The 72089-nt window shown below is 29.1% G+C and overlaps 4 protein-coding genes and 1 pseudogene across 6 annotated transcripts; 2 read left to right on the top strand and 3 right to left on the bottom strand.

Moving 5' to 3' along the window:
• The first annotated feature begins 6678 nt into the window (after nucleotides 1-6678).
• Nucleotides 6679-8139, top strand: LOC132948476 (uncharacterized). The gene has a single exon (XM_061018990.1). It carries the CDS (start codon nucleotides 6679-6681, stop codon nucleotides 8137-8139), a length of 1461 nt encoding a protein of 486 aa, XP_060874973.1.
• Nucleotides 8140-14242: 6103 nt separating this feature from the next.
• Nucleotides 14243-21382, bottom strand: LOC132934572 (mothers against decapentaplegic homolog 4-like). The gene is made up of 13 exons (XM_061000890.1): nucleotides 21268-21382; nucleotides 20283-20425; nucleotides 20009-20113; nucleotides 19610-19784; nucleotides 19313-19549; nucleotides 18974-19114; nucleotides 15933-15995; nucleotides 15794-15865; nucleotides 15436-15667; nucleotides 15192-15360; nucleotides 14966-15104; nucleotides 14756-14886; nucleotides 14243-14664 (listed from the first exon to the last, which is right to left on the bottom strand). The coding sequence occupies exons 1-13, from the start codon at nucleotides 21362-21364 to the stop codon at nucleotides 14587-14589; spliced, it is 1782 nt and encodes a 593-aa protein (XP_060856873.1). The 5' UTR covers nucleotides 21365-21382; the 3' UTR covers nucleotides 14243-14586.
• Nucleotides 21383-33338: 11956 nt separating this feature from the next.
• LOC132935811 (uncharacterized) lies at nucleotides 33339-36298 on the bottom strand. Its single transcript, XM_061002432.1, has 6 exons — nucleotides 35848-36298; nucleotides 35010-35075; nucleotides 34871-34945; nucleotides 34704-34799; nucleotides 34346-34637; nucleotides 33339-34266 (listed from the first exon to the last, which is right to left on the bottom strand). The coding sequence occupies exons 1-5, from the start codon at nucleotides 35915-35917 to the stop codon at nucleotides 34543-34545; spliced, it is 402 nt and encodes a 133-aa protein (XP_060858415.1). The 5' UTR covers nucleotides 35918-36298; the 3' UTR covers nucleotides 33339-34266; nucleotides 34346-34542.
• Nucleotides 36299-36996: 698 nt separating this feature from the next.
• LOC132935040 (uncharacterized) lies at nucleotides 36997-44289 on the top strand. 3 transcript variants are annotated; one of them, XM_061001478.1, is made up of 10 exons: nucleotides 36997-37093; nucleotides 37580-37642; nucleotides 39764-39863; nucleotides 39958-39989; nucleotides 40043-40196; nucleotides 40261-40380; nucleotides 40538-40637; nucleotides 41945-42150; nucleotides 43423-43582; nucleotides 43913-44289. In XM_061001478.1, exons 7-10 carry the CDS (start codon nucleotides 40616-40618, stop codon nucleotides 43945-43947), a joined length of 423 nt encoding a protein of 140 aa, XP_060857461.1. In that variant the 5' UTR covers nucleotides 36997-37093; nucleotides 37580-37642; nucleotides 39764-39863; nucleotides 39958-39989; nucleotides 40043-40196; nucleotides 40261-40380; nucleotides 40538-40615; the 3' UTR covers nucleotides 43948-44289. The 3 variants fall into 3 exon arrangements, with proteins under 3 accessions (XP_060857461.1, XP_060857462.1, XP_060857460.1); XM_061001479.1 differs by lacking the exon at nucleotides 39958-39989 and having other exon boundaries at nucleotides 40043-40175; XM_061001477.1 differs by lacking the exon at nucleotides 39958-39989.
• Nucleotides 44290-44302: 13 nt separating this feature from the next.
• On the bottom strand, nucleotides 44303-61764 carry LOC132948402 (putative nuclease HARBI1; annotated as a pseudogene).
• Between the last annotated feature and the right edge of the window lie 10325 nt (nucleotides 61765-72089).

Genomic DNA, 72089 nt, shown 5'->3' with positions numbered 1-72089 from the left:
TATTTTATTTTATATTCGTTTTTTATTTATACGACTTCTGTGATTTTTATATTTATGTTCTTCGTTACTTCTGTCTCGCGTCCACCGTTGGTGACCTTAACCGACCAGCCATCGTTCCTTTTGCTCACCGCCTCCGACCGAGCCACACGTAAACGACCGACCCGCGATTCCCGTATACGACAACAATCGAAACGACCACCGACGAACGTCTCCGCCATACCGCTCCGATCTATCGTGTCCGATCGTGGGTGACAACAGGTGCGTACCGGGTCCATTTTCCCTACCGGGAAACCGGTTATAATTAGGGCCCACTTGCTATATACAATATACTTACAAATACATAGGTGTATTTTAGGGGGTGGGGGGGCTAAGCCTGTAACAATAACCAGATTATCTACCCATTTTTTACACTACCTAAGAAAAAACTATACAATTAACATGAACCTAAATAATAAACCAAATCTTCATTTTAATTTAAGTTCTATAAAAATAAGTAAATACACAACAATACTAGGATAATTATTTTTATTTAAGTGATCTCGATTGCGTATTATCAGTTGGTGATAATATATTAATATGATATTTTGATCTGATTGAATGAAATAATTAAAATAAAGGAAAATGTAGTTATTTATTAGTTATCAATTTAAGATAATAATATTATACCTAGTGCTCCTGGATTTTATATGAGAATTAAATTCGCTTTGGGTTTATTTATAAGTAAATAATATCAGCCGCACGCACCCACAAATGTGGCTTAATAAATATTTAACACAACTGCGTAAACGCCAAATAGCGTTCATACTATACATAATATAGCCGACGACGAGCATCTTATTATATTATTATTTAATATGATCAATGCTAAATAAATGGATAATGTACTAATAGCAATTATAGTTTTTAATAAATTATTATAGATTAACCATAAAAAAAAAATTATAGTAATACCTATGAAACACTACAATGAATAGGTACGTGCTACGTAATAATAATTATTGAAGTTTTAATAGTTACACTTTTTCCGCTCATGTCGATGTCTCATTGTTCCAATATTAAGTGACTTTTACATTGACTTTTCCGTGTACTAATTTCAAAGTCCAGTCTTAATATTATTATTTTATTATAATATATAAGTATGTAACACATAAGTATATAAATTAGGTTCAACACACAATTCAAAATAATAAAATAATTTCACCATTATAAAATATTTTCAATCTATTCAAATTATTATTTTAATAGTTTGTATTACTAAAGAATACAGAAATATATTATTCTAGAAATTAAATTTTTCATTTTTCAAAACAATGGTTCAAATCATTTGCTTGGTTTTAGAAGACGCTGTCTATTGTTTTTCGTGTAGAACGTTGTCGAATGTTATACATAAACATAATTCTATTAGTGTCTAGTGTTGAGGGGGGGGGGGGGGGGGAGAGTAAGTAAAAATGTTGGCCACTCAAGAAAAACATTGGCCATAACCGTGCCACCCTAATTATTTAATCCTAGCTACGTGCCTGTAAGAAATTATTGTTAATATTCTCCTCTACAATTTTGAAACTTTTTTTTGTACGACAAGCTCAAAGCGAGATAATAACGCAAAAGCTGTTTGTTTTTTAGTGAAAAAAACAAATTTCTTTAAAAGTATGTACTTTGTAGGCTTTATAGCTCAACGACTATAACTCTTACGGGAAAATGTCATAGTTCCTTTTTTGTAGAGAATTACCTCCTCTACAACTTTTGAACGAAACATTTTATCGTACGACCAGCAACAAGCGAGATATTAAAAAAAAAGGCTATTTCCATGACCTTTGAGCTCGAATAACCTTTGACGCGCACGTGATTTCGTGGTCGACTTTTTACACATTGTTTATGACGACGTTATAAAGGTGTATGCCAAATTTCAGCTTGATGGGATTTTTTCCGAACTGAAAATCTAATGTGACTGGGCTATGTCACAATGATACATTTTTGCTAATATTGACGTACACATTGTATGCATTTATGTATGTTTGTTTGTGTGGGTGTGTTTTGTGAAGAAAAATGAACATAAGTAATATTAATGTGCAGGCCACCGAATAATCACCACGTAGCATCCCACCGCCGACCGTCACAGGCACATTATAAAAATTGTTTATTTTTGTATCGTATTTTTGTTATCTCGTGTATTATATAATAATATCTAGATCATTCGCGATCGGCCGGCCAAACCATTAGTTCAGTCGTCGGCTAAAGGTTATTTTTTCGTGCGCCAGCCGCCTTTGTAAATTCACAAATTATTTTTGTATCCAAAGGCGCGAATCGCCGAGTGTTATTTTTGAATCCAAAGGCGCGAATTGCCGACATTAGTATTGTATTTGCCGTGCGCGAATCGCCGTGTTATTTATAATGAGCGATTGTAAACTCTACCAGAACACCGTTTGGATAAAAAGGTAATGAAAAGGTCTAATGTAAACTCCGTCAGCTTTTTTTTCTTACCTGTGATGGGTATATGGACACTCCGCCAGTGTTAAGGCCTTCCTAACTAAATGATACTTCTCTACTAAGAAAACTCAAAATAAAAAAAAAGTTATTGTTTTAGAGAAAGCTATAAATACTAAACAGTTATAACAATGGATTTATATTAGACTTAATGGTTTGAATATCTACAAATTGTATCTCATAATTTTAGTTCACAGTTCAAAATATTATAAGTATTATAACATAATATTATAATGTCATAATAATATAATATAAATATTTTTTTAATTATTAGTTATTACAATTGTCTATCATTATTTTTTAACATAATACCGGCCATTGCAATTTGTATGATTTGTTTGAACAACTATTATCATTTTTATTTTTAAGTTTTTTATATTTTTGGCAAACACTTATTTAATATGGATAATTATTATTATAAAATTATGATTTTTTGTTTAATGATAATCTGTATATCCAGTTCGTGTTCACTGCCCGACCGTGCTACACGTCTGTTTCCCATATTATCGCATTTATAGCTTTCGATAGCAGTACACACCTGTACAATCAACGCGCAGGTAATATGTTTATCTTTATTGCATTAGTAACACCAATTAAATAATATCCCAATAATGGGTGATAAGCCTATTTCCACTAACGATATGAACAACACCAACAGTCCTTCTCAACACACACTTAACAATCAAACATTTGCAGAGATAGCTTCAAATACCACTTTACCTAAAATGAACCAAGCAATCGTTTTCAATTCTATCAATAACATTAAACAAATTGAATATGTATCGGCAATCAGTAAAATCGTACCTGCTGAGAATATCATATTTGTTTCGCGTATTTCCAATAACAGATTTTGCGTCTTTTTTAACAGCCAAGTCGTTATGGAAAATTTACTAAAAACTCATTCATCAATTCACGTCAATGGAATAGATATTCCTATTCGAAGACTAATAAACGCTTCTAAGAGAATCATTTTATCAAATGTTTACCCCACCATTCCCAATCAACTCATATTAAACGCTCTCCATCAACTAGGAATCAAAACTACGTCGCAAATTACACACATGAAAGCTGGATTCGCTACAGAGCAATTTTCACACATACTTAGTTTCAGAAGACAAATATACATAAATCAAGATAGCGCGACCAAACTACCTAATTCAATCACCGTAACCGTAGATAACACTACGTTCAGAATATTTATCACTGATGATGTCGTAACTTGCTTCCAATGCCACCAAACTGGTCACTTCTCTAGCCAATGCAAAAATATACCTGATCCAATTAATGTAATTAATGAGACTGAAACCGAAACGGAAACCCTTATTGATTTATCATCAACTACAATTGAAGATAATAACTTATCTTCCTCGTTACCTATTGTCAGTACTCAAAATACTCATTACATCCAGGATAGCGAAAGTGTATTATTAGGCCAAGCGGTTGACAAAGATATTATTACTTCATATGAACAGCCAAATAAACCATCACTGATTGACAAACTTAAATTGACTGCTAACCATAGAACTAAAGTACCACCTCTTCAGCCAGCCAAACGTCCAGCTCCTTCTACCTCATCTGCGTCTCAGCCTTCATCACCAAAATCGTTTCAACCATCTAGCCCTCCCCCCCCATCAACCATGATGCCTCCTGGCAGCAACACACTTGATGGTCGAACCCAACAATCCAAAAACCCCAAAGGTAATGTAAGCAAAAAACTAAAAGTAAGGACCAATTCCAGCTCCAATGATACAGTACATACAAATATCGATGAATGTTTAGATTCCACTCAAGATCTGTTTGACACACACCTGGACTTTTCTTTAACCTTTGACCAATTTAGAGATTTCTTCGAAAGTTCAAAAGGTTGCTCAGATCTCGGAAATTTATGTAACAAATACGCTAGTAGTCCAGATGATATTTTAGAAATTATTTCAACTATTTACCCTAATGTGACAGTTAAAAGCGCTAAAAATCGTCTAACCAGAATATCTAATGCATTGAAAAAAATAATTCAAGACTTCAATGCCTGTCAGAACGCGGATCCTGACGGGGATGATGATGAAACCTTCTAGTAAACCATCAACCGTTATACAAACAACATATACCATATAAATAACTCCAACCTACCATGAATAATAGCATCTTTCATATCATCCAATGGAATCCTAATGGATTCTACTCAAAAATCGACGAAATAAAACTAATAATCAACAGGTTCTCTCCAATAGCTCTATGTATACAAGAAACCAACTTCATCGACAACAAATCAGGTTCTTTAAAAAATTATGTAAACTTTTTCAAAAACAGAACCAACCATATTAGGGCTAGGGGGGGAGTGGCCACCTTTATCAATACACAATATCCCTCTGAAGAAATCACCCTTATCACAAACCTTGAAGCAGTAGCAGTAAGAATTTCTGTCAAATACAAACTAACTATTTGTAATTTGTACATACCCAACTCGCATATCCTCTGTTACACTGACATCCAAAACATTATCGACCAACTACCTACGCCTTTTATAATTCTGGGAGACTTCAACAGTCACAATATCTTGTGGGGCTGTAACGACACTGATCAAAGAGGTAGAATTATAGAAAAAATACTCGATAACAACAACAACATCAATATTCTCAACAATGGTCAAGCAACAAGAATAAGCGCTAGCACAGGAAACCTCTCGGCAATTGATCTCTCTCTTTCTTCGTCAACTATTACACCTCATTTTGAATGGAACACAATGCCTGAGCTCTCTAGTAGCGACCATTTTCCAATTAAACTAACCTTAAAGTATACCAACCCTGATGAAAAACACACTCGTAGTCTTAAATGGAAACTGAAAAATGCCAACTGGGATACCTACCAAGCAGAAATTGAAAAAAATATAATTAATCATTCCCTTTCTTTTTCAAATAATAATGACGTAGAGGATACTATGGAGGAACTCAGTAATTTAATTTATAACACGGCATCCAATATTTTTGAACAAAATAGTTACTCTGGGAAACGACCACCAGTACCATGGTGGAATAAAACCATCAAACATGCTATAAGGAACAAAAAAACTACCTTCAATAAATTCAAACGCACAAATGATTTCAATGATTTTATCGAATTTAAAAAATACAAAGCATTAGTCCGGTATTTAATAAAAAACGAAAAAAAAAAATATTGGATTAAATTTACGACAGACCTTAACAGCAAAGAGTCGACAACCAACATTTGGAAAAAAATTAAAGTCATTAAAGGCATTCCCACGTCTCAAATAAAAACCATTTTATCTGAAAATTCTATACTTACGGAACCTCATGAAATAGCCCAATCAATCGGCCATTATTTTTATACTAACAGCAGCAACCTTTCATTAACCCACGATTTTCTCAAGTTTAAACAAGAAAAAGAAAATGAAATTGATGTCACAACAAATCCATTACCCAATATTGGCCTAGGCGACATATTAAATGAACCAATTACCATGCCTGAAATTGAATTTTGTCTCCGTGGAAAAAAAAGTAAAAGTTGTGGATCCGATAAAATTCCATTCATATTCTTACAAAACCTACCTTCTAGTGGCAAGTATCTTCTACTACGTCTCTACAACCAAATTTGGGAAACAGGCTTAATCCCGATTAAGTGGAAAAATGCAATTATCACACCCATACCAAAAAATAATCAAAACAGCTTCAAACCTACAGGATATCGACCAATATCGGTACTCTGCAGCATGAGCAAGTTATTAGAAAAAATTATCTACAACCGACTCAGTTGGTACGCAACTCATCATAAACTCCTTTCACCATGTCAACATGGTTTTCGAAAACACCACTCAACCACCGACTGCCACGTAAAAATTGAAACCGAAGTCATTGAAACCTTTGCTAATAAACAATCAATGATACTAATAAGTCTCGATTTACAAAAGGCATACGACACGGTTTGGCGACATAGAGTAATCAATTTACTAAAGAATTGGAACATACATGGAAAAATGCTAATCTTCATATCCAACTTCCTAAACCAACGATCCTTCCAAGTGAAAATTAGAGAGAAAATGGAGTGCCTCAAGGTTCTCCACTCAGCATTTTTTTATTTCAAACAGCAATTAACAACCTGCCCAGCATTATCACAAACCCTGTAAAATCAATTATTTTTGCAGACGACACTTACATATATATTCGAGGTACGCAAATTTCTGTAATGACCGGAACACTCCAAAAATGCCTCAATGACCTGTATGAATGGTGCTTCGAAACCGGTTTCATTTTTTCACCTCAAAAGACAAAATGTATTTTATTTTCGAATAAAAGAAAACTAATTAAACCAAAACTCTTTCTTGGAACATCTCGTTTACCCTTCGTTGAAGACATTTCAATACTTGGTCTCACTTTCGATAAAAAGCTTTCTTGGAAATCCCATATTATGTCACTCAAAAAAAATTCATATAAAAGCCTTAATGTCATCAAATCATTAAGTCATTGTGAATGGGGTGCTGAAGGAACCATATTATTAAATGTATATAGATCGCTTGTAAGATCCAAACTCGATAATGGTTCAATTTGTTACGGAAACTCAGAATCAAAGCTCTTACAAATTCTCGATACAATCCACAATGCCGGACTGAGATTTTCAATTGGTGCATTCAAAAGCAGCCCGATTGTTAGTTTGTTATCCCTGACTGGTGAACCCTCACTTCAGCACCGAAGAACTAAATTATCTCTTAATTATATAGCTCGCATCTTTTCTTCCCCGGAAAATTCAACCATTCACTTTTTAAACAAAAAGCGCTTTTCAAATATATATGAACACAATTCTAAACTAAGAAAACCATTAGGGCTAAGGCTACAAAAAGAGATGATGGATATCAACATTGAAATTAATGAAATATGTCAACACGAAAGCAGTTTGATACCCACCTGGAAACAACCAAATTACCTAGTTGATACAAGCTTAACAGAACACCTTAGGAAAGAAACACCAAATACTATTTATAATAACCTATTTAATGAACTAATACACACTTCAAATACCAGCACTCAGATCTATACTGATGCATCTAAAACCGAAATGGGCATAGGACTTGCAGTTGTACACCTCAATGTAACTAAACAGTATAAACTCAATAAATTAAGCAGTATTTATTCAGCTGAATACCTAGCATTATTGAAAGGATTTCAATTTGCCCTAGATATCAATAATGCTAAAATCGATATTTGCTCGGACTCACTTAGTGCCTTAGCAAATCTACAATCCAAAACCTTATCAGAACCATTGGCTCTTTCAATCAGCAACCTTCTTTCCAAATCGAATAAAGAAATCAGATTTATATGGACCCCAGGTCACTGTAACATAAAGGGAAATGAGAAGGCAGACGAAGCGGCTAGAAATGCAGTCAACAGTCCAGACAGTGAAAATATTCCTTTTTCCTCACTTGTGGATATAAAAAAAAATATAAGCAAATACTGTATTGATTTGTGGAACTCACAGTGGCACATGACCACGGAAAATAAATTAAGGGAAATTAAGCACTCTGTTGAACTCTGGCCAAGATACACTGAACTAAACAGAAAAAATGAAGTTATTCTCAATCGACTTAGAATCGGTCACACGAAACTCACACACGGACATCATAATTTTAGTTCACAGTTCAAAATATTATAAGTATTATAACATAATATTATAATGTCATAATAATATAATATAAATATTTTTTTAATTATTAGTTATTACAATTGTCTATCATTATATTTTTTTAACATAATACCGGCCATTGCAATTTGTATGATTTGTTTGAACAACTATTATCATTTTTATTTTTAAGTTTTTTATATTTTTGGCAAACACTTATTTAATATGGATAATTATTATTATAAAATTATGATTTTTTGTTTAATGATAATCTGTATATCATATTAATTGTATGGTGTATACTGTTACTTGATTTGTTGCACTGGCGTAGTTTACATGAACTCAATTTATTTTACCTGATTTTTGTCACTGGCGGAGTTTACATGAACCCAATTTTACCTGTTTTATTTTCCTGGTGGAGTTAACAATCAAAAAAGGTTCTCGTGTCGGAGTTTACATGCGCCATATGTAATATAATAATATATTATTCGGTGTATCCGAATTGGTTCCGAAACGTCCGAATTGGTTCCCGGTTTGTTACAAAAGGTGTAGGTATTCGAATGGTTAAAAATTATGCTTTTTGTAATAAAGCTACTTTTATTTTTAATCAAATATTTTTTAATTTTTAAATAGCCATGGTAGAATAATGAATAATATTATAATAATAAAAATAATGATAAAAACGAAAATACAATCATTACACGTATACTCTGCGGTTATTGCGGTTGATTACTGAATGCCGTTGATACCGACCAACAAGTAACGAGTCGATATCCGTCCATATCAATAATAAAACATCAGTTTTATCACAGTTTCTATTTAAATGACAATTTAGTTCATTTTATATAGCCGTACTTATAAACATGGGAAATATGTTAAATAATATTATGAGATTGTATTTTGACTTTTTCGAAAGTGTTTATCAGGAACCAATCCCGATGTGTACCGCCTAATCTAGAATACCGGGAACCTATTCGGATGTGTGTTGCCTGGATTGTCGGGAACCAATAAATTCGGATGTCGATTTTCAGGTATGGGAACCAATTCGGATGCAGCCATATTATTATAATATAATTATATATAACCTAACCTGCCGAACCGTTTATTTTTATTGTGTTTTGTACTACATCGCAAGGCGCGAATCGCCAATTATTTTAGTATTATTTGTGAGCGCAAGTGCGCATTTTTTATAATTGTCATTATATTTTGTTGCTGTGTTTTTTCAATATTATTATTATTTTCAAAATTTCATTATTATAGCTATACAGGACCAGCTGGCCAGTCTGCGCTCCACAACTCTGTGAGTTTTTAAATTATTATTATCATTATATATATTATTATATATTGTTGGACCAGAAGGTCTCACGAATTATTATACATCTTAACAGCTCCAATAGCTGCATTTATTATATTCTGTGTGTTTTGATCATTATTATCTATATTGTTGTCTTTCTGTGCATATATAATTATTTAATTACCAGTAATACAGCAATTTAATTACCATTATGTAATACAGTTTTACTATTTATTTGAGATATCTTTCTGTACTTATGTTTTAAGCATACACACCCACCACACACTAGCACTCAGAGTTTTGATTGGCGAACCCGTTCACTTCTCTCGAGTCGCTATACACAAAATACACATACAAACATAGGTCGGTGAGTAGTGATGTAGGTAACGTAACGCAAGGTTACCCAACATATTTGGTGACCGGCATCACGGTCTATTATTGCTCGTACCTGGCCCATAGAATTAATATTGTTGTGAGCACGACAATAATAATAATATTAGTATCGTAATCTCGTACAGTTTAATTTCTAAAATCAAATACGAGTACAAATTCTAAAAGCAACAAACGATTAGCACTCTTATTAGTTATAATTGAACACGGACTTCAGTTAACTTGCGACAGTCGTGTACGATTCAACTATTCTGCGTATTGCATTAATTTAGTTTAGTACATTATTCTACCTAAATTAAAATTTACTTTTTTCGTGACGCGTGTTTACATTAATATTTTTTAATTTGGGAAAAATATGACTTAAAAAAATAAATGGGTGGTGCGGCTAAAAATATAAAATTACCGCAAACTGCTCTAGAATCGAAAATAATTTCAGGTATGTTTAATAAACAGAAAAAATTGAGCCGGTAAGCAAACAGTAAAAAAAAAATATTATAATTTAAGATAATAGGTATTAATTTGTAAATATATCGTATACCTATATAAGAGTAATAGAGTATAGGCTATAAGTGATGAATCGGGCAAAATTGATTTATATTTAATCAAAGATATCCTAATAAGCTACTAATATTTTTGTTTATCTATATAAATATTGTCATATAATAGTTTGTAGCATTTAACTGATATAGGTACCCATACAATTGTTTTTATAAAATATCTGCTACCTTACATTTAAAAATGATGTTACCTAGTTAGTAAAAAGGGTACCATAAAAAAAAGTAGGTAAGTAGATAATATGTGGTTGCGAGTGTTTTTTTTTTTACCTACCCATTCGGGCCGGTCAAAACCTTTGCCCCCCCCCCTCTATTCAGTCCCTAAAATATCCAAATTTTCGTACTACACACATATAGTCCCGAATCGGTCAAATCTAAATTATTTCTAGATAAACAATAGTATACTATATAGGTACCACTGTTCACTAATAAGCTCATAATAATAAAAATAGCTACTCTCAATAATAACGAATAATTATATTAACTATAAGACGTAACAACACAAAATATTGTTTACTGTGTGCCTGTGCAGTAAATAATAATTAAAATGTGGTTTGGTAAAAAACCATTAAAATATAAATCGATTAGCATTTTCTGTTAGAATATTACGTAGGTACTACTTATTTTATATGACGTACGTATACTTACGTTTTACGTTTTATTGTGAATTATAATGTATGGGTACAATGTATTATATTATGCAAAAAATATATTATAAGTAATATACATATTAAATTAATAAAAAAAATAATAACATTATTTTGGTATCATGTTATATAATAGGTACCAAAGGAAGTTTTACTCTTTTTAAAAAAATTATGTAACAATAAACAGGTTAAGGTAATATTAATTACTAGGTACATATGTCGGATAAGTAATCGAAATAAATAATGCTTCTATTTTCAACTTCTATCTTAAACAGTATCTGTTCCAGTGTGAAAGTGAATCTAGTTGGTGCATTCGTGAGGTGAACATTTATAATTCTAAGTACCATTCTAGTTTCCAAAAGCACCGGAAAAAAAGTTTAAGTAAAAACGGGAATTTTTACACAAAATCGGTTTAAATTGATTTTGGTTTTTGGTGTAATTCTATAAAAAATGACCGTAGATACATGACATTTTCACAGAATGATTAGCATTTTAAATAAAAACCTTTCAAAATTAATGACTCATGTAGAGCTATTTATATATGCCTAATGCCTATGCATATTCAATTATTGTTTTTTAATAGTTTTTCTTAAATAATGTCAATAAAAAATAAATGTTTGCACTGTCAAATCTTAAAAATATAATATATGGTTCCTCGTAAGTTAAGAAATTAAAAAAAAATCGTAAATACTCACAATAATTTTTTAAGAGCGTCTGAAGTTCGAATTTTGTCAAAATTCGTAAAAATCAAGAAATTATAATAATTATTTTGAATTAAAAATCCTTAAAAGTTTTTAATAAGCATTTAAATTTCAAATGTTGAATTTATTCTTATAGCTTTAAGGATTGAAATTTAAAACCATAACCTCCACGTAAATAGTTCATTCTATAACCAAAAATTCTAAAAAATATATAAACGGTTTTTTTATAGATATTTTAAGTTAAAATTGGATGTAGTTACACATTACTAATAATATAAGTACCTATTTAACTTAAATACTTAGTAGCTAGTAGCTACACTGTAGGTACTATATATTATTGAGGATCCGTAAATCGGTGGTACTTTTAATTTTAATTTTTATGAGCATTTGATATTCATATTTTTACAATATTGGATATTCACTGGATTTCTCATGTGGCGGTTTTGTTATTTTATTGTTATTCAAAAACGAATGACTGTAAATACATGAAAATTGTACTAAATGTTTATATTTTCCTTTTCTATGCACCATCAAATTTTGAAAATATTTTGAATCTTTTTGAGCTGTTTACGGACATTGTTGGTTTTTAATTTATTTAGTTTTTTTTTTTCTAAAAATATCAGTAAAATTTTATTTGTTTGGAAAAAAGTGTGAAAATGTAATGTAAGACTCCTGATATATTGTTACAATAGCAGTTGAATAATACATAAAATACATAAAAATACATAGGCACAATTTTTTTCAATTAATTTTTATCAATGAATTTTGACAAAATTTATCAAATTTAAAATTTAATAATTATTTTGTTGTTAAAAACTTATAGGACTGAAAATTTAAAACTAGGGTTCACGTAAATAGGTAAATATATAAATTACTTTATTCACAATAATATCATCAAATATACTTAGTAATATCATAGGCTGACTGATCGTTTTCACTCAGAATCATTTTTCTTATACATTTATGATATTATATCATTGAATTCAAATTTAACACCACCTATTACAGTGACCCACTCATAAGCCTGCTGTACATCAGAGTGACATCCACTTACCCACTTTTTATGTACTAAATGGACATATTTTGTAAATAATTAAGTATAACATTTTAGTATAAGTTAATTAACTAATAGTATCTATGTAAAATAGGTGAATGAAAACTGTTAACAGTTTTAACTTATATTATAGAAAGTATTACTTTTTTTGAATAAGAAATAAATAAGTACCTATTTAATATTTCATTACATATAGCTAAGTTAGGTATGATATATATATATGGATATAAAACATAATAAAGTTACTTGTTACGAATTTGATGTATTGTCGTCACCACCTTCTTTTCTATGGATATTTGAATTCTGAATCTATTGTTATTTCTTAACTAATATTTTTTAGCCTTTGTTCATATTTATTTTTTTTTTTTTTTGTTAAAACTGTACCAGTTTGAATATTTAACAATTTAATAATTGCTTGTGAATTTGATTCAAGTAGTTCAGTTGATCAAAAATATACATCTATAATTTGTTATATTTGAAAATATTAAACAATAGGCAAAAAAATAATTTCATATTAAATACTTAAATAATATTATTAAATAGTAAACTTTAAAAAAAAATGGGGGGGGGGGGGGGGGGGGGGGGAATGTCTGCATCTAAAATAATAGTAAGAGTACGTTAACATTTCTGAAAAATTAGTTTTGGTGGAAAGGAAAAACGGCTTAAGTGACATTTTATACATTTTACAGGAGAGCCAAACAGCGGTTTTTTTCTGCTTTTTTTAAATTTTAATAATGTAATAAAAATGTATATTGTAATAATAGAGCTTACGCCTAACATTTTTGGGAGTATGTCGCTTACGCTTTTTGGTGCTCACGCCTTATTTTTGTTATTAACTTGAATTTTGGTAGTTACAACCAGCATAGTAATAATAATTTTATTATAATTTCATTTTACTCTATTTATTTAAAAATGAACAAAACAAAATTTATAGATATTGTCAATAATTATAATAACCAACAATTAATTAAAACCGATAAAAAATATTTAAAAATAATATTAAAAATTATTATAAGCAGCTGTGGTGGTTACACTCAAAAATATTGTTTTGTCGCTTAAGCCTGTTATTTGGTGGTGACCCTTTAATTTAATAGATGGCATTTATGCCTTGCAACTATCGATTATTTTATTATCGAATATAACTTTGTAAATAATCAACATATCGATAATTGGGTGAGCACAATCGACGCAAAATTATGTCCTTTGCGCCTTAATAAAAAAAACAATTTTCGTCAAAAACGTCATTTATGTCCTTTTTTCCTACCACTGTCGATATACTGACCACCTTTAAATTTTAAGAGTAACCGTTGGTTTACAATAATAATTTCTATTAATGTAACAATCAACATAGGATTGAGTATTTAAATACAAGACGTATAAAATATCTTTATAATAATTATAAAGATATTTTAATTTATTTTATTTTACTAAAAAGCAATTATTGATTTTTAGTAAAATGAAATAAATTTAAAGAAAAACAATGTCTGAAAATCAAATTATAGGTAAATAAATATAATATAGTCATAACTCATAATAATGGAAACCTGTTCCTCTACATTTAAAGTAGATGTATATTGTAACCTTAAATATATATGACATTTAAAAATATTTAGGCCATGTTTGATTATAAACAGCTATTGTGTTAAAAAAATAAAAAAATAAATGTATACAGGAAAAACTATATAATTTTTACTAAGGCATTTAGTAGAAAAACATTTCATGTTTGAAAAACACCAAAACATGATAAATTAATGTTGTTTTACCAAACAACAAGCAACCATTTTTTCTTAAAGATAACTCATTAGTTACTACGTTTGAATATTTGGAGTTTCTGGTAAAGTCAAGCTCTTGATGGACCATCTATTTGCATTGAGTGTAACACTTCATCCAAAAGTTGTAAAGCTCGATGTAAATGAACCTTATAATAATTGTAATTACCAATTAAAGTTGTTTGTTATATTATTATTTCGTAACATAAAATTTAATATAATCATTTTAGAACTACATACTTCTATCCAGCATGGAGTCTCTTTAATGCTAGTTCGTAGATAGTCGGAACCCCAACCTTTTACAAAACTTAATCTTAATATGCACAATCTTCTTAAATCGTCTACTCCAATACCTGCTGCAGCACTCAAGCCTTTAACAAAAGTAAAAAAATATAATTATAAATTGTATGATAAGCTGTAATACATTAAGTGAATAACAAAATAACATACTTATAGCTGGAGCAATACCTCCCACACTATGGGGTCCTGCTAAGTGTCCAGCAACTGCTGCTGCTTGAGCGACAGCTGCATTGTGAGCTGTTTCGGCTTGTTCACACATTTGTCTATAACACTGTCTAAGATCAAAAACCTAAATAATTTAAAACATGTATCATATCAATAAAAACAAAAAAATAATTTATTATATTTCAGTTCTCAAAATATACTTAATACATACTTTAATGTATGCATGAGGATAAACTTTATGAACTGCATCTCCAGGCGCTCGTCCAGCTTCTGTATCTAAATAATATGACTGCACAAAAACTGAATTACCACTCTGACATTTTAACCAAACATCTCCTTCTCCAATTAGATCTAGTTGGACACCTTTCCCAATATGCAATCTGTAAAGACCATTATTTATTAATGTTGTAAATCACTAGCTTACACTAATAACTAATATTATTAATTATTTTTACCTAGCTTTTTCACTTTGTTCTGTCCTTTGAACATTACTAAGGGCTCCCAGACAAAATCGATTAATACGGGAGGGATCGACATAACCATCAACAATGACATGAGGGATACTAGATGTAACCTTAAATGTTTCTCCAACTTGAGTATCTAATTCAAAGTAAGCAATTGAACACCAATATTCAGGAGCTGGCTGAGATGTTAATAAACCACTCAATCCCATTTCAGACGTTCCCCCTAGATGAACAATATAATTACATTCAAGATATATTTAAATATAATATAACTCTAAAACAAAATGTAAATGTTGGATGTGGTGGTTACACTAAATGTGTATAAGTGTAATTTGTACTGGTCGATTACCTGTTATTGTACCAGGCATCGAGGCGGTAGGTCCTTGATAATTATGAGATGTCATTGTTGTTTGACTGGGTACTGTATGTTAAATAAAAATATTACTCAGTTTATTGTAAGTAATTGTATTAAAGAACAATATTATTACGTAAAATGTCTTCCTCTTGTACTAGGAACATACTGAGATTTTGTAATGGCATATTTGGTGGTTCTATAATAAAAAAGGTTATAAATTAGTACAAACTTATTTATAAAATTAGCAAAATGTTTTTATTAATTTATCTATTCTTTACTAGGCACAAAAGTGTAAGACAACTAATAAGTATAGTTTAATAGTAATATATTTTCTATTATATATACTATATAGATATGTAAATTCAAAAGCTTTATGTTATACATTTAAACTATGTTTTAATAATATCTAGTACTTAACATTAACTACAAAAACAAATAAAATAAATAATAACACATAATTTTAGTTTTTAAGTATGAGTATTAATTTGTAACTCTCTATTTTCGCCACAAGAACAGCTTACAGAAGATAGATAATTTAAATGTATAATGTATAATTGTATATTTGTTTTTTTAAATAAAAAATAAAAAAAAAACATTCAACAGGATAAATAATGTAAACAAATTAGAAAATATGAATTAAAAACCTTAAGAGGGCGGTACACCCACATACATTATCTGTGTCGTACAAACATATAACATAATATATAACATAGCAAATTGAACGCTCAGCAGATCAAGCATAGCTGTTAATAAATTTAGAGAGAATTTACCTCTTATAAAATGAAAAGGTAAGATTATTATCTAGTGCAGTGGTCTCCAACCTTTTTGGACTCGCAACCCACTTTTATAGGACTACATTTTTCGCAACCTACGTATGCTTGGCATAAAAACAGTAAAAATGCTAAAATTGCTCAATGCTTTGTACAGTAGTACTACCTATTATAACTGAATAAATAAAAATTACATTTAAGTAGGCAGAATATTTAATTATTATTAACTGAATATGTAAAGAATTCAAACGAAAAAATATAATAAAATAAAAATAAGACACAAAAAATTGAATGTGATGTTTGTCCTTGAATGTTTTCACATAATAAATTCCAAAGCGCTCACACTCACAGTACCTATCACACAGAAAATAAAATAATACAATTTAATTCATAGTATGAATAATAAACATAATATATTATTGTTGTTATACCATTGCTATTGATAATAACTGATTAGTAAAAACGTGCATTATACTCAATGTTTACTCTATAACCATAGAGTATAATCTAAAATGATTAATCGTCAGCCACTGAGGCGCTGCAAATCATAGCCTGTGACGTTTTCCAACGGAGGCTACGGTTATGTGTAGTCTCCACATGTGCTATTCACAAATTTGTCTACACATGTAACATATCAATAACGATGGCGGCAGTTGCCTCCTGTGAAAGTGGGTAGCCGCCGCTGACACTGGACACATGGAAGGGCAGCCGTACTATGTAGTAATACAGTATATCAGTATAATATTAATATTATATTCGCCTGTTGTGCACGGGCACTGGCCAGTCTCTTACTTATGGGCACCACGGTCTTGATTAAAGACCGATACCGAGCATGGTACACTCCATAGTCTATTCAATACATAATTTAAACATATATTTTATTTATTTCCCTTTTATAATAGTGTCTATATTTGAAAATATTAACACACAATATTTTATAATTGAAATAATATTGATCATGTATTTTCTCTTATTTTCACCTTGCCTCCCCGGGAAAACCACCACTGATTAAACTTAATTTTTATTTTAAAAATAAGACGTATCGCGACTCAATTGTAAAGCTTTCGCGACCCAAAAATGGGTCACGACCCACCGGTTGAAGACCACTGATCTAGTGAACCTCAGAGGTTTGTTTTTTAGATTTTAATTTTAAAGAAAGTTTTGAGTATTTTAAAATGTACAAACAATTTACAATTTTGAAATACTAATAACTCTATTCAATACTCTTGAATTAAAATTAAAATAAAAAAAAAAACCTATTCACTCTAATTTTTAAACTAACAGAGTTATGCATAACCTACTGAGCATACAATTTGCTGTTATGAGTTTGTAAGACAGAGAGAATGCATGCGGGTGTAGCGCACTCTTAAGAAAAATTATTTTTGATATAATTTTGCTGAATTAATGAAGATGTGATAAACAATATTCATTGAATAAAAATAAAAATTACTAAGAAAAAGTGCAGCTAATATTTTAAGGAATATTTTTCCTAACAAATTTTTTAAATGTATTTTTAACTTAAAATTGAAATTTTATTGTATTAATGTTATATTATAAATTAATTAATTAAAACAGATAGAATCTTTCTGAAAAAAAAAAAAATACCAGAAATAATTAAATAAAGGAAAATTGTTGTAGTATACAATTTTTATGTCAATGTTTTTCAAAATCTGAATTAAATCCTGACACATAAGAGGACGCTATACAGATATCTGTTGTCTCCATCTAACAAGTGCATAACATAGCCAGTTTATGCTCAGCAGATCAGGTTTAGCTCTGTTAGTTTAAAAATAAGAGTGAATTGACCTATTAAAAAACTTGACGGTAAGAACATTCTCTGTGTCTGTATGTGGGTATTTTTTAAGATAACTCAGTTTTTAAGTGAGTTATGAGCATTATTAATTTAACTATTTGATATACACTTAACTTCCTACAAAATTAAACTATTGTAAAAAACCCACATATAAACACAGATAATGTTAGTAATAATAGGTTTCATAATAGGTTGATTCACTCTAATTTTTGAACTAAAGGAGCTAAACGTGATCTGCTGAGTGTAAATTTGCTTTGTTACGCACTTGTGAGACAGTGATGAGTGATAACAAATGGCTGTGTAGTGTATAGTGCCCTCTTAAGTTTAAAACATAAATAATCATATAATATAAGCAGTTATATCATTGAAAATTATATCAATAGATATTTGATAGGTAGTTAACTCAAGAGAATGTAAATGATAAAAAATAGACAATTTAAAAATATAACCAAAATTGTACCTTAATACAAATGATAATAAAAAATAAATAATAAGGTAAATATTTCATAAATTAATTTTAATAATTATTAATTATGTTTATATTAGGTATGTCAGTACCCACGTTAACTTACTATTAGTAAAGGAACTTACCATTGGAGGGTATATGTGATGGTGTACCTGAAATCCAATTCTTACATGATTCAGTCTTAACATGTACTTGAGAGTTTAAATCAATTTGATGACTAGGACGTTGTTGCTGCTGTAGTGTAAGCCCAAACAAACCAATATCTCCTACAAATAATTATGTTCTACTAATGACTACACATGCAAAACTATAGTAAAATTCTAAAATATAAAATAATTAATCTCAATATAAATCTTAATATCTAAATATTTGAAATATAGAAAATATTAATCCATCAATTACTCATCATTGTCATGTAATTAATATTTTATGAATTTAAATATATTTCCACAGTTAATTCTTACCAGCAGCTTGAGGGACAGTTGATTGTTGAGAAACATCAGTGGCTGGATTTTGTTGGTGATATAAAGAAGGTAAGTGATGTTGTACAATTGCAGCTGGGCTGTTTCCAGATGCATCACTGCTAACTTGACTAAAATCAGGTGGCGAGGGAGACATTCCTTCCTCACCAGCTGTATATTTATCTCTTAGGCCAGAACCATTAGTAGATGTGCCACTTTGTAGTGTTAGAGCACTTAAATCTAAATAGTTACTAGACATAATAAATAATCATAACAATATAAGTAAATAATTAATATTACCTATGCATGGCGACACAATCCGCTCATAATGATATGGATTAACACACACAGAATCACGTCTTTTGTCAAAAGCATATTGACAATACTTTAAGTGCTTGAGTTCATTTTTATGTAAATCTGGCCATCGCCAGATTCTTGCGTATATTACATGTGGAAAAAATTTACGTCCAGCTACCTATAACAAAATAAAACTTAGATTATAAATAATAGTCACTATTTATATAATAGGTAATTAATTAATTATTGAGATATTTAATTTCTAAAATAATGATTAGAACCTGCAAATACCAAGTACATTTTGGTTTTTCTGATAACAAATAACTATTCAATAAAATTTACAAGTAAACTCAATTTTTCAATCGTCAAATTCTAAGATATTAAAAAATTCAAATCACTCACCTGTAACCGTCCGTCTAATGTTCTTTGTATTGTAACACATTTACTTGGAAGTGAACCATTAGTGGTTATAGCTATAATAAGACTATCTAATTCTTCTCTTTTTTCCTAAGTAATTAGTTAAACATTAATTATTTATAAGCTACACAATTATAAGAATATATTGAATTGAATAATAATATATCTAGATAAGATCTCATCTACTAAAATTTACAACTTACATTAGGCAGCTCAGGTAATAGCAAAACTTAATTTTAATTTTCCCTTAAATAGTTACCTTTAACTTTTTAACCAGTGACTCAATGGCTCGTTTGGCAAATGCTTCTTTTTCCCATCCTTGTCGATGGCACATCAAACTGTGTACTATACTCAAACAGGCATCAGCTGACGTTGGTGCAGTTGATTGTTGTATTTCACTTGCTTAAATTCAGAAAATAAAAATGGTAATAAGATGAATAAATACAACCACTCCAGAGTGTACGACAGTTAAGTTTATAAAAAAACATTCCTTTGAAATATGTTTCAATAGAAACTGAAATCGCCAGTAAATTGAATTATGAAGAAGTTCTTGACAAATTTCCCGACATAAAAGCAAGGTTATAAACAAAATTATTTTATTTTTTTTTTATTATTATTATTAATCATTATTTTGAAATACCTAATGTATAAGGTAATGTATTAGGTAATCTATTAGGTATACTAAAAATGTTTACTATTATAATAATATAAGGAGTCAAGAGTTATATACTTGTGGCTAAAAATTTTATTTTTTGTTTTGCTCTAAACCTAATTACCATTTTTTAGATTATTTCCCGAATCTTATTAAAAAATATTAAAAACTGTGAGTATGTAGCCAGAGGGCGGCGCACCGCTTGTGTTCTGCCACAGGATAAACAATTGCTCGGTACCGCTATGCGACGACCACCGAAGTCATTTAGACCGATGGTCAAAAATATTTTCAGATATTGTTAGTATGGTATAGTGACGTATAAGTCATAATATATATTATGTATTATGACTTATACGCGTCTCCTTCACCGAGCGTTACGTTGAAATCCCACAGGTGCAAAAAAATAATTCCGAGAAGTCGACCGATAGGTACGTCAGTAACGTTAGACGCTCGCGCGTTATCGTATGTCAAAAAAACGGTATCTAAGCATTACCAAAGTACGGTTTGTTACGGTTTAGTATAACCGTTAATTGTTATTAGGCAATATTGTTAATGTGCGAAAAAAGTCTATGGTCTAAAGTATGGAACGTACTTGGTTGATGAGCCGGCGGTTGTTGTACTTGTGCTGGTCGAGGAGGAGCTTGTGCATACCGTCCGGACATCATAACATTGCGCGCGTCGTTATCCATTTGACGGTTTTCGAAACTAATTACCTAATCGGAAGTAAATAAAAACAACGGGTTGGGGGCAGTTGTCCGAAAAATGATAAGGCAGTTAATACCACAATACCATACCAGCATATACCATCATATTCCAGTGACACCAATTTGAAAAAACATCGTACAGTGATGCCATGCTAGCGGCACTCGTCGCTACGCTCCTCGGCGCCGTCGCTCCGCTCCGCAAATCGAAAATATCCCCCGACTTGCTGTGCAACACCACCTTAAGTTGGTCACAGGGTAACCACAGGTTAACCACCGTACAACCACTCTTATCGGTCTTTATCATTATTCGGACAACTGCCAGCCACCGAAAAACAACGAAGAATTATACCACGTCACAACCTCCAACCGCCAAAATTCACCCCACAAACATACGGTTGTTATCAATATTGTGGACGGTTTATCTTATATCATCACAGTATTATACAACTTCTGAGGGGCTTGGTGAACAGGTGATTACACCGTACAGGTGAAGTAATAATATTATACGGCATTTATTGCACAGATATCTCTATAATATACAACATACCTACTATACAGCTGATGTCTGTGATTTGTTGTCGTTGCAGGTGGCGGAGGGTTCCACTCTCCCGAAATTTTTAAAAGGAGAACAAGAGTTTTTATATTTTGAACGTAAAAATGATTATTGTTACGACTACAGTATCCAAGTAAAAAAAAATGTAGGACCCTCCCCCCGAAACTGTTTATCAATTACGGCCTTGTGACTGTGTGAATTGGCCGAATAGGGTGATTGTAGCCTTGAACACCGTCTCCAGGGCATATTATGTGAAATAGGAATGGTAAACAGGCCCACCCCGCAAACCGTGTCAGTATAGGCACTAATAACGTTTTAGTAATACGTGTAAGCAAACCAAGTCCAATATCATGTTAGTGCCCTGGGCTGTATTCCATGTTTTTCGGGGGTTCATACTTCCTGATCATAGGGAAACCCGATGTCGGCGGCGGTAAAATTACGGTAGCATCTTGAAACCGAAAGCTACATATTATGAGGGGGAGGGGGCATGCAAAGTACTGAAGTTAGCACCCCCCCCCCCCCACCATGACCTATTTTTGTTTATACCAGGCATTTGATGCACACCTAGAGACCAACGGGCCAGCGACGAGTCGCCGCGTATCCGTCTAGAGTCGTGATTCCTGTTCCACAGCCATCTGAGCGTCACGAGGATTGATGTGCAAGTCCGACTCGCTCCGCCTAAACGCATATTATTAATATAATATTGATCCCAATTGACAGGTTTCTAGAAGTTTGTGTCAAAATTAACGCACAGTTAAATTGTATATAATATATCATACGATTTCACTATTATGCTGTCAAACAATTAATAATACTAATAGGGATGACCAAAATGGAGGACATCAATGCGTTATTGTAATTTAACTACTATAGTATTTTCCCATCTATTGTAAGGTGCAATTATTATAGAAATAAGATTACAGATTTACAAAAACCAAAGTACAAAATATTTTATAATTTATATGCCTCAACATATTTGTATAATTATACCAACCACAGTTGATAAATATTAATTATTAGTGGTGGATGTATGCTCAGTGCTCGTGTAAGGCTCTACATACAACTAATATGGCAGTTTAAACTTCAAATTGTATATTATATAAAACTTTATTTTATAATATAAACTGATAACTTTTAACACATTTTATGTTTAAACCAAAGTGTCAATCACTTGACTAAGTTCTTAAAATAATATTGAAATATAGTTCACACTTAGTGCCAAATATAAGATATTCCTAAATTTAATTAATTCTATTTGCCAATGAATAATAAATAGTAATTTTACGTCAATGACTATCTATCAGTATTTTTAATTCTAGTTATAAAGCTTTATCACTAATCAAAAAAAATTGCATGTAGATACTAGATACTACAAACAACAACAATTACTTTTAAGTTAAACATAAGAAAACGATTATTGTATTGCTGAATTATAATCAAGACCAAAGATCAATATTTTTGTAATACAGTGTTACAATAAGTACGCGTTTGTTACGAAAAATAACGATTATCTAAATAGATATCTAATGTTATATTCAATATTGTAATAGCTATATATATATGGGTACTATTAACCACAAAATTGAGTGCCCGACGCCCGTATCTTATTTTGAACCACGACGCATACGGCCGTACCAGCAATACTGATAATAATAGTATAAGAATTTAATGATAAGAAGTATAAGAAGTATAAGAATCAGGTAATTTATCGTGGAGCTGTTGCGCATTGCAGTTGTCTCAGGCCTCAGTTTGCGTGTAACTAATTAATATTATTTTACAGCCAAAGCCGGTAATTTATTAATTTTTATAATTTAAATGTTTACGTATTTATTGTATTTTGGTTTTTTTGTATTCCTATCATTTTTGAGTTTACTCGCGACACACGTATCTTATACATTTACAGTTTCGAATAAAAATGTAGTTTAAGTCGAACCCCCCTCCCCCCCCATTAATAATGTATACCTACGCCCCCTTCAGTGGCGTATATACGAATTATTTTCATTATGGGCCAATATATCACTAGTCAAGCATAGCACGACTATAACTACCTATACGGTTATAACATAACCATATAACTATACATTTTTTAGGGAGCTGGGTAGGTAGTTAGAATTATGACATATAATATACAATATACAAATAAAAATATATTTTAATGTTATCTTACTATGAATTTAACATCAAAGCAAGTCCTGACAATCTAACATTTCCTAAAAACGTTTACAGTGTAACAGTGTTTTTTTTTTAATGTTATTTTCTGACTGCACAAACTTATTCCCACTTTTGGATTATTGTGGGGCATATTTTGTCTACCCTACGGACTGGTGAACTGTGCCGGCTATAGTACTGTCTACTGTACTATCTACATTTTTTACCTTTCAGAAGAATGCATATACTCAGAAACAATACCTTAAATAAAACATATAAATCCGGACTATATAACCCGTGATATACCAAATAAATCATTTTATATTAATGCTCTATTTGTATTGTAAATTATAATTTTAAAATTTTGTTTGTAAATATATAAGTAATATTTACTTGTAATAGTTAATTTGTGATAATAATCGTTTATAAAAATAAAAACAATCGATTGACTAGGTAACTTTTTTTTAATTTTTGTGTTAAACTTTTACATCAAATAATAGTAGGTATAATTTTATAATATACAATAAATATCCTGAAATTATTTTTTTGCACTGCACAAAGTAACAATTTTCACGGCACAAAATGTGTCTCACTCTACACTAAAAAAAATCCTGCAGTGCAGATATTCATGTAATGCTTTAATTGAACTTGCAATTTCACTATGGGCTAGGGGGCAGTGCTCGAAATGGACCGGAACAGCGTTCCGGTTCGTAATATAAATTTTGCGTCCGTTCCGGTCGGTGAAAATTAAAATTTTAGAGTTCTGGTACGTAAAAATCGACAGTATCACAATCTAGAGGATTAAAATTATAAAATTTCCTTTCGACAAAATATAATATATAATATACTTAATATTGAGAGATGTTCAATTGTTTGGTGTAACTCTAAAACAAATGACCGTAGGAACATTTTTACCGAATGTTTATATTAGCATTTTCTATACGACTATACACCATAACATTTTGAAAATATTTTAACTTATTTTGAGCTGTTTAACGGACATTTTCAGTTTCCATTTTTCTATAAATATCAATAAAATTGTATTTCTGGGTAAAAAAGCGCGAATATGTAATGCTAGGCTCTTGATGTATCGTTACAATAGCAGTTGAAAAATATTAAAAATACATAAGCACAAATTTTTTTTTAAATCATTAAAAGTTCTAATTTTTCAAATTTAAAATTTAATGAATATTTAGTAGTTAAAAATGTATAAAATGTTCAACTTTTATAGCTAAGAATTGAAAATTTAAAACAAGGCTTCACGTAAATAGGTTAGGCTATTCACAATAATATCATCAAATATACTTGGTAATATCATAGGCTGACTGACCGTTTTCGCTCAGAATCGTTTTTCTTATACAATGATCCACTTGTAACCTACTGTACAGCAGAGCGACATCCACTTGCCCACCTTTTTAGATTCTGATTTCTGAGTGAAGCGAAGTTTATTTTTTATCTATAGACCATAGACACTATTTTCGGGTAGCAAACTTTGTCCAATACGTTCGGTCACTCTACAGTTCATAAATTTACAAATTGTCCCTTTCAAAATGTTTAGGTACGCGGCATTTAAAACATAACACATAATATATCTACAGTGAAATTCTTAGTTTTATAACTCTTCATATATGTATTATATTATATTTATGTATGTAAAATTCTACAAAGTATTATTTTATCCGAGTCGTTGCCGATAACCGCCATACTCGTAGGATCGGCAGCGGCGCAACCATTGTAAAAATATGAATTTCAAACGCTCATAAAAATTTAATTTGACTTTCTTGTAGACATTTTTTTTTTTTGATAAAGGTAGTGACATTTATGAGGAATCTTGTGTTACATTTTTCAATATAAGATTTAAAAAGAACATTTTTTATGAATTTTTAACTCAAAATAGTTGGAAATTTTCGTCACTTTTACGTATTTTGTCAATATTTTATCTTTAAATGCTTATAAAAAAAAATTGTGATTTTTTAATATTTTTTATCTGTCTTTGAAACATAATATTAAGAGCCTTATTTAGAGCATTTTCTATACACCATAACATTTTCCAAATATTTTGACTTATTTTGAGCTGCTTACGGACATTTTCAGTTTCCATTTTACAATAAATATCAATTAAGTTGTATTTCTGGGTAAAAAAAGCTTGAAAAATTAATGCAAGGCTCCTGATATATCGATTATATCGTAATAATAGCAGTTGAAAAAATATTAAAAATACATTGGCACAATTTTTTTTTTATAAGCATTTAAAGATCGAATTTTGACAAATTTAATAATGTAAAAATTATTTTGTAGTTAAAAATTTATAAAATGTTCAACTTTTATAGCTAAGGATTGCAAATTTAAGACAAGGTTCCAAGTAAATAGGTTATATATAAATTACTTTATTCACAATAATATCATCAAATATACTTGGTAATGCACTAATGTCATAGGCTGACTGAACGTTTACGTTCAGAATCGTTTTTCTTATAAAATGATATTATATCATTGAATTCAAATTTAACACCATCCATTACAGTGACCCACTTGTAACATACATTTTTTTTTGATAAAGGTAGACAAACCGATGGATAATCTTGTATTACATTTTCAAATCTTAGATTTAAAAAGAAAATTTTTTATGAATTTCTAACTCAAAATAATTTGCAAATTTTCGTCATTTTTAAGTATTTTGTCAATATTTGAACTTTAAATGCTTATAAAAAAATTGTGACAATGAATTTTTAATTTTTTTATCTGCATTTAAAACAATATATCAGGAGCATTGCATACATTTTTCACGCTTTTTAACCCTACAAATAAAATTTTATTAATATTTATAGAAAAAAAAACTAAAAAAATAGAGAACTGAGAATGTCCGTAAACAGCTCAAAAAGACTCAAATTATTTTTAAAATTTTATCGCGTGTAGAAATTCTAATATAAACATTCAGTGAAATTTTCAAGTATCTACAGTCATACGTTTTTTAATTACAACAAAATAAGAAAATCGTTACACGAGAAATCGAGTGAATATCAAATGTTGTAAAAATATAAATTTCTGACGCTCATAAAAATTTAATTTGACTTTCTAGTAGACATTTTTTTTTTTTTATTAAGGTAGATAAACTTATGGATAATCTTGTATTACATTTTTAAGTCTTAGATTGAAAAAGAAAAATTTTTATCAATTCTCAACTCATAGAAATTTGCTAATTTTCGTGATTTTTCCGTATTTTGTCAAAATTTGAACTTTAAATGCTTATAAACAAAAACTGTGACTAAGGATTTTTAATTTTTTTCAAATGTCATTGTAACAATATAGTAGGAGCTTTGTATTACATTTTCAAGCTTTTTTACCCAACAAATAACATTTTATTGATATTTGTAGAAAAAAAAACTAAAAAAAAATGAAAACTGAAAATGTCCGGAAGCAGCTCAAAATAAGTCAAAATATTTGGAAAATGTTATGGTGTATAGGAAATGCAATTATAAACATTCAGTCAAAATTTCATGTACCTACGGTCATTTGTTTTAGAGTTGCACCGAAAACCAAAATCGATTTTCTCGAAAACAGATTTCGCGTAAATATTCCCGTTTTTCCTTAATTTTTCTTTTGTTTTTCACGTCGCTTTTGAAAACTACTAGGAAATGTTTACTTTTGAACCCCCAAAGTACCAACTAGATTCACTTTCCTATCAAAAAAGTTACTGTTGAAGAATATCCAAGCATTTTTACTGTCCTAAAAGGTGATGACAGACACAAAAATAAAAAAAAAACATCATTGTAAAATCAATGCATACATATCGCTTCGCCCAAAATCTAAAATATATGTTCAGATGTGTGTTAAATTTACTATTCTATATTATAAAGTGTTAAAATCCTGCATACATTTCAATAAATTACGTTTTACTCATTCAGTCCAATTTGGGCCACTGTTATTCAACCCTGTTTTTTAATGCTATTTACATATTATAATACCTACTTATTTAATTGGTCAGCAATTATGTTTTATTTTTTTTTATGTTAATATATACTCACCAGCCACCTGCAGGTACAAAATATATTTGTTAAATTCATAAAATTGACTAGTATTTTTAAAAAATTTAATATACTGCCCCGAGTTAGTTTAACTAATTGATAAAATAGGTTGTGCATAAGAAAATATAGTACCTACCTACTAAAATAAAAATAAACCTTAGAAGGAATAATTTGTATGGTTCAAATGCAACAGAAATCAATAAATCAACCTTAACTAAAAAAAAATGTTACATTGAAAATGCGTCTAGATTAATAAAATTAATCTTAAAGCTATTTACAATAGAATTTTAAAACTGACCAAGTTCAGCCGTTTGACGGTAATTACTCCAAGCTATATCCTGGCCGCATTCAACATAATATTATGGTTGACGACGGAAGAACATAATATATTATATTGGGTAGACCAAACCCATTGCCATAGGCGCAAATCGGTCCCGCTGGGAGGGCTTAACCCCCATAGAATTTCTATAGGCCCCCCAAAACTACTGATTTCATTACTTCAATTTAAAAGCATCATAATAGAGTATCAAGTATAGACCTGAGCTACAGCCCCCCCCCTAAATTTCAAACACTATTTACGCCTATGCCCATTGTTCATTTTTGTCTTTAATACAAATGTGCAATGTTATTTAATTTAAATGAATAATGAGGAAACAGTTTTGAATAGCCTTTATTTTCCAGCCGATGGTCAGAACGACAACATGTCAATATATTCTATAAACTATCAGGTAAGAAATATTTAATTTTAACAACTTTATACTTTAAGACAGTATAGCTGTTAGTAATTGAGTTGAATATAGCGTCGACGTGATGTGAGGGCAATGTCAGTGGTTAATTTAACTGGTATACGGTATACCTACTAAACGAGTAGCCAAGTAGGTAAGTAGGATGGATTTTAATAACTGGCCATCATTTTTTCTTCACATTAGTATGTAGGTATAATATACTCTAAGCCTAAACAATAATCATGACTATAATTCGTAACTAAGTCATAATGTATTATACAAAGCATAGAAGAAAAATTAATTTCTCTAAATAATTGAATTCATACCTACAATATATTTTATACTTAGAGACAGTGGCGTAATTACGGGGGTGCATGACGGTGCACTTTCACACCCTGGTATTGTGTAGCAAAGATATGTTTTTGCACCTGTAGAAGCTGAACTTTAAACCTATGAAAGTAAATATTATTTCATTGATTTGTCAAACTTTTTATAAAAGATTACATGACTGAACAAATAATAAAACGAAGTTATAACTTATATAATAATTATGTTTTTATTACTAATTCATTATAATTTATAACGGATAGCCGTGTCGCTATCATAGATTATAGAATAAATTTACCAAAATAACATTTTTCATTTCATATAAATATCACATTTTATTACTGTTATTATTATGTATAATATTTTTTTTCATCATTTTTCGGGACAATAAAAATGCTTCAATTTTCTTCAACAGCATCTATTCTAGTAGGACAGTGAATTTAGTTGGTACTTTAATATTCAAAAGCGTAAGGAAAAACAGACAAAAAATTAAGAAAAAACTGAAATTTTTATGCCAAACCAGTTTTTGGTAAAATTAATTTTGTTTTTTAGTGTAACTCTAAACAAAATAATGATTATAAATGAAATTTTCACTGAATGTTTATTTTAGCAATTTTTATGTGCACCATAACATTTTCGTAATCATTGTAAAATCAATACATTCATCGCTCTGCTCAGAATCTAAAATATATACCTAGTGCACCCAAGCAAAACAATTGGGTTTAAATAAGACTTAATTTGTTTCTACGATGATTGGACCAATAAAAGTTGTGCACCTGCTAAAATTTAATAGAATTACGCCAATGCTTAGAGATATTGTAATTACTAAACTTATTGTTCTTATACGACAGGGGTCACCAACTAGTTTCTGCAGGGGTCCGTTTTGAAACTCACCAAACTTCCCACGGTCCAAGAACACATTTAAATACCCAATGACTTTTTTATACATTAACAATCAATAACTACCTACTATATTGCAATAAAACGTACCTACTTGGAACGAGCGTCTATCAGTCAACTTCTCTGAATTATTTTTTGCACCTATGGGCTTTCAACGTAACGTGGCTCGGTGAAGGAGACACGTAAATTATATATATATTATATATGCATACCAACTCACAATATCGGATAATATTTTAGATTCTGAGCGAAGCGATGAATGTATTGATTTTACAATGATGTGTGTTTTTTTTTTTATTTTTTTTTTTTTTTTTGTGTCTGTCCTCACCTTTTAGGACAGTAAAAGTGCTTGGATTTTCTTCAACGGTAACTTTTCTGATAGGAAAGTGAATCTAGTTGGTACTTTGGGGGGGTCAAAAGTAAAAATTTCTCAGTAGTTTTCAAAAGAAAAATTAAGGAAAAACGGGAATATTTACGCGAAATCTGTTTTCGAGAAAATCGATTTTGGTTTTCGGTGCAACTCTAAAACAAATGACTGTAGGTACATGAAATGTTGACTGAATGTTTATAATTGCATTTTCTATACACCATAACATTTTCCAAATATTTTGACTTAATTTGAGCTGTTTCCGGACATTTTCAGTTTTCATTTTTTTTTTAGTTTTTTTTTCTACAAATATCAATAAAATTTTATTTGTTGGGTAAAAAAGCTTGCAAATTGAATACAAGGCTCCTACTATATTGTTACAATGACATTTGAAAAAAATTAAAAATCCTTAGTCACAGTTTTTGTTTATAAGCATTTAAAGTTCAAATTTTGACAAAATACGGAAAAATCACGAAAATTAGCAAATTATTATGAGTTGAGAAGTCATAAAAATTTTTCTTTTTAAATCTAAGATTTGAAAATGTAATATAAGATTACTCATAAGTTTGTCTACCTTTATCAAAAAAAAAAATGTCTAGAAGAAACTTAATTTAAATTTTTATGAGCGTCAGAAATTTATATTTTTACAACATTTGATATTCACTCGATTTCTCGTGTAACAATTTTCTTATTTTATTGTAATTAAAAAACGAATGACTGTAGATACTTGAAATTTTCACCGAGTGTTTATATTGGCATTTTCTATATACCATAAAATTTATAAAATATTTTGACTCTTTTTGAGCTGTTGACAAACATTGTCAATTTTCAATTTTTTTAGTTTTTTTTTCTATAAATATCAATAAAAGTTATTTGTTGGGTAACAAAGCGTGAAAATTTAATATAAGGCTCCTGATATATCGTTCTAATAGCAGTTGAAAAATATTAAAAATACATATGCATAATTTTTTTTTATAAGCATTCATAGTTATTCATTCAACGTTCAACTTTTATAACTAAGGATTGAAAATTTAAAACAAGGCTTCACGTAAATAGGTTATATATAAATTACTTTATTCACAATAATATCATCAAATATACTTGGTAATATTATGGCTGATTGACCATTTTCGCTCAGAATCGTTTTCCTTATACAATGATATTATATCATTGAATTCAAATTTAACACCATCCATTACAGTGACCGACTTGTAACCTGCTGTACAGCAGAGCGACATCCACTTACCCACCTTTTTTTAAATTTGTAGTTCATAATATAATATTATTATTTTAAACACCTATTAAAAACCAATCAAGTGGGTACCGATCTACTCTATATTAGATGACAATAATGTTTAATTTTTATTGTAAATAAAATATAACGAAAAGATTGAATTTAAGTCATTATTTTTTTTTTTATCGTAAATATTTATTTAAGAGTAATCATTATACCAACACAATTTATAGTTATTAGTAATTAAAGATATTATACCCACATTAAATATTTTTGGTATGATTTAAACTCTTATTATAAATCTTGTTAATCTAACAGAATACCAGGTAGCCAAATCCCGAATTCGTAGTCTGTAAGTGTTTAACACTAAAATTTGTAGCCAATCTTTTATTATTATCAGATTTATGTAGGGTAGGTAATAAATAGCAGAGCTGCAGCTCTGTCATTGTTTGTCACTATATTTCGAAAACTGTCACTTTTCTCACTTACAGCCGTTCCGAGACAGAAACCGAAATTAATCGTGTAATTTTTAAAAGTTTTGTTCATTTAGTTTTACCTACGGGGCACGGACTAAGATATCTTAGTCCGTGATTTCACCACAGAATAGGTTTGGAGAGTGTCCGTTCTGATTTCACCTATTCTGTGGTAGTTGTAGACTATATATATAAAAAAAAAGGTTTGCTGGTAATATTGTATGACCAGTAGATGTATTACCTATACATACATTACCTGTGGGTGTATTTAACACTGTTGTGTGCCACTATAACCATTATATATGTATATATTTATTATCATTACTAGTTGTAATCTTCTCTAATTTGTTTAATAGAAATCTTTATATTTTGTTATTCAAGTTTTAAGTGTTTTATACAACCGCTGACTGACCTGTTTTATACATAGTCCCCCTCTTCACTTATTAGTTTTAAAGAACTTATCAATAGGAAGTCAATACGAAAACATTATTACTTTCTCGGTGCTTAGTAAATGATTTTTCAACAGTAGGTACTCAGCAATCCAAAAATAAAATCATTTAGGTATGTCAAACCTCCTTTTGATTTTAAGTTGAGAAGAGCAGCTTCTGGCCAACTACAGTAAGACTTAGTACTTAAACATAATTTAATAAATTATTACAAAACATAACTGAAATTTAGCTTATTAAAATTAATTTGGAAATAGGCATGATAGGTATAATAATAAACTATGGTTTACTACACTTTATTTACTATACATACCAGTTAATACTGTGAGGCAAGTATCACATTTTACAGTTTTTATGAGGTTCTTAGTAATATAAATATAATATAATATATAAGACAATCTCTGCCTCTGCTTTGTAATAATTATGAATATTATGTTCAAATATAATATCATCTACGCCTGTATTATTCATAATTAGAGGCGTGAATAATATTCTCTTAAAATATTCAAAATAAGATGCTAATATTCTCTTAAAAGTTGAAAATATTCTTCCAATATTCTTTAAATATATAATAAAATATGCAATAAATATGCTTTTATATAAATATATTCTCTTAAATTAAAAATATGCCTTTATATGCACAAGAATAAAGTACATAATACTAAAAAAATACTAAAAAATAAATAGGTATATAGTTAAGAAAAAATAATACCGCTTAAAAAAAAACATCAACTTATATAGGTAATATTTTATTTGTTTAATTAAATTAAATAAATGACGTATTTTTAACACAATTTTTCATTGTTATGTACTATAAATCAACTAAAAAATTACTATATGGGTTATAGGTTTATAACTTATAAATAACAATTAACGTATACACATTGGTACATAAATATACAACACGAATATATATCACTATTATCGGGCATATCATTTATATTATTTACACCACTGCAACACAAAATATAAAAATCTATATAATTAATCGATATATTCTCTAATATTCTTTATTATACAAAATATTCTTTTGTTTTGAAATATTTTCAAATATGCAAAAACAACTTTTGCCATTCATTTACATGTTTCGTGATTTGTAAAGATTTTCAAACCCCCGTGTGACTGTATAAAAAAATATGCAAAAGAATATAATTTTCGCCTCCTTGTCATAATTAAGGTGTCAAGTACTTTTCACATTAAATTATCACAATTATATTTTTGAAAGTTTGCATCAACAGATTGAGAAGAAATCAAATTATTGATAACAAGTGATTTAAATGAATTTTGAAAATGGAAAAAGTTGGGATTGTATTTTGTAAACCATGACTGCGGGCTTAACAGAAAATATTTCCCCTGGGTCTTGATTAAACGAGCGCAATTTAAGCGCAGGTATAAATTTAAAACCATTATTTAAGTTTTTTAAATAAATATTGGAAACATTATTGTGGATATCTAGGTTTTTATGGTTGGAACTTTACAGGTTCCAAAATTCATACTCTCTAAAACCAATAGAGCTTCCTTCCAGAATTTCCAATGGATTGATGTGGACGTCACAGCATTGCGCAAATTCCTTCCCAGGCTGAATAATTGGAACTATTATAAACACTGTCAAATAATTTAATTCACAAATAGACAGAGTTTTGCAGTGTCTGAAGCTTCCTTTTCTAATTTATTGTTGCCACCTATAAACTGTTAATTTAAAATAAAATATTATGTTTAAAAAATATTACGCATAAATAAATTACTATCTGATTTCATAGTAACTCACTTGACCATTCAGAGAGTAAAAGCTAGACTTTCTAACCTAACCTGGGGCGCAACTAAACCCTTATGTTCAGTTATTGAATGTTGCTTATTTACAATGGATAACGTTTTTTTCAGATCCACTACTGCCTTGTATAGAAATTGTTTTTTTGGTATCATGTATTTTTGCTGAGTAAAATTGATTTCTTTTAGACAGCCTTTTCATTTTCTCCTTGGAAGAGTATACTTTTTTTGAGTAGAACCAGGATCTTCAGGTGTTATTGAATCAAGTGGTTGTATTCCATCAAGGTCGTTAACTTGAAAAATAAATAGAAAATTAAAAATCATTGATGATATTTATTGAAATTCTTTATAATACTAACGATTGGTCGTCGACACAAAAGGTATAGGAGCAACACTAATTGATAAGGAATGATTTATTGTAGATACAAGCTCAACTCGACTGTGTATAAATGAACCTGTAAACCAATTAAAATATAAAATATTTAATATTTAGTTTCATATGATTTTTATAATAAATAATTCTTACAAGTATCATCTGAGTGGGTTGATTTCATGGGACCAATAGACTGTGGCAACTTAACTTGGCTGTTTATAACTGAACCTGTAAAGCAATAAATATAAAATATTCATATTTTTACATAATTTTTATAATAAATAATACTTACAATTAGTATCATCTAAATTGGTTGATTTCATAGGATCAATAGACTGTGGCAGAACATAATTCATAGCTGGAAAATAAAACAAGCATAGTTAAATATTTATACAAATTAAAATATAATATTCAAAAATAAAATACAATTAAAACAGTACAAACCAATTATAAAATATACATTTTATTGTAAAGTTATTATTTTAAAATGATACTTATAATTTGTTCTAGGTATATGAAATAGTTATACATTTAAATTACAAACCATGCTTACTAATGATAAAATAATAATTTTATAAAAACTAATAAGTTAAATAGTTAGTTTATTCATTTTACTACATTAATTATGGTTAAACATAAGGAAAGTACTAAACTGTCAGTAGGTGGTCACTAAATTCATGATAATAATTTACACAATTCTAAAACGTAACATTTAGACAAGAAATAATTAGGTATATACCTACCTAGGTTATTCAGTTTAATACAAACAACATAGTAATATAATATACACAAAAATTATTGCACATATAAGAATATAATACGAGATATAATAGGTATGTATTAATATATAACTGTTATTTTGTAGATATGAATTGACAGTTTGGAACCGATTCAGAGAAAATTATTTTTATAATTTAAATTAATGACGTATAATTTTTAACACTTGCAAATGCAATAAACTTAAGCGAATAACAATTGGTTATAGCATAGTACTGTAGTATCTATATTAAAAAACCAGTGCTATAACTCTTCATTCACATACAAATCACCAAATAAAGATAAAAAGAAAGCCCAGTGTTAACTTTAATATTTTATTAATGTAATATTTTAAAATGTATTTATCTTATTACCACTTTCCAGGATTTTATATTTTTTTCTTTTACACCAGTATTCCAAAAATCGTTGAGGTGTATAACTCATCCCACGATACTTAGAGGTAATTTTTTTCCATTTATAGTTTGAAATTTGCCAGTTGCGACATGGTCTTGTAACATATGGTCTACCATGAACATTAATTGTTTGTCGTTTATTCTCCCTTGGTCTTGACTTTTTTACACTCGTCTCTTGTTCGTCATTTTTATGATGTTCATTAGGTGTTATAAATCGCAAGTAGGTAAAAAGGCAAGTAGGCTAATAATATAAGGACTAAAGATTGAGTGGGGCTATCCGTTTCATATTTATAATCAAGTAGGTAGGAGACAAAACACAAGTAGAAATTATAAGAATCACAATCACAATTCCCGTCTTTTATTAAATAACGGAAACGCGTAAATATTAAATGAAAAATTCGTATCAATTCAAATTTCAACGTAAATATGTCATACAAAAATTAAATGTAATATCACGACATCATGTGATAAAGATTCATGATGAGAATATGATAAACACGATTGTGCTCCGCGCGCTGTGATTGGATACAGTTTATAATCTCCGGGAGAATGATCATTGGCTATTGATTACTTATCGAGTTATTGGTAACGCATTTTGTAAGCGCGAACTAACGATAATCATTTACGGTATAACCTATAAGTTAGCCGACAACTAAATTCCATACGTTTTAGAATATTATTTCGATAGTCATCACAGTTTAATAAATTTGTCAAGAGCTAACGCAGTATCGAATATCGTCATACGGAATCATCGAGCTGCAGGAGTGTTGGTAGCGCAGTTTAACATAGCTGCAGCTAAAATATCAGAATCTGAAAAAAGTGCAACAATAGGTAAGTGCGATGTCCATCACATTTTAACTTTCGATCATTTTCTTTCCTCGAATGTAAGATTTGAACATTTGGAAACAGGAGCAGGAAAATACCATTCCCCACCCCCTCAATCATAGCGGAGGACGTGATTCGACTTTCAGTAGAAGGCCTTCATTCAGAATTTGATTGTGACATTGAAGTTAATAGCACGGACAACTTTGCTGGCGAGTTAAATTTATTTTTTAATACAGAAGAATCGCTATATAATATGATATATTGACATATCGTGTACTTTCCTTTGCAGGACCTTTTGTCTTATGTATCTCTACTGATTTTTCAGATGATACACTACTGAATAACGATGAATTGGACGATGGCGAACAATATTATGTGACTGGTAAGATCACGTTACATTTAATCAGTCTTGTAAAAGATACATTTTAAAAGTGTTTCTAAGTAAAAGATGAATATTGTATAGCATTTAAAATGTAGCTATACTCGACCAAAACGTTTCCGATTTCGCGCATCTCCCACTCAACCAACTCTGTATACAGGTCGTAGCGCGCGGCGATTGCGGCACATGCCACATAGTGGGGGAAATCGGGCTCCGCACCGTCGCTGCCGGTCATTCTGCATGCGCGTGACGGTACTGATTTCTCGTGGGCCGGAGTATAGGTACCTACTTATTATATGGACAATAATCCAAAAAGGTGGTGTTCAACTAAAAAATTCATATATATTCAGTTGAATAATTTTTGTTACCCAATGAATAAATATGATTGAGAAACCTGGTAGTTACACAAGTTTTTTACAAGACTGCATAATATAAAAGTTACAATAAGCATAGAACAATTCTTTAATTAATTAAATTTATTTTTTTCAGTTAAGCCTGATGATACTGAGGACCTACAACATCCATTTACAACAACTACTGTCACTAAACAAGGTATGTTTCCTAAAATTTGCATATTGTGTATTGGTATCGCTTAATATCGCTCTTTCCTCATATTATATTTTGATTTTTACTAGGGTTCGGATTTGAAGGCAAATGCCTTTCTTTTAATAATCATAATAGAAAAATAATTTTTATACAAAATCGTGTTTCATTTAATTTTTAAGACGATGGATGTATTTTTTTTTTGCCCATTTTACTTATAAATGCCTTTTGTGTTTAATTTTCAGTTGATTTAATAATCTTATACACAGCTTACATATTTTCAGTACAAATAGGTAAGAGCTTGATATTTATTGATATCGCTGAATACTCTATTACCGTCTTATGGAGTATTTGGTATGGCCATAAAAGTACTCGTACTACCTACTTAAAGATTAAAACATGTTCATAATGTGTAGATTTAAGATTGTTCGTCAGTCCGCATTCGTCGACCGCCATTGTCGTTTAATAATTTTTAACTTCGGTTTACGTAGAAAGATCCTTTTCGATGTATAAAAATATTTTGAGCCCAAACCATCAACGTTTTACTGAAGACGGCTTATCAAAGTACATGGTAGTGTTTTTTTTTTTATACCAACTAGTTATTATATTTAATTTTGTAGTATATTTTTGAATTGCTTATTTATATAAATGAAATGACTTTTTTTACATTTTAAATGATTTTTTATTGATTATATTGCCTTCAAATCCGAACCCTAATTATTACTAACCACATTCATAATAGTAATTTCAAATTGTAAATTTTTTTATTAACAGCAATTTCCATGCACCATAACATTTTCAAAATATTGTAAATTTTTTTAAGCTATTTATAAGCGTAAGATAGTTTCAAGTTTTGTGAATTTTTATTAAACTAAAATTAATAGTAATTCCACAGTAAGTAGTATAACATCATCTTTTAAATCTATTTGGTTACTAGATGATCCCGTGTACTTTGTTGCCCGTTAAATGTATCAACTCTATATGACTCAAACTTTCTTCAATTCGTTATTTAATATTCGGTGTATGGTGTTCAAAATTTATCTTAATTTTTTCTTGCCCGGAATAAAAATTCCGACTCGCAGCAGTACATTATCAGGTAGGCAATCTACCTGTGGTAGATCGCGGACCCCGTGCTATTTGTACGTAAGTGTATGATTTAACTCTAAAGTATCAAAGTTATATACCAAGTTTGTCGTTTTTACTTAATTATACCTACGGTAGATTAATATAATCAATTTGTACACAATCCTATCCTAACCTAACCATACTAAAATCCGATGAATACAAAAAAAAACAAATTTAACCCTTTGTAAATTTACTTATCTTCTTCCCAGAGGTCTAATCTACCCACAAACATTAATTTATATTTATATATATATATATCTAACTATATGAATACACAGACTAAACTCTGGAGCTACTATTATATTTATGTATATTGACAAATGATAATAATACAAATCAACAATCATGCCCGATTAACCAATATATTATTATATATTATTTTCCTAAAATTTTCTTTCATATATACCTTCTCCACATGGGCGCCAGGTTTTGTAAATGTCAATGGGGGCTGAACTTACTACTTTTTAGCCTTGACTTTTGCCATTATTATATTCATGAGGCCCGATTAATCTTTTAAATGGAAGCTGCGGCCCTCGAGCCCCCATGTAGTCGGCGCCTATGCTTCTCCATGAAATACTCTTTCGTTTAAAAAAAAATCAAGAAGATCTGATAAGTAGTTCCAGAGTTTAGCCTGTACAAAGATTTAGTTTTACAAATAGTTTTTATTTTTATTATTATTATTATTATAATAGCTTAAAAACCCATGGCAACTATTTATAAACAAAAATCCCCTTTTGAGCACCTCTTGGTCCTCTCCCTTTTTAAATTAGCCTATCTTTTAAGTTTGACCAAATTACACACAGTGTAAAAAATTTCATCAAGATCGGTCCAGTAGTTTTGTAGTTTATCCCGGACAAACACGTGACACCAGATTTTTAAATATATAAAATAGAACATAATAAACTTTAGATAATTACCTATTGAATTTTAATCAAGCAATACTCAATTATAGGTACTAACCTACCTATTAGTTATTACACTACTTATCATTTTATCTTTTTACAGACTATTAAACAGTATAACATAGTCCATCTGTGTAACTAAAAGAAACTTGAACGAGATTCACAGCTTAGCTACAGTAAATAGGACAACCAGAAAAAAAGTGGTGAGTTCCTAATTAAACCCAGTAAATTGTTTAATTATTAATTTCAAAATTGACATGGTTTCTAAATTTTTTTTGCATATATACTGTGTCATAGTATTTCTCACAATTCCGGGAAGAACTGATTAAGTAATTAAGTCCGTCTATGCTTTATTCAAAATAATGTTTAATAATTTTTCCAGAATTTGATCTGAAATACCACGTATCAAGAGAAAAACTGTTAGGTATTCGTCTTCCGATAAGAGCATGACTGCTGTGAATTTGGGAAAACCGACACATTGAAAAATATTAATGAAATTCTGAGCAAATTTAAAAGTGATTAAATTTAATGTGAAAGTAGGTGTCTGCTATTATCCTATTATACAACCTGTGTGTTCAATTTATGCTGTTTTTTTTTCAGATCAAAATATTGAAGATTTGTTTTTTGACATATTATAATATCCTAAGAAATATAATCGTAAATTTATTTAAAAAAAATTAATTTGGCCATTAATAAGATCTATCATATATTTATAACACAGTGAGTTTTATTACATTATCTTTTAAATCTATTTGATTATAGAACATAATAAACTTTAGATACTTACCTATTGAATTTTAATCAAGCAATACTCAATTTTAGGTACCAACCTATCTATTAGTTATTACACAGTACTTATCATTTTATCTTTTTACAGACTATTAAACAGTATAACAAAGTCCACCTGTGTAACTAAAAAAAACTGGAACGAGATTCACGGCTTAGCTACAGTAAAATGGACGACAAGAAACAAAGTAGTGAGTTCTTAATTAAAACCTATAAATTGATAAATTATTAATTTCAAAATTGACATGGTTGCTCTAAAATTTTTTTTCATATTTATACTGTGTCTGCAAAAACTAATAACAGTTACTTATATTGCTCAGTATCTACTACTTATACATATATTTGAATTCTGTTTGCCGTTACACTATTGTATCATAAATTCCTATGACTTACAAGTTCTTAGTTCTAATATTTTGCGCATGCGCAATAATTTTTCTTTTTCTGTATACCCTGTTTTTACTGATTTTTCGGCTTGTCAAAATATAATACAATGTTCTTCTTAAATTGATGTTAGTTGGAAATTACAAAAAAAGTTGATCGTAAATCCTCAGTCATTGTTTTATGAACGTCTGAAGTTAAAATCATAAAAATTGACAAATTATTTCATGTTAGAAATTGATAAAAGAAAAATTCTATTGATATCTATGCTTATTTTGTCTTTATTCAAAAACTAAGAACCGATTTCAAAATATTTTTCGTCTCTTTTTGAATTATTTATAGACAGTTGAAATTTTTTAATTTTTTTCTTTTATAGTTGTCAATAAAATTTTATACGTTGGATCAAAAAATTTGAAAATGGAATACAAGGTTCCTTATAAGTAGTTATAATAGCAGTTGAGAAATATTAAAGATCCATAAGGTCGATTATTTTTAAAAGACATATTTAAACTTCTGATATTGACAAAATTTAGCAAAATCTCAAAAATTTAAAAAAATTTAGAGTTAAAAAATTATAAAATGTTCAATTTTTGTAGCCAAAGATTGAAAATTTAAAACAAGTATTCTCATAAATAGTTCATGCTGTAACCAAACGATCTAAACCTAACCTAACCTATCCAAGAATACCGATATTAGTTATTTGTTGTAATTTAAAAATATAATTTGTGGGTATATGAAATGATCAAGGAAATGATTTAAACCAGCGGTTCTCAACATTTTTGTATCCACGTACCTCCTACACAGTTTGACAATTTTCATGTACCACTTGGGGAAATAACTAAGTTTTTTTTAAGCTTATCAAAAATGAACACTGCAGAATTCTTATTTTACATGTATTGAAATTAATTTTATTAGGAACTACAAAATTATGATAATATAAGCATTTAATTCATAAAAATAAAATGTACAATTGTTATTAATATTATTATTTAATATCAAAAAAACCAAATAATATATATTGTGAATAATGGTTTATTCCATTTTTTTTATAAAGTGAGATTTTCTTAGTGTACCACAGTTTGAATAACGCTGATTTAAACCATTAAATATTAAATTTCAGATATGGATGCTGTAAAGAAGAATAAAAAAAAATTAAAATTACGTGATAATGGGAATTATGGTGGAAGTTCAAGTATGAATGAAGAGGAAGTCCCGTCTGACAATAGAGAAGTATCTCAAAGACAAGGTCATGGTTTCACAGATGATCCAATACTTATATCGGATTCAGATGACAGCAGTAATCATAGCAATCAAAGCAGTGTACAGGTAATACACTTAAAATATTTTCAGCCGATTTCTGGTGTATGTTGTGGTTGAAGTACACAGATATTATATAGAAGCTAATGGTGTTTAATAATAAGATCGGATATATTAAAGAATATAATAAAAAGTATGATCATTTAATATACAATAGTGTTACGAGTCGTAATATAAATCAACAACTACTGTATATATTGGATGTACACACAATAATTAGTATGCTTAGCATTATAAAAATGTACATTCTGATGGTTAGGTTAGATTACTTATAAACTACATGAAAAACATTTAAAAACAAGTAATTTCTTATAATTTAATTGTTTATGGAACCATGTCAACATGGCCTGGTCCAAGTCTTCAAATTTCAATTTTCTTATTTTTTTACAAGAACTTCCTTCTGTTTCAGCCTGCACTATTTTATCCTTATTCTTCCAGATAGTAGCAACAGTAGATGGGCTGAATCGAAAAGTCTCCCGACATCACTTTTTTTTCACCTTTTTCAATCGCACGTATTAAAGCGACTTTTTGATCAACACACAGTGTTTTTCTTTTACTTGCCATAACAAATGTTAGCGTACTACTGTGGTCATGCACTCATGAGTATAATGTTAGACATTACGTCGATAATAAAATTAACATACCTATTCAATATCGATAATAACAATATTAAAAGTAGATAATGAAAGAATGTAATCGTTCTTTGAAATTTCGGCATTATTGCCGATTATTTTATAATTTATATATGTAATAGGTACAATAACACGTAAATTGTAAAATAAAATATTGTTTTGCTATTGAGAGTGACTAATACGTTATAGAGAATGAATTGACTAATGGGTTAGTAACAAACCAACCATTATTATGTAATATTTACGTTATATAGAGTTTTTCGTTATAAAGAGTTTTTACTGTATTATAATTATTATTAATATTATTATTCGTGTCAAACAACCACATTTATACAATTATATGTATTTTCTACAAACAATTATAAGCCATATAAACATAAAATATATATAAGTGTTAACATAAACAAGAGAATTGTCAATTGATTGTTTAATATAATGTATAAATAGTATATATGAAAATATGTACTTATACAAGTCTACATAATTACGTGTTCAATCACTACAGCGCTTATAAATATTCAGATAACAGAGCGTTTGGATACGTAAACGACATAGGTAGCTAAATTTAAGTATTAATTGCTTAAATTACCTACCAGTCTGTTAACCACCAAATAATATATTTTTATACTAATTGTACAACTATTTTTAGTGTATATCTGACGATGAAGAACCGCCAAATACAGATGCTGTTGAACAAATGCCGCAAATACAGTTGCCAATAATATCTAGTTACGGATCAATCAGTGGAGGCTACATGAAGGAGTTTTTTGAAACTCACGGTTTTCCTGTTTTTAAAAACCCTTTGATGAGTAAGTATTGTAATTAAAATATTATAAAATACGTATGATAATATTCAATATAATTGGACGGTGCCCGGGCAAAAGGGAATAAGTACATTTTTACTATTTTTTTTTTTATTGAATATTCTTGTAGATTATTACCTATAATCCACATCAATTGGCATTAAAAAATTAAACAAATTGTAAGTTTATTTTTTTATAAAACCTATGAGAAAAAATATTATGTTATGTTAATACATATTATGTTTAAATTTCAAATAGATTGTGAGAATATTATTTTTTCTTTAGTACCTATTGATAAGATTGAGTATATGTATTATTTATTTTGTCATTTTGCAGGTGTTAGTTTAATTTCAGATGATGAGGATGATTAAATATTGTGATAATGTTCACGTTACATGACATTTATTTTGTGGCAAGTTACACAATTGAAGACAAGAATTTTTTCACTTTATTTTATTTTCTGTCATGTATATTATAATATTATAAGCTAGGTAATTACTAAATTACTAATTTAAATCTTTGACCATAAATTAAATATAATAGTCCCTACACAATTTTATAAATTGTAGCTAATTACTTTTTGAGTCATAAAAATGTGTATAATTTAATTTATTTAATAGTTTTAAGTTTATAAAGATAAATTAAGTATCTACATAAAGAAAATTTTGTTTTATTATTTGATAAAAATGTTGTAAATAAAAGTTGCACAAAATTAGTCTAATTTCACTATAAATTGCTTAAGTGATCCTTGATCAGGCGATCTCTCTCTTGCCTACCTCTTGTGTTTCCTGCCAAATTGAAAAAGTTATCTTCTCTGACATTTGCATCATTGATGTCTTCACACAAATCATTTGGAAGCTCATCATGCATATTAATACAGATATTATGAATAACAGCACATGCCACTATTAATGCTTGTGCGTCTTTCAAGTTAACTGTAATTCCTTTGCTGAGCACAGGAAACCTTTGTTTTAGAACTCCAAAACATCTATAACATTATAATTAAAAACCTTATTTTCTTTAAAAAAGAAAATCTAAAAATGACTCCTGTTTCCAATTTACGTTTGATTACAGAATTGTCAAAAATGGTTTGATCATGGCATAACCCTGGCCATTGCGGCACTATGTTTGTAATTTTGAGCCATGGGTTACAAATGAATTGGACATTGATGGAAAAATAACCTTTCCTATTTCTAAAGCTTTCTTCGTTATCTCCACCTAAAAAAACATGATGAACCATGGTTACATAAAACGCAACATATCTTATTGCAATAGTATTATATTTAATGCCTATCTGGTGATTGAATTTTTATATGGGTACAGCCTATAGCTCCTATTACTCTGGGAAATCTACTTCGGCCGTAGAATCCAGTGACTACCCTTCTTGTATCAACATCATTTGTTGGGGACGACACAAATTTTGGTCTTTCCTTTGCTATAGCTCTGCATGTTTGGAAAATGTATCGACAGGCCGATGATTCACTGATCCCAGTAAAGTCAGAGATAGTCAACAAAAATGAGCCTGTAGCAAGGTACCTCAGAAACAAGTACAACTTACAAGGTGCTAATATTGCTCTATTTCTGAAACAAAAAAATAATATAGGTGGAAGAAAAGAAAATTAAGCAAAAAACTTTTATTTACAGTTGAACGATGATTTCCATACCGTTCGAGGTTATTCTACGACACCAACAATATTCACGATAAATTAAATAAGATAAACACTTAAAAATAATTAGTTGTTACTTATTTTTACATATTTTATTGGTTAAGGCCAGCGTTTCCCAGCCGAAATGTCATGATTATTAATAAACGCTTAGGTAAAATTTTGATAATAAGTTAAAATATTTTGAAGTGAAACCAGTCGCAAATTTCTCACTAGGACTAGTTTTTTACTGTGTAATCGTAACATTATCTCTGTTTTTCCGTACCAATAAATTTAATATTTGTAATAAATTAAAATATTATTTTACACGAGTTTTCCTAGCTCAAATAAACACACAATTTTAAATTATTTGCTCGTCATTGACCGATATGCTAATTTTTTGGTTATTAATATGATGGAGCCTAATATCCTGATATTAAAAAAATATATTATATATTACACAGTTTAAGTCAGTGCCAGGCTAATATAACATTCAGTGAACATTTCATGTATTTACGATCATTAATTGTTTTAGAGTCATACCAAAAATCAAAATCGATTTTGTCAAAAACCTAACCATTCCAGTTTTTCCTTAATTTTTATTTTGTTTTTCCGGGCACTTTTGAAAACTATTGGGAATTATAAACTTTGACCTCCTAAAAGTACCAACTAGAATCACTTTCCCATCGAACAAGATACTGAAGTTTAAAATCAAAGCATTATTTCGACCACTCGTCGTGTACACGGACACAAAAATTAAAAAACACACATCATTGTAAAATCAATACATTCATCGCTCCATTCAGAATCTAAAATAAACAAAGAGAACAACGAGTGGCTTTGTTAAATACCTATTAGGTGTAGGGTAAGCGAATACTAGGTATATAAGGTTATTCATTTATTATATTTAAATGGACTGAAACTTAATTATGCGAACGCATGGTTTCATATTAATTTAGTTTTGTACCGTTTATTGTATTGTAGGATTACGTGTACACAGTTTTAGTAAGCGAAAAAAAAACGTCATTTGTTCAAATTGTGGGATAGAATTTACTTAAAGCATTAATTATTATTATAATCCGTTATAAATATTACTGTTTCACTATATGTATTATTAAAAGTTCATCATATTTCATACTCATTGCCTTTTCAAAAGCCGTTTGGCATTTATAATAAATTTGATTTTTGGTTTATTTGATAATAATAATAATTATGCCTATACAGTTTTATTTTTATGCGTTAATAATGGTTATAATATTCTCATAAACTAATAAAATTAAATTTCATACGTGTAAAATAACGTATACAGTTTTGATGAGCAAAAAAAAAACGTTATTTGTTCAAGTAGTACATGCAAATTTTCAAACTGTGTAGGTGGTAAGCGAATATTAAAAGTATGAGAACCGATGGTATATTATATAGTATATACTTATTATATAATATGTTAGTTTTTACACCAGTCGAACAGTAATATTACATTCTCACACCGACCGTTAATCTGTGGAATAAAATATTATAGTATCCATATTATTTGTAAAAATTATTAAATCATAAAATGTACTAAAATGAAATGTATTATAATATAACTATATAATAATTATAATATTATTATCTATGTGTATTACAGTGAGCACAAGTACTGTTTTTGCCACACCGTGTGTGTTTTTTTTTATTTTCTATTTTTACTTGTTTATAATAATAAGTCAATAAGTATATGTACTGCGCGTTTAATATTAACATAAATAAATATAATTATTATTCACCTTCAGCTAATAAAAAAAAAATGTATTACTAAATAGGCGTATATAAGCGTATAACTCGGTACATTTTAGCGCATTTAGTTTTTCCACTCCTGAACAATATATTTTAGAGTTGAGCAAAAATAAAAGTCATTAAACCCCCCCCCCCCCCCCCCTCGGGTAATTCCTGGCAACGCCACTGGCCACACGACCCAGCACCGTCACACTTGTCGATTCCAGTAGCAGATCTGATATGCATATTGTTGTATTTTCAATATTTATTCTCTTTGTGTTTTTGTCATATGAATATTATTTGTCGGCCTCAGACAGTTTTATATTCTCGTTCTTAAAACCTTGTAGTATTTACTATCTGCGGCCAACGCCCTTTTTTTATCACAATTTATTGGCTTTGTATTGTCTACCAGCATCGACAAGTCTGTCGCCTGTTTTTGCACTTCTTTTGGTTGGTCTGCTAATATAGCGACCCAAATTATTAATTTTTGTATCCGCAAGCTTAACGATTCTGTTTTTCGTATATGTATTCGCTAATAAAGCGATCACATTATATTGTCACTATTATTGTGCACACGGTTGCATTAGAGCATATTATTATCTGTTATTATTGTGCTTGAAGCAGACAAATAAAGTCACTGGAATCGTCACTGCCCAGCTCGTCCATGTCGACTCCTGCCTACAGCGTCACGCCGCTACATCTCAAGACGTCAGTAGTGTTAAGTTAGTTTAAGTATTATCCCATGTTTTTGTGAGCTTTGTGGTCTTTGCACCAAACCGAGTCGACCACTGAGACCACCTCCCCATAACTAGCCTGCACCATCATCATTCCTTCGGTAGATCTTTCCCATCTTCGCTGTATTCGTCGTCGTACGTAGAATTGCATACAAGTCAAGCATCAGGCACATATGATTGCCTATCCAGTGCAATATTTGGCGTTAGTGGTGACATAGTCCATAGTCAAAAACATAAATCGTTCTCGGGCATCACGGAGTGGACCTTCGGGTGTCCCCTACTTAGGGAGATAACAAATAAAATGTGGTTGCTTACTAACAGTGACACATTATTGTATAAAAATACTTTTAAAAAAGTATTTGAGTACCTATTATACAGTATACCTAGTATTTAATAAACTGTTAAAAATTAGTATTTAAAATATTCCTCAAAAAATAATTTTTCTAATGTGTTTCAAATTTAAGTATTAAATACTATTTATTTTTATCAATTACTATATACATTTTACTAACCGACATATATTATGGGCATTGTAAGCATATACTTCATTTTCATACATTTTATAATAATCAATTATTTAAAAAAAATTTTAATTTAATTATATTCTGCCTGGTGTGTATGAAAATACTCTCTATTTCAATTAGTAAATACTTTAATACTAAGTCTGACTTCCAATTTAAGACTTCACCTCGTATTTTTATGCTTCACAACATAGGTACGGTAAAACACGAATGTCACTAGTCATAATACTGATTACACTGTGTAAATAAATAATATTTTGATGAAGTCAAATTTGTGTTTTTTTTTTTAATACCTAATCTAGTCAGTCAGGACTTTTTGTTTTATATTATTCATAAAGTTCATTTTAATACATTTTATAATTCATAAATTGTAAAAAAAATATTATTTTACATTTTATAATTAAATAATTTGTACAATAGTTTTATATCACAGAATAGTTGCGTAATTATGAATTTGTATACGGGAGGGGGTAGACATTTTTTTAAACACATAATACTAAATACTAAATAAATAAAATAAATATAATAAATACGAAATCTTTAATTACAGTGGTGAGTGGTAGCTAAAATTCTACATAATTTTGTACCTTTACAAAATATACAATATATCATAATATCACTTATTACCTTATATATATATAGCCTTCCACGTAATTATATTAAAATATATGAAAATTAAATATAATTATATAAAGGTAATAATATAAATTTCATCCGTGTAGAATTGTTTTATTTTTAAATTTTATTGGTCTTAAGCCCGGCAACTGAGCCCATTAGCTGTAGGAGATGGTACTATGATACTACTATGATACTATGGTAATAGGATGGTAGGGAACTGACAGAATTAAATTAAATTTATTGTGGCTCGCTTTTACATTTATATATATAAAAATGCGTGTGGTATATATTTATACAAACTTATACCTACATGGTACTCACACTTGCGATAACACTGTCTCGTACTCTCGTCCGTAAGACAAAAATATACCTAGGTTGGTACTAGACAACTACCGTTGTTTAACAAAAAAATCTAACTCGTATACCTAAGTTTACTCAGACAGCACAACAAATAAAAATTTATTTTTCAGGGTTGAATCACATAAAAAATATTTGTGGCAAGAGTACTCTAGTACTCTACACCTATGAACCACATGTTATAAAATTGTCTCAGACTATTGCCGAACAGCCCGAACAGCCCAACAAATTGTAAAAAGAAATGATATTGCAAACATTTTAAACTTTTAATTTATTACTTAAAATATATCATTATTTTTATTTTTATTCTGTCTTAAAAATGTGTAGTACATTTACATACCCTAACCCTAACCTAACCCAACCTACCTATGTTCAAACTACAACACACCACTGTACTTTAAAATTTTGAATTTTTTATATTTATTTTATTTATTTAGTATTATGTGTTTCAAAAAATGTCTGTCCCCTCTCTTATACAAATTCATAATTACGCCACTATTATGTGATATAAATCTATTGTATAAATTATTGAATTATAAAATGTATGAAAATGGAATGTAAAATAATATTTTTTTTAACAATTATTGGAATATAAAATGTATTAAAATGAAATATATGAATAATATAAAACAAAAAGTCCTGACTGATTCAACCTAGCCTAAGCTATTATAGTGGATATATACAGAGACTTGAAATTTGGAATAGTGGCTCCTTATAATTCTCTAGATTTGCAATTACAATTTTTTTTTATACATGTATTTCAATGAGTTAATTAAAACAATGGTACAAAAACATTTGCGGAAATCATTATTTTAGAATGTACATGTTTGTATGTTTATTTATAAGTCTATGTTTTTAAGTTTATACGCATACGCACAACAGTATTTTACTGCCACGCTTATAGAGAGTTTTGATTTTTTATTTCTTTACGTATTATAAAACTTTCTAACAGAGACTCCCTCCCCATAACTAGCCTGCACCATCATCATTCCTTTGATTGGTCTTTCCCATCCTCGCTGTTGTCGTCGTCATGCGTAGAATAGTTTACCAGTCAAGCATCAGGTGAGGGCATATATGGTTGCTTGTCTAGTGTAATATTAGGCGTAAGTGGTGACATAGGTCATAATAAAACATAAATCGTTCTCAGGCATCACCGAGTACCGCAGGGACGTCCCGAAGTCTCCTTCTATATTGTTACAAAATACATGGGCACACATTTATTGTAAGCAATTTAAGTTCAATTTTTTAGAAAATATATCAAATTAAAAATTTAAAAGGTGGGTAAGTGGATGTTGCTCTGCTTTACAGTATGTTACAAGTGCGTCACAGTAATAGATGTTGTTAAATTTGAATTCAATGATATAATATTATCGTATAAGAAAAACAATTTTTAGCCTATGTATATCATAACATTTGATGATATTAAGGTGAATAAAGTAATTTATATACAACCCATTTACGTGGAATCTTGTTTTAAATTTTCAATCCTTAACTATAAAAGTTGAACATTTTATACATTTTTAACTACAAAATAATACTAAAATTTTAAATTTGATAAATCTTGTCAAAATTCGTACTTTGAATGCTTATAAAAAAAAATTGTGACTATATATTTTTAATATTTTTCAACTGCTATTGTAACAATATATCAGGAGCCTTGCAATAAAGTCACCTTTTAGGATAGTAAAAATGTTTAGATTTTCTTCAGCGCCATCTTTTCTGATAGGGAAGTGAATCTAGTTGGTACTCTTAAATTTGGTTTGGGGTCAAAAGTCAAAATTTCGCAGTTGTTTTCATAAGCACAAGGGAAAATCAAAAAAAAAATTAAGTAAAAATGGGAATATTTACGAAAATAATATATTTAACCTAAGTGGGTGTACCACTTGCCTACCTTTTTACTATTATATCCGTGCGCAAACAGATATATAACAATATTGGATATTAATAAGTAACAACAATTGTTAACTTAAGTTGAATTTCAATGGGAATATTGTTGGTGCATTGAGGAGATCAAAATTCTCAATAGTTTATATATAAATTACTTTGTTCACAATAATATCATCAAGTATACTTGGTAATATCATAGGCTGACCGACAGTTTTCTCTCAGAATCGTTTTTCTTATACAATGATATTATATTATAATTGAATTCAAATTTAACACTGTCCATTTTAGTGACCCACTTGTAACCTACTGTATAGCAGAGCTAAGTAGGTTAATATGTAACCAAAAAGTATAACAGATAGTTTTCTTTTTATAATTATTTTATGTTCGTATTTGGACGAAATTCAATATTTAAACGAAAAACGATTTTAGTTTTGTGTTATATTTTAAGAATTTTATGTGTGTGTAGAGTATTTGCGATTAAGTGACTGAATACATCGATTGATGAACTCATGCATTTATATAATACTATTATGTTTAGTTATAACCACGAATCTAGTTTAACCAAGTTTCATGTTCGATTGGAAAGTGAGTATTGTTGCTGCATTGAGGAGGTTCAAAATTATTTGAATTATTTAAAATTATTTAAAATTATTTAAAAATTCAAAATTATCAATAGTTTTAAAATTAATTTCGTATAATTTATATTATTGGCTACATAATAATATATTGTGTGCATTTTATAAATAAATTGTGGTTATCGAGGTTTTTACTATAGATACTTTATTGAATAATTATTATTTTTATGTCGGGTACCTAATTTTCTTTATAAAAAAATGATTAAGGTAAATTTGTCATTGTCCTTTCGATCCTTGGACAGAATAGTGTATTATAACAGTACCTACTCAATTTGAATGCAATGATTGCATTCGATAAAAAACGATTCTGAGCAGATGTAAGAAAATTTATGAATCATAAATATGTATTAATAAATAACTATTAACTGTATGTGTTGTGTCTACTTAGAGAATCGTATTTTTCATGAAAATGAATTATTTTACACTTTGTTTAATTGAAACCTTTTCTATAAAATAGTAATCAACATCACACGAGAAACGTAATAATAAATAACAAAACACATTCGTATGAATATCATATTATTATAAATTATAATATTGTGATTTTATAGTATTAGATTGTTATTATCAATACAATTACTGCTATGAAAAAAATAAATATATTCACGTTTAATTCAGAAATAGTGTAATAATATTTTATTTGATCAATGATTAGATAAAATTAAAAATTAAAAGTATAATTTTTTTTTATAAGCATTCAATGTTTGAATTTTGACGAAACTTAACAAATTGAGTATTTACAAATTATTTAGTAGTTAAAAATTTATAAAATGTTCAACTTTTATAGCTAAGGATTAATACTTTACAACAAAGTTATTAATTCTGTTATCAAAAAATCTAAAAAATACATAAACACAGTTTTTTAATAGTTATTTTAAGTTCAAATTTGGATGAAATTACATATTTAAAAACCAAGAATAACCATTTAAGTTATTTTGTTCTAATTGTATAATATTAATTCAGCCGGCTACCGTATTAATAATAAGTTATAACATTTAACAATATAAATATAATATAAGATATCCACACTGACAAACCGTCACCGTTTAGAATCGTATTTCGTATACAATGATATTATATTATTATTGAATTCAAACTTAATACCATCCATTTATACAGTGACCCACATGTAACCTACTGTTCAACAGAGCGACATCTACTTACAAACCTTTTTTGTCATAAAGCTGTTTATAACTTCATAAGTTTATTGTTAATGTATGTAATTGTGTCTATTTATTGCTAATGACGAATTGGCTATCAAACTAACCATGTTTATATTACCTATATGGCTATACCGGACACTGATTAGTGATTACCAAGACCAAGTACCTACCTTTGAAAATGACACCCACCCTAGACTTTTTTTTTGTGGTTTAGTAAACCAAAAAATGCATGATATGGCCTCTGTGTAAAACGCCTAAAATCTAAATTATCTCACTGACAAATTTTGTAAAATAGTCCTTATACTGACCTAAGTTTCACAGTGATAATAATTATGAAAATAGATTTTATTTGATTATTTAGTTAACTTTGGATCCTTCAAGCCACAATTTTAATTTTTAATTTTTAAAATAAAAAAACCCGTATTTTTTGGTTACAGAATAACTTATAACTAATGTGGAATGTTGTTTTACATTTTCAATCCTTAGCTATGAAAGTTGAAAATGTTATACATTTTAACTACAAAATCATTTTTAAATTTTAAATTCGATAAGTTCTGTCAAAATTCGAACTTTAAATGCTTATTAAAAAATGTGTTAAGTTCACTTTCCCATCAAACAAGATACTGAAGTTGAAAATCGAATAATCATTTCAACTATTTATCGTGTACACAGACACACAAAAAAAAACAAAAATAAAATCAATAAATAATTTTATCATTGTAAAATTCACTCAAAATCTTATACTTTAGGTATAACATTGTCTAATTTATATTATTTATTCATTTAACACAGTTTTTTTATAATAGACATTTTAAGTTCAAATTTGGATGAAATTATATATTTAAACAGAGATTAACAATTTAGTTATTTTGTAGTAATTCAAAATATGATTGTTGAGTACTTGAAACTTTTAAAATATATTATTATTTATTACCTATATTTTAAACACACAATAAAATATCCAAATACAATTTTTTCAGCAAAAATTAACTTATCCTGTAGTACTAATGCCCAATAGTTTAAAATAAATCAATTTTTTTTTATTTAAAAGTAGAGAATATTTTGTAGGATAGATCAAAGCCCGATTTTGAAAATTATAATTTTAGAATCTGGAACATGCATTTGAATAATGCACAATATTTGTTCTTTTTTAAACGTATTTGTCTACTACAATGTAAAATAAAATAAAAATTCGAGCTTTGATCCGACCTGCCAAAAATTATCATCTTTCAGATAAAAAAAAAATGACCAAAATCCGACATAGCAACGAGGCTTGAGAGTTTTTTTTCTGTAAAAGCATTTTTGTTCATCAAAATAGTGCTTCGATAATAGTCATCGAAGTCAATCACTGACGACCTGTGTATGCGTGTGAGTAAATATTTTTATCTGCGCGTGTAATTATAGCTCACTCGCACTAATATCGATTTACATACTCACACACATTCACGTTCCATGCGAGATGGATACAACATGTAAATTGGATTGCCTAAAATTTACTCCTTAATAAATGACCGGCACCGACACCCGGCTTAAAGAACTACAAAAGAAATGGAAGAGCTTACGCGATGCTTTCAGAAAAGAACACACCAAGTATAATAAATCTGGTTCTCAAGCATAAAAAAAAACGATGCTTTGTCATTTTTAACACTGAAATTTACAGTTCGAGTGTTCGACAGAGTTTAGCCTAATTCAGTTACAAAATATACCTACTATTTTATACCTATATAATATTTACTTATTATATAGAATTAATTTTAGGCTATATATTGCTTTGACTTAATTTGAGCTTTCTATACAAGAGAAATTTTTGATATGAAGTGATTGAAGTCGGAATTTTGACGATTTTCTAAATTAACTAAAATATGCAAATTATTTTTAGATTCTAAGTGGAGTGATTTTAAAATTCTCAATAGTTTTCAAAAGAGGGAAAAATAACACAACAATATTAAGGAAAAACTGGAATTTTTACGCAAAATCGGTTTTTGACAAAATCGATTTTGTTGTTTGGTGTAACTCTACAACAAATGAACCATATATAAATATAACGTATTTACATGACATTTTCACGGGTTGTTTATATTAAAATTTTCTATTCACGATTAAATTTTCAACATATTTTGATTTGTTTTGAATTGTTTAGAAACATTTTCAGTTTCCAATTTTATTAGTCTTTTTTTTATGAATGTCAATAAAACTTTATTTGTTGAGAAAGAGCTTGAAAATTTAATACTTTTCCTTCTATAATGTTACAATGATATTCAAAAAATATTAAAAGTCCTCAGTCACAGTTTAATTTTATAAGCATTTAAAGTTCAATTATTCACAAAATACGCAAAATTCACGAAAATTAGCAAATTATTTTTAATTATGAATTCATAACAATGTTTCTTTGAAAGCAAAGGTCTGAAAATGTAATACAAGATTATTCATAAATTTGCCTGTATTTACCAAAAAAAAAAAAATGTCTACAATCAAATTAAATTAAATTTTTATGAGCGTTTGAAGTCCATATTTTTACAATATTGGGTATTCGCTCGATTTTGAGTTAGGAATTCATAAAGATTTTTCTTTTTAAATCTAAAATTTTAAAATGTAATACAAGATTTTTCATAAGTTTGTTTGTCTTTATCAAAATAAAAAAAAATTGTTTACAAGCAAATTAAATACATTTTTTATGAACATTTGAAGTTTATATTTTTACATGCAAGATTGGATATTCACTCAATTTTTCATGTAGCGATTTTGTTTGCGCCACTGCCGGACATACTAGTATGGCGGTTGTCGGCAAAGACTCGCGATTGTGTTGGGGGGCAGGAGCGGGAAGGGTTACCCTAAAATGGTGGTACTACAATTTGGAAGACGGAAACACTTGTATTTCTTACAAAGACTTATATATTATAATATAATAATTCGTTTTTTAATGGTGGGCGCCCAGATCTTAATCCTTACGTACTGACAAATCTACATATTAATACAAACAATAATAATAATTGGCCCACGAACAGATGTATACATTATAATTTACACAAACGAAAACGACCTGACTCGGCGGCACCTCAACACTTCGACGACTATGGTTAGATTGACGGCGGCTCCTCCTGTTGGACCTCGCCGGAACGGAAACGGCGGACAAATTCTCCCAGCCCGTGAAACGCCGGTGTAACAGACCCTAGTATATTTTTACCAGGGGTAAAATTAACCTAGAATGATTTTACCCCCCTTAAAATTTTACCGGGGGTATAAATATCCTAGGTTTATTTTACCCCCGGTAAAAATATACTAGGTTAATTTCACCCCCGGTAAAGATATCCTAGGATAATTTTACCCCCGGGGGTAAAAATGTTTGAGAGTAGGTATTAGAAACCTGCGACACCGGGCCGTATCACCGCCAAACGGGAACGAGCGCGATGTTCGGTTCAGCCGTCAGCCGCGCACGAACAATACTTCGATCACAAAGCTCTCACTGATATATTTGGCGCATTTTGCCAGCTTGTCACACACACGTGAACAATTCTTTTAATCTTAACACTCGAGCGCACACTAGGTTTGCCGGCACGCATCGGCGCATTGAGCGATGACGCTCGTTGCGCTCACATCAACTGCTGGAACACGATGACTATATGTGGCGGCGCACAATACGATGTCGACCAAAACCACAAGGGGTTTTAAAGCGGCCAAACTGACGGCACCCTATGTAACGCGGGTACAACCACGGCCCAAAGCGGCGAGCCGACGAAACGGTGCGCCGAGCTCAACCGCCGGGCAAAGACGAGTATTATGGCGGAGGAGGGGGTATAAACCCACCTCGCGAGCTTCGACCGTCCGCTGAACCACTAGGAGAGAAAGTGTCGAAGCTATACGGTGGCACGAAAACACGTCTGTGTTCGAACAGATTTTGTTATTTTATTGTTAATCAAAAACAAATAAAAACTGTAGATATATGAACATTTTTAGTTTTATTTGCTATACACCAAAAAATTTTGAAAATATATTTACACTTTTTGAGTTGTTAATGAACATTGCCAGTTTTCAATAAATTCAATAAAAAGGTGGGCAAGTGGGTGTCGCTCTGCTGTACAGAAGATTACAAGTGGGTCACTGTTATAGATGGTGTTAAATTTGAATTCAATGATATAATATCATTGTATAAGAAAAACGATTCTGAACTAAAATGGTCAGTCAAGTGGGTCACTGTATAATGGACAGTGTTAGATTTGAATTCAGTTATAATATAATATCATTGTATAAGAAAAACGATTCTGAGAGAAAACTGTCGGTCAGCCTATGATATTACTAAATATATTTGATGAAATTATTGTGAACAAAGTAATTTATATATAACCTATTTACGTGGAACCATGTTTTAAATTTTCAATGCTTCGCTATAAAAGTTGAACATTTTATACATTTTCAACTACAAAATAATTATTAAATTTTACAACGATATATCAGGAGCCTTGTATTAAATTTTCACGCTTTTTTATCCAACAAATAAAATGTCATTGATATTTTTAGAAAATTAAACTAAAAAAATGTAAAACTTACTATGTCCGTAAACAGCTCAAAAAGTGTCAAATTATTTTCAAAATTTTATGGTGTATAGGCAAATGAAAATATGCACATTCAGTAAAATTTCCATGTATCTATAGTTATATATTCGTTTTTGAATAACAATAAAATAACAAAACCATTACATGAGAAATCGAGTGAATATCCAATATTGTAAAAGTATGAACTTTAAACGCTCATAAAAATATTTTAATTTGAATTGCTTGTAGAAATTTTTTTGGTTGATAAAGATAGACAAACTTATGAATAATCTTGTATAACAATTTCAAATCTTAAATTTAAAAAGAAATTTTTTTTGAATTCTCAACTCAAAATAATTTGCTAATTTTCGTGATTTGTCTGTATTTTTTCAAGATTTGAACTTTAAATTATTGTAAAAATAACTGCGTTATAGGATTTTTAATATTTTTCAAATGTCATTGTTACAATATAGTAGGAGCCTTGTATTACATTTTCAAGCTGTTTTCCCAACAAATAACGTTTTATTGACATTCATAGAAAAAATAAAGGTGGGCAAGTGGATATCGCTCTGCTGTACCTACATTAGGTTACAAGTGCGGCACTGTATAATGGATGGTATTAAATTTGAATTCAATGATATAATATCATTGTACAAGAAAAACGATTCTGAGCGGAGACGGTATGTCTGTCTATGTTATATATATTGCAATTTTAGGAAAAATTTCAAACTTAAATTGTATTTTTTTATAGTATTTTGACGTATTTTAATGTTTTTACGAAAAATATACCGAAAAGAATATTTTAATTTTCGCTATTATTGTTTTCGCTGTTAAAACCGTTCGCGATTTTGACTTTTGCGATTATTTTTTCGCGATTTTAACTGGCACCCGTCTGTCTAGGTTTAAAACATATTATATACTTATCTATGGTATTAAAAAAATAATTGACCTATAATAGGTACCTAAAATAAATTCCAAATTAATCACATCACATTAATTAGGTACTTATAACGCATTATACATCAACAACAAACCGTGATACTATCATAGACCATATTATTGTCGTAGAGTGTAGACGATAAACCACAATGTCGATAAAATCAAATTTATTAATTCATGTGATGGTAATTAATAGTGATAACTTATAACATTTGATACTATATTAATATAATACACTATCAGTACTTGTGGGCGAGTTAAACGTCCGGACGTATTACCATAGAACGTATTACATATTTTTATATCAACTATAATATTATATAAGTATTATAATATTATATCTGTGGTTATGACTTGTGAATATTCGTCTCGTTATGATGTTTAATTTTAGGTGTCACATACTCTAATACTAATTTTATTGGTAAAAAAAAATATTTACCTGCAAATTTACCAAGCTTACAGTTACATCTATAGATTTATTCATGATTATATTTTTATTTAATTTGCCTTATTATGTGTTGTGTTGCTCGTTTGTATGTAAATGTGTAATGACATAGGTACACGTCATAATTTACAAGACAAATCAAATCCTGGATTATTTTTCAATACTTTCACTTAACAATAAACATGTGTAAACATTTGTAGGTAAGTTTTAGAAGTATCATAACTCTTGTTTCTTATTTAAGATTGTTGATATATTAAATTATTTTATATTTATGTTATTTATTTAGATACAGTAAATGGCAACATTATGTCATTGATGGAGAATATGCAAGTATAACAAATAATTTGTCCTGAATTATTTCTGCTGATGTTATACTCTGTGGATTTTAGTCCAGATTTTAACCTCTCAAATTGGTTTTGCTTAACTGTGGAGCTATTTCAAATAAATTTGACCGGATTAGAATTAATTGTAATCAAACAATCAACTATTAAAAATTTACTGATTTTAATAATTATAATATTTATTACATTTCATACAATTAACAGTGGATTGATACATCAGTTTAATTAAAAGTACAGTACCTAAAATACAGAATCTTGTGAGTGTTTTGTATCACAATATACACCAAGTAATGAAGACTTTTTCAAAGATTTAGAATTACAAAACATTAACAATATGAATAAATAAACATTTTGTACTGTTAAACCATATTAAGGCCATCAAAAGGTTCAAATGCTTACAAACTACTAATTGTTTAAATATTTTAAATATCTGTAAAAAAAAAACATCAATTTAATTTGTTAAAAAATTATAAGCACAACAACAGTAGTTTTTTGGTATCATTAAGATGTATCATGGCATGTATAATGTTTACAGAGTATTATGATTTATGAATAAATAGATTTAAATTTAATATATTTATTAGTTGTATACTAATTGGAAATGTATTAAGATAAATTGCCAACACTGTATTATAAAAATTCAAAGTGTTAGAAAATTATTTATTGTATTTGAATATTATAATGTTACACATTTGGTACTGCAACAAATTGTATTAAAATATTTAAATCATTGGTATAATATTAATATTTTTAATTAACTACATCAAAATATAACGCAGACCCGTGGGAGGCATTGCCCCCCAATCCCCCCTTAAACAAATCCTAATTTTTATACCACATTTCACCTAGGTTACATAATTCTAACTTTATTCTATTTCAAAATATAATGTATTTAACTATATGTAACATGTAAGTGAATATGGATTTATATTTTATATTCACTTTATTTTTCAAAATTTATATTGATAGATAGAAATAATACCTATATTTTTCGGTAGGAAGTGGCGCGCTGAGCACGCATAAAGTTTTCTTTTAAACAGCGTTACAATATGGTAACGAGAAATTGTTTGTAGTTGACCTATATATATATATTTATAAAACATAATAATGTTTTCGTAAATTTATTTTATACAAATAGAAAATATAATATAATTATTTAAATACAGAATATTTTATATTATTCGTCGGTTTACGGACGATGATTTCACGTTATAACGTCATAAGAAAACATTGATGACAAATTGCAAACTCTTATGAATTGAAAGGAATTATTATCACTGAATTATCATTATTTTTTATAATACAAAGAAGTAGTTACCACTTACCGAAATAGCCATTGTTGAATATAACTTTCTAAGAACTTTGTATAGGCCAGACTTAACAAACTATCTAAAAAGTCTCGATGACGAACAATAAAAATAAAAGATCGTACTTAGCTTTGCTCCGACTTTGCCTGGTATTGACAACGGTCAAGTGTCCAATATCTAAGCTCCCAAACGGTCTTACAAGAGAAAATCTACGCCATATAAAAAAAAATTAAGAAATTAAAAAATTAAAAATAAATATAAAATAACACGTCGTCCACGATTCTTTCGAGTTAAAATTTTTTTTATAAGCATTTCAAGTTCAAATATTGACAAAATACGTAAAAATGACGAAAATTTGCAAATATTAAATTAGAAATTCATAAAAATTTTTTTTTTAATCTAAATTTTTAAAATGTAATACAATATTCCTCACAAGTTTTTCTACACTTATCAAAAAAAAAATTCTATAAGAGATTCAAACTATTATTTGCTTATATTTACTTGATTTCTCTAGTAACGGTTTTCTTATTTTGTTGTAATTAAAAAACGAATGACTGTGGATATAATGTATAATAATATATAATGACGTATAGAAATATTATATAAGTACTTGACGACGATAAATTAATAAACTATTTTATAAATTGTTATTAATATTGTTGTTAATTTGTTATTCATCAATAGTCAGTAAACGTTTTTTTGGTAGGTATCAGGTAATAGATAAATATATAAATTACTTTATTCACAATAATATTATCAAATATACTTAGTAACACGAACTACTACACGATAGTTCGTGCCTAGTACTATCATAGGCTGACTGACAGTCTTCGCTCAGAATCGTTTTTTTTTATACAATAATATCATATCATTGAATTCAAATTTAATACCATCCATTATAGTGACCCATTTGTAACGTACTGTACTTCCATTAAATTTTTCCGGTGTTGAGTATCTTTCTCTGCTGTTGTCCCTACTGTGTTGTTTTCTATTTGCGTCATCTCCACGATTTCTGTTGTTATATCTATTCCTGCTTGTATCTCTGGACCTGTCGTAGGAGTTTTTCCTATCCCTTGAATAAGACCTATCTCTATTATTGCTCATTTCTCTGTTGTTATCTCTGTATTTATGGTTATTATATCTATCTTTACTATTTTCTCTGAACTTATAGTCGTTGTACCTATCGGGATAACGACTTTTTTCACTATAATTGTTCCTGCCTTTGTAATCTGATTTGTGTGGATATGGACTTTTGTCTCTGTTGCGTGATCTATCTTCAAAATTTACTGTCTTGTCGTATTTTTTTAAATTGTTCATTTCGGTACATAGTTGATCAATTTTGTTTTTGTAATAACTGTCTATTCCTTCTAATTTTGTATTTAAACGTTTAATTTCTTGGTTGCTGTCTTTTGTTTCGGTATTTAATTGCATTACTTGTTTGTTCAAAATTTCTGTGTATTCGCTAAGTCCTGAGCTTCTTGAATTAATTCCAAATTGCATAAGTTCATATTTTTTTTAATTTTCATTTAACTTTTTTAAGTTACTGTTATCGTGAAGTGAAATTGCGTGTAATATAGGTTCTCTTATACCTTTTAGAATGTAAACACAAATATCTTCCTCTTTCATATCCTTGTCTACTTGACTACATAAATATTCTATTTCCGTAACAAAACTAGAAATTGACTCTAAGTCGTTTTGTTTCCTATTTTCTAATTTTTCTTTCAGTATTATAGAGTATCCTATTGGTTGAAATTCGTTTATGAACTCGCTTTTTAAATTTTCCCATGACCAGTTTCTTCCTTTGTTTTCCAAGTTTTGTAAAAATTTGTTGGCAGTATCTTTCAGAAATATTGATAAGAATTTCATTTTTTCATTGTCGTCCCAATTGTTTATTTGTGCTGCTTTTTCGTACTGTCTAAGAAATGTTTTGATGTCTCCCCTTCCGGAAAAACTATCTGGTTTAATTATCATTTTTTCCATTTTGTGTTTTGGATTTTTCTTGAACTTCGTGTTTTTGTAATTCGTTTAAGGTTTCTTCAATGTCGTCTAATTCTGTGATCCCTTTATAATATTTTGATAATCTAGCCCTTAGATTATCTACGGTTCCTACGCTTTTAAATTGTTTAGATTTGCATAGTTCAATAAGTTCTGATTTTTTATGTGAATAAATATCTGTTAATTTAGTAATTTTCGAACCTAAGGCTATAAGCTCTTCGTCATTCATATCATATTAAGATTTAATTGAATTAAAGAAAAATTTTGTAATGAAAGAAGTTGATTTTTATTAATATATTTATACTTAACAATAACTACTTAATTTTTGAATATTAAAAATTAAAATATATTTTTTTTTTTTTTTTGAAATAAACTAAATACAATTTTGAAGGGCGAACGAAAATTAAACTAATAAAAAATTATTTAAATTATTAAAAAACTAATCTACAATCCTAATATTAATATTTAAGTATATTACAAAACGTTGCTCACCTTGGCGTATATGTGTAGACGCACGGTTAGCAAAATTGTACTCACGCGGCACAAACGTTGTCTTGTCGGTAAGACAAAAATCGAACGCGTATTTGTTAGTTAATCGGTAACACGCACACAATTGCGTTCTGGGTTTCTACTGTACCCAAAACTCTTATAACTGTTATTTTAACTTGTAAAGCACTAAAATTTTGCTCCCGGTTACACTACCAGAAATGTACAATTAGTCGCACTTCACTTGAACAAAAAAAAAAAAACAAAAAATTATATATTGGTGTACTCACGAGGTACAAGCGTTGCTTTTTCCGTAAGAAAAAATTATCGAACGCGTATGTGTTACTCACTCGGTATACACACGCACAAAATTGCGTTCTGGGTTACTACTGCACACCAAAACACACACAAAAAGTATATTTTACTTTAACAGGTAAAAACACTAAACTTGCTCCGGGTTTTACTACCCAAAACGTACACAATTGTCGTACTTCACTTGTACAAAAAAAATTGGTGTGCCAAGGGAATTTTTCTCAGACCACACGTAAAAACTGTTGTACTTCTCGTACATAAACACTTCGAAAAATTAAACGTGCCAAGGTTGAGGTACCAGGGCACACGCACAAAAAAAAAAAAAAGTCTCCGCCCGTGAATAAGAACCCCGTTGGGCGCCACTCTGTGGTATCACCCGTATTAGACAATACGCGGTAAACCAACTATCGCCTTACCCTCGTATTCTCTAGTTAATGACACTCTCTAAAGTTAATTAGAATGGCACTGTTAACTCGTTGAGGTGCTTGTCAATTCTTAGTTCGTTCCTATCTAGTTGGAATGACTCAAAGATTCCATATACCTTGGCACTATTCAGTTTAATAAAACTTCATTGACACATAGTACGTATATCCCGGCGCTGTTCCTATAAAAGGTAAGAACGTAAGAATGACTAAAATAATGTTTAACTCGGGTTTTCAGGTCGGAAACACTTTTATTGTATTTAAAACAAACATAAATAAAACACTTAGCAAATTCAGATCGCCTAGCCCGTACTACGATCGGCGTTTCACACGCACGTCGTAGCTACGTTCTCGTCGAATCACTCAGCGACAACGGGGGGGGGGGGGGGGGGGGGTCTTGCCTGCGCGTACGGCGGTGTTATATAGAAAATATTATTGTCGCCTCAGCACATATTGCTTCGCTGGCCTGACCTATGTCAATAATTTACAATTTGAAATATTCCCACCTATATTACATATATATTAAATAATATTATTTTGACGACTGTCTGCAATATACGACAGTCCCCGTTGTTTTTTGGAAAAAATGCCCTCATTTTTTAATGCTATTGCTACATAAAAATGTTTAGACCCACTATCTTTACGGATGTAACACGACCTGTGTTGTGCATATATATAGAGCCTTTGAAGTATGTAATACTCACTTGTACAGGCGCCGTCGTACAGTGCGTATACGGTGTGTGTGTACTGTCACAGTTAAATAGTCCAGTTGTACGTTATTATATACCTATTATACTTATACATAATCATATTGTATTATTACTATTATTGTCGTGTTATAATTCATTTATACTAATACTGAAGTCATTAGTCCGTCCAGCGTCACTTTCAACAATACCATTGAATTCAAATTTAACAGCCCCTTTTATAGTCACCTATTTGTTATCTAATGTATAGCAGAGTGACATCCACTTGTAATAACGTAGAAATAAGATAAATATAAATACGACTCCTGTCGATAGTTATATTAAAATAGTAAAATTACGTTATTACCTTCCTCCAGGTGTTCGGAGGGCTCTCGAGATCGTGTATTCGAGAATTAGATCAAATACACCGTACAATATAATTGTATGGAAAGAAGCACATAGAATATATTAACTTCAATCAACGTAAAATATTATATTATATGCCTTACCTGATTAGCAGTTGCTTGTAGATAAGGTGGGTAACATAAAGTGCATTTATTATATTTATATTTAGGTACTAAATTGTGTATAATTTTAAATCAAAATCTAATAGTCATTAGGATTTTTGATAAGACAGTACCTACCTATATTCACGGCTACCACTCAATACTTTCCTATAAAATTTTGTATTTATTATATTCATTTAGTATTTAGTATAGTCATCAAAATATTATCTATTGACACAGTGCTATCAGTATTATGACTAACGACATTCTTGTTTTACCTATGTAGTGAAGCATAAAAATACAATGACGAAGTCAGAATTTAGAGGTCAGACTTAATTTTTTTACTAATTGAAATATATAGTATTTTCATACACGCCTGGCAGTATATAATTTTTATTAAATTATTGAATTATAAAATGTATGAAAATAAAATATATGCTTACAATACCCATAATGGCATAATATATGTCCGTTAGTAAAATGTAGATACTAATTGATATAAATAAATAGTATTTAATACTGAAATTTCAAATACATTAGAAAAATTATTTTTTGAGGAATATTTACATACTAATTTTTAACAGTTTATTAAATACTATGTATACTGTATAATAAGTACTTAAATAATATTTAAAAGTATTTTTATACAATAACGTGTCACTCTTTTTAAGCAAACACATGGTATTTGTTATCGCTCTAAGTAGGGGATACCCGAAGTCATCAGCGTAACTAGGGAGGGGGGCTTAGCACCCCTATGAGGTTTTAATTTTTAGCCCCTCCTTAGGCTTGTAGTTAAAACCAAAATCATTACAAAAAAAAAAAATGTGTAAAATAATAAATAATTATATTATAAAATATGATATAAAATAATTGAAATTGTGTATGTATGTACCAAGCATGAATTTATCATAATAGGTCATAGTTTTCATGGAAGAAATATTTGAGGTAAGAGAGTAAGAGCTTATCTGCGTACCTATTGCATAGTAGTTTCAAGCTTACCTATATAACGCCCCTATTATATATAATATTAATATATTATTGTATAACCTTTAAATAGGTGGTGCCCGTGTCCCGTATTCATATTACCTACATTAGTTGTATTGCCCTTTCGTACAGTGGTTGAATATTATTAATACTATTTGTCCATATATTTGCCAATCCTGGGACACCTCGTCCTCGTCTATTGCTCATCTTTTGCTCGACCTCTTGTGTTCATCGTCGTTTCTAGTCGGTAACGTAGACGATGTATTTTATTTACATACGCGCATGCACTCGTCGGTTCACCTGCCCGGCTGCCCGCCACGTAGCCGACGAGAAACGACGATAAACACAATAGGACGAGCAAAAGACGAAGACGAGTTGTGTTCGTCGTCGTTTCACCTGCCCGCCACGTAGACGACGAGAAACGACGACGAACACAATAGGACGAGCAAAAGACGAAGACGAGTTGTGTTCGTCGTCGTTTCTCGTCGTCTACGTGGTGGGCAGGTGAAACGACGAGTGCATGCACGTATGTAAATAAAATATATTGGCTACGTTACCGACTAGAAAGTAGAAACGACGATGAACACAATAGGACAAGCAAAAGACGAGCAAAAGACAAGCAAAAGACGACGAGTTGTCCGAGGATTGGCAAATATATACTACTAAATGCCAAACAGCTATTAAAAAGATATTGAGTATGTTATATGATGAACTGAAGAATACATATTGAAACAGTAATAATTATAACAGATTAAAATAATAATTAATAATTTAAGTAAATTATAAATAATATTTTATGTTAATAATAATGCATTCCATTTTTTTTATAAAGGTGATTTCCTTAGTGTTCAACCAATGATCCTTCAGCGTAATGATGAAAAATTATATTAACATTTATGAAAATTGAAATATAATTATACATAGGTAATAATATATTTTTCTGCCGTGTAGAATTGATTTTTTTTTTATTGTTCTGAAGTCTGAAGTCTGTATACCTAAAATGTTAAAAATTTGAAATTTATCTGAAAATGTGTATTTGAGTACTATCTGTCATTCAGTGAAAATCAAAAATAGTCCAACAAATTGTAAAAATAAATGAAATTGAAAACATTTTAAACATTTAATTTATTACTTAAAATATATCATAATTTTTATTTTCATTCTATCTTAAAAATGTACCTAAAATAAATAAATAATCTGTCGTAAATAATCTCACCTAATTTAATTATTTTAAAAGGATGAGAACCGCTGGTATATAGTATATATATATATAATATAATAATATGTTAGTTTATACACCAGTCGAACAGTAAACATTACATTCTTACACTGACTGTTAATCTGTGGAATAAATAAAATAATATTTTTATTAAAAATTATTGAATTATAAAATGTATGAAAATGAAATGTATTATTTGTATTACCTAGAGAGCACTAGTACAATTTTTTTGCTTAACAAGTGTTGTATTAAATACTTTTAAAAAGTATTTGAGTTGGTATCTGCCTATTATTAATAAACTATTAAAAATATTCTCCAAAAAATAATTTTTCTTACGTATTTCCTATTTAAGTTTTAAATACTATTTATTTTCACTATTAGTAGGTACCTAGATTTTAATAACCGAACTATGAGTTTTTTTTTATTATCAAACATCCGCACCAATCCGCCTTTCAAAGCATACATCGAAATAATGCTATCTGTGCTTAGTTTCTACACTAATCGAACAGTAACCTTACATACTTACTCCGACCGTTTACCGTTTACCGTTTACCGTTTACCGTTTATCTGTGGCAGGGGTGAAATGAAAGGTGGATGAGGGTTAATAGATTCCCCCAGAACCTTAATAACATTTTTGTACAAGAAAATAATACTTTCTTTTATAAACTGCGTAAGCAGCTACCTTCATTATATTATGATACAAACAAAATAAATTTAATATTTTGAATAAATTCACTTTATAAGTTATAACTTATAACCCATCATTATTTTTTTTGAAACATATGTATTTCAACAGGTTAAGAACAATGGTGCAAAATATATTTTCGGAAATAATTATTTTGGAATTTAAATCATTCCGAAGTTGCCATTTTATGTTTATACGTAAACGCACAACATTGAACTTTACTGCCACGCTTATGGATAAATTAGATTTCTTTACGTATTTTAACGAGTTAATAATGATAGCGAAATCACATTCAGAGGGTCATATTATTTATACAACAAATTAAACTTGGACATTAAAAAAAAAAAATTAACACATTTTTGACTTAATCAAATTATTATTTATTTGCACCTAAATCTTATGATATTATATAGTTATAGTAGATTAATTAGCCTTCATAATATATTTGTTAGGTTAGGTTAGGTTGTTAGGTTTGTTCATAATATTTTCATTAAATTATTTTTGGGGAATATTTGAAATACTTTTTTTTATCAGCTTATTAAATACTAGGTAGCTACTCAAATACTTTTTGATTGTATTTTTAATAAACAATATTATAAAATAAACAAATAAAATTATTAATGCAGGATTATAATTTATATTCTTATTAATATCAAATAAACGAAATAATATTTAATGTCAATAATAATGCATTCAACCTATATTATGGTAATCTCACTTGCGAAAACACTGTCTTTTCCTTAAGCCAAAATATACCTAGGTACCTACTCAAAAACTACCGTTGTTTACCAAAAAAATCGATCTCGTAGGTATATCTATGTATACACAGACGGCGTAACAAATAGAATGTAGTGTTCAGGGTTAAATCGCACAAAAACAAATGAATAAATTACTGTTCTTTTATTAGCACAAAAACATTGACACGTTGTTGTAATTCACTTGTACAAAAACTAAAAAATAATTGTAGCAGCAATTCTATCTAAAATTCCATCTTAAATGATAAATTTTACATTGCCTGTTAGTATAGTTTCCAATGAACGCTTTTTTTCGACATTGAGAAGTGTGACAAATTACCTACGTTTAACTATGAGAAATAACAGCTGGTTATGTGATTTAATGGTTATTGCAACTGAAAAAGAAGAAGCCGATGTACTAGATCTTAATAAATCTGTAGATTGTTGATAAAATGTAATTAATTTAGAAAGTTATTTAATATACAGTGTGATTTTTTAAGAATGATCACTTTTGCTTTATTATTAAATTTATTCAAATTCTGATTCTTAGAATTTTTTTAATTCAATGTTTTATTCATACAAAGTTTGAATTAGCATATTTTTGCATATTCTAGGAAAAGTGCATATTTGAGCAATTTTTAGGATATTTGTGAATAATTCGTCTTATTTTAATGTAGGTACTTAAAATTGTTATGAAAAATAATATTCAGATAACATTCAAAAATATACTGGGAGTTACCGTGGTGGGCTCCCGCCCAAGTGTATATTTTGATCCATACACATAATCATAAAGTTAATTTCTATTTTCCATTATCCATAGAGTACAGACTACATTAAAACAAAATGATTTATATCGGTATATTGGTACGATTATTATTTATTATACATAGTTTTACAGAAAATGCACTGAACTATAATATACAGATAGCGAATTGCGAAATAAAAATCCTCTGAAAAAAATCAGGGATTCTAGAAAAAATGATGTCCTTAATACAAAATAGCTTACCTACTATCGAGAAAACGTTAACTAGGCCCGGAAATTAAATATACCCAATAAAAAAGGTCGGTTTTAAACTGGACCCAAAAATGTTGCCCAATAAAATATAATAGTTAAGCACGACATAATTTAATCTGCAAATATATTTTACTTTTAATTTTTAACACCGAACATATTACTTACATTTTTACACAATTTTACATTTTATATAACGAATTTCATACTATGAATAATAATACAAAAATGAAATTAATTGTTTGTGGTTAATGAAAATCACCCACCCATGGTGTCCTCTGGGTAATGCTGAATAGTTCTCAAATATATCATATGAATATTTTATTCGGGCCGAGTATAGGTACACTTTAATCATTTTTACTTTAAAAAAAAAAAAACCCGGGCCGAGTTTTCAACTAAATAATTTTTATATAAAAAAAACAGAGACCGATTTTACAATCGCCCATTACAATCATATGCAATTGATTGATCAAAATATGTTTTTTAAAAGCTAATTATAGTGTAATTATGAGCACACTGTTAATATTTAATTACAAATATACAGAGTGTTCATGCTAAGAGGTACCACTCAATATTTCAGTTTTATGATCTTATATTGAAATGCGATTTTCACCGAATGACAGATAGTACTTAAATACACATTTTCAGATAAATTTCAAATTTTTAACATTTAAAGTATACAGACGTCAGGCTTCAGAAAAATAAAAAAAATCAATTCTACACGGCGGAAAAATATATTATTACCTATATATAATTATATTTCATTTTCATAAATTTTAATACAATTTTTCATTATTACGAGGAAGGATTGTTGGTGGAACACTAAGAAAATCACCTTTATACAAAAAATGGAATGCATTATTATTATAACATTAAATATTATTTATAATTTATAATTTACTTAAATTAATTATTATTAATATACTCTGTTATAATTATTACTTTTTTACTATGTATTATTAAGTTCATCATATACCATACTCATTGTCTTTTTAATAGCTGTTCGGCATTTGTATTCTAATAAAAAATTACGTTTTATGCTTAATTTGATATTATTAATAATTGTGCTTATATAATTTTAATTGTATGCATTAAATCCTTATAATATTCTCATAGTCTAAGAAAATGAAATTTCATACATGTAAAATAACAAATACCGTTTACATAAGCAAAAACGAAAATTTTCAAACTGTGTAGATGATCAGCGAATATTAAAAGTATGATATATCGTTATAATAGCAGTTGAAAAATATTAAAAATACATTGGCACAGTTTTTTTTTATAAGCTTTTAAAGTTCGAATTTTGACAAAATTTATCAAATTTAATAATGTAATAATTATTTTGTAGTTAAACATTTATAAAATATTCAACTTTTAGGTATAGCTAAGGATTGAAAATTTAAGACAAGGTTCCATTTAAATAGGTTATATATAAATTAATATTATTAAAGTGACCCTAATTAATAATTTTTGTATCCGCTTACTAATCGATTCTGTTTTTTTGTATGTGTATCCGCTAATAAAGCGTTCACATTATATTGTGTACACGGTTGCATTGTAGCACATTATTATCTATTATAATTATGCTTGAAGTAGACATATAAAGTTACTAGAATCGTAAGTTTTTACTTTATTTCTATTATTATTCTCGCTGTCAAACTTAGCGGCCGGTTAATGTCAACATCGGTGCCATCATTGTATATTTTGTAAGGGTATTAAATTGTGTAGAATTTTATTTATTTAGTAATAAGTGTTATGAGTTTAAAATAAATTTCTATTTCCTCCCTTATACACATTCATAATTACAACACTATTCTGTGATATAAAACAAATTAAAAATTATTTAATACAAATTATCGAATAAAATGTATGAAAATGGATTGTAAAATAATAATTTTTATTAATTATCGAATTATAAAATGTGTCAAAATTAAATATATGAATAATATAAAACAAATCCTGACTAATTCAAACTTAAAAATTGTTTTTTAAACACGTATTTCAATGAGTTAACAACAATAATGGTACAAAAACATTTGAGGATAAAATTATTTTAGAATTTATATGTTTGTATGTTTGTTTATAAGTTTGTGAATTTAGGTTTATACGCATACGCGCAAGCACAACACAGTACTTTACTGCCACGTTTTGAACATTCAGAGAGCCATCTTATTTCTACAACAAATTAAACTAGAACAATAAAAAAAAATTAACACATTTTCGCTTAATCAAAATTTTATTTATTTACACCTCGTAATCAGTATTATGACTATCTTGTTCTAATGTATGTATGTAGTCAAGCAGCGCTGTAGCTAGGAGGGGGCTTAACTTAAGCAGCTTGAGTGCTTAAATAGTTGTATTTACCATGATTGTAGTATTCAGTATTGCATATTATATTATTATGATGAGGTAGCTACCAGTTATCTATTCAGTTCTATAAATTACAGTGAGCTCTAAATAAATTTGATAACCATAATAAGTACAACTAGTTCTTAATGATAGACAATTATTGTTTAATTATTTATGACTAATTTATTAATTTTAGATTCTGCTTTTAATGTTTTGTTTTTAAAATAATGTGTGATTTTTTAAAAATTTTAT

This window comes from Metopolophium dirhodum, chromosome 1, assembly GCF_019925205.1.
Source record: "Metopolophium dirhodum isolate CAU chromosome 1, ASM1992520v1, whole genome shotgun sequence".
In the NCBI taxonomy this organism is placed as follows: Eukaryota; Metazoa; Arthropoda; class Insecta; order Hemiptera; family Aphididae; genus Metopolophium; species Metopolophium dirhodum.
This window is presented reverse-complemented; position numbering and strand designations above follow the sequence as displayed.

What these genes read in the sequence shown, in the direction of transcription:
- LOC132948476 (XM_061018990.1), top strand. Translation starts at nt 6,679, where the DNA reads ATGACCGGAACACTCCAAAAATGCCTCAATGACCTGTATGAATGGTGC.
- LOC132934572 (XM_061000890.1), bottom strand. Translation starts at nt 21,364, where the DNA reads ATGGATAACGACGCGCGCAATGTTATGATGTCCGGACGGTATGCACAA. An exon ending in ACCGCCGGCTCATCAACCAA is followed by an intron (nt 20,426 to 21,267) that starts GTACGTTCCATA and finishes TCTGAATTTAAG; the next exon opens with CAAGTGAAATACAACAATCA. An exon ending in GAACAAAGTGAAAAAGCTAG is followed by an intron (nt 15,361 to 15,435) that starts GTAAAAATAATT and finishes TGGTCTTTACAG; the next exon opens with ATTGCATATTGGGAAAGGTG.
- LOC132935811 (XM_061002432.1), bottom strand. Translation starts at nt 35,917, where the DNA reads ATGAGTTATACACCTCAACGATTTTTGGAATACTGGTGTAAAAGAAAA. An exon ending in ATATAAAATCCTGGAAAGTG is followed by an intron (nt 35,076 to 35,847) that starts GTAATAAGATAA and finishes TTTATTTTCCAG; the next exon opens with CTATGAATTATGTTCTGCCA. An exon ending in TTTTGTGTCGACGACCAATC is followed by an intron (nt 34,638 to 34,703) that starts GTTAGTATTATA and finishes TTATTTTTCAAG; the next exon opens with TTAACGACCTTGATGGAATA.
- LOC132935040 (XM_061001479.1), top strand. Translation starts at nt 40,616, where the DNA reads ATGGACGACAAGAAACAAAGTA. An exon ending in GGACGACAAGAAACAAAGTA is followed by an intron (nt 40,638 to 41,944) that starts GTGAGTTCTTAA and finishes ATTAAATTTCAG; the next exon opens with ATATGGATGCTGTAAAGAAG. An exon ending in TTTTAAAAACCCTTTGATGA is followed by an intron (nt 43,583 to 43,912) that starts GTAAGTATTGTA and finishes GTCATTTTGCAG; the next exon opens with GTGTTAGTTTAATTTCAGAT.